The sequence below is a fragment of the Myripristis murdjan genome, chromosome 22 (genome assembly GCF_902150065.1).
Source record: "Myripristis murdjan chromosome 22, fMyrMur1.1, whole genome shotgun sequence".
Taxonomy (NCBI): Eukaryota; Metazoa; Chordata; class Actinopteri; order Holocentriformes; family Holocentridae; genus Myripristis; species Myripristis murdjan.
Genome location: NC_044001.1, coordinates 30,849,610 through 30,921,698, shown reverse-complemented (window position 1 = coordinate 30,921,698; position 72,089 = coordinate 30,849,610). Strand labels below are relative to the sequence as shown.

General features: G+C 42.1%; 1 protein-coding gene across 1 annotated transcript; it reads left to right on the top strand.

Annotated features, from left to right (window-relative positions):
• Positions 1-30,901: 30,901 nt before the first annotated feature.
• ism2a (isthmin 2a) lies at positions 30,902-65,674 on the top strand. Its single transcript, XM_030081796.1, has 6 exons — positions 30,902-31,534; positions 40,079-40,327; positions 49,270-49,570; positions 57,403-57,537; positions 60,630-60,698; positions 62,404-65,674. Exons 1-6 carry the CDS (start codon positions 31,406-31,408, stop codon positions 62,919-62,921), a joined length of 1,401 nt encoding a protein of 466 aa, XP_029937656.1. The 5' UTR covers positions 30,902-31,405; the 3' UTR covers positions 62,922-65,674.
• The last annotated feature ends 6,415 nt before the right edge of the window (positions 65,675-72,089 follow it).

Here is a 72,089-nt window from a genome sequence, read left to right as displayed (position 1 = left end):
CTGGAGTTCATCTGTGCACATGTCTGCAGGACATAATACACTACTCACAAAAAGTTAGGGATATTTGGCTTTTGGGTGAAATTTATGGAAAATATAAAAAGTTCACGCTACAGTGATATTATATCATGAAAGTAGGGCATTTAAGTAGAAGCATACACTGGTGATTTCCTCATCTCAAACAATTTCTTGAAACAAAAGCCAACAACAGTGGTGGATATACCACAACAAAAAATGTCAGTGTCAATAACTTGTCATGTGCCCTTGAGCATCAATTACAGCTTGACAACGACCTCTCATGCTGTTCACAAGTCGACTTATTGTCTGCTGAGGCATGGCATCCCACTCTTCTTGAAGGGCGGCCCTCAGGACATTGAGGTTCTGGGGTACAGAGCTCCGAGCCTCTACACGGCGACTCAGCTGATCCCATGGGTTTTCTATGGGATGCAGGTCTGAGAAAGTGCAGGCCACTCCATCTGAGGTACCCCAGTCTCCAGCAGCCATTCCTAATGATACGACCTCGATGAGCTGGAGCATCAAACACCTGATGTGAATTTTGCCGTTAAACTCCTTGTTAGAGAACAGCAACTTGTGCAAAAAGTACTGAAACACTGAACAGTTGGACATGTGCATTCAAAAGTTTACAGAAGGTCACATTAAGTTCACCTGTAAAGGTTATAATGCATTTTAGGTTCATCCTGAAATTTCAAAAGCCGAATATCCCTTACTTTTTGTGAGTAGTGTATATATTTGGATTGATCTTTGTATATTGTAAAACTGTTTGATTTTTATTGACATTGAATTCATTCTTGTATAAGTTACTTTTTGATATGGGCAGTAAAAACAATGCAATAAAAACATAAAATGAATTAATTTATACAGTTAATTTACAATACATTCGGTGCATTTAATTTCTTCATTGCTCAATTGCTACAGATGGTTACTGTGGATGTATGTCCCTGAAGCTGCCACAAGGGGGCACTATAAACTAAACTCTGTTACTAACTGTAACAGAGTTAGAAAATGCTGGAAATTACCACATTGGACTCTTTCTGTGGTTACACTCACAATGTGAAGAAAGCATTTATACAACTTGACCTGCTCTTATCTGTAAAAAGTGTTTACCTCTGGCTGTGTTCACAATACAGAGATATATTATATACTACAACATATTTATTACAAAACCCTTTGTAAACCACTCCAGTCTCAGTGATTCATGCTTTTGTACCACTATAGACTTTTTCATATTATTCACTGTGTCCCTAATCTGATTCAAGTGTTTGGCAAACCAATGTGGGCCAGTATAAATTATGGCTGCCCTTTGTAATAAGATAATTATTACAGCGACAGTGCTTTATTGAAGTAATCTACCCATTAATCTACCCAACACCGCATGTTCATAAACTGAAAGTTGGGCTGAGGATGGCACAACAGTAAACATCAAGGAGTCCAGAAATTGAACAGGATTCATCATCTATTGGTTATAAATATGTTCAAGCAAATTTGAAACCATAAAAAAGGTTTTTCAATGATTGTGCCCACAGCCAGGACATGTGATGATAGTGTATTAGTGTGTGTAAATGTAGGCAAACATATATAACATAGATCAACATCCTCCTCTTCTATACACAAACTCACAGGCGTGTTAGCTCAAGCAGTGCCATCAATACACAATGTCAGGTCTGATCTTGAATTATCACTGTTTGACATTCCCACTTTTCATGGAAGCAAAAATTGTCATGTGGGACATTTTTCTTTCCTCTCTCTCCTTCCGCTCTCCATTTTAACCACTCATTAAATAAGAGTGATGGGTTCCACAGATGCGTGCACATTCACACACACGTACGCACACACACACACAGACACACACAGACACACACACACACACACACACACACACACATGCACACACGCACACACACATGCCAGGTACAACAGCTAACCCAGAACACAAACCTGGCAAATATGGGAACAATTACCTTGAGGCCACAGAGATCAGGTCTTTGGCGAGGTCCTCTAAACTTACACATGTAGGTATACTCATGGGGTACAACACATTCACATACACACACAGTTACCCATCATTCTACCATACATGGGCAAATATTTACACTATCCTTGTACTCATTCCCATCCTGCTATGTACTCACCTTTCCAAGTCATCCACATCTTCATCTCTGGACTTGCACTGATCAAATGGCTGCATTATGGAACCAGTTGAAACTGATTGGGATTTCAAACACTTAGACACAAATGGTGTCTGGGGAGCCACTGAAATGGGTATTTACCAGTGCTACTGTGCTAAATAGAAAGATGGCACTAGAGTGCATGCCTTCACGATTGCTATGCAAGTCTCAAAATATGCCATTTACACATCACATAGTTGACCAAATTAAACTTTAGTCAGTTTTTATTTTTCATACTTTTAACTGAAGCAAACATTTTGTGTGGTAATGTGTGGACAACGTATTGTGACACTATCATATCTTGAGTCTGATTCGCACCCCTATTTCTAGACCAGCAATATCAGATGGTGTATGCACAAGGACTTGGGCACCACTTCAAGACCAACCTTTCCACACAATTTCCTGATGTTGCATGATTTTGTTTGGAAATTACACAACTTTTTATGAGAAGCCATGCCCATTGCTACAGCACCTTTTGGTTAGCATTAGCTCTTCCTTGCCCCATGACCAAGATTTCATCAAACTTTCATTGTGGCTTGGTGGTGGATTTTTGTGATAGGCCACATCCACTGTCCATTTTGGCTAATCGTTATGAAAAGTCTGTTCTTCCATGGCTCATGACCAACCTTCCCACAAGATCTTGTGGGAAGGCCCATCTTCCCACAAGGCCGCAGTCACACGAGGATAAATGAGATCAATATTTCGTGACTTCAAATCATTTCAATGAGATCGCCACAATCAGAATGTGCAGGACAATTCAGCACCTACTACTTTGCACAGGCACGCAAACAAAACACAAATTTTGCCATGTGAATCTGTTCAGTTATTGATTATTGATGAATTTCTTAACTTTAAATGTCATATTGATGGTCTAATGGAAAAATTGTCCAAATATGTTGGTTTGTTCAAGTTGAGACATTTTCTCCCTCTCCCTGCACTTCTTACCCTTTACAAAACCATATTTGAGCCTCAATATTGTAATGCCATATTGTGCAACACATTTCCAAGTCATTTAAAAAAACTACAGCTTATAATGGTCTGAGTTTAATTCTCCTACTGGATGACTTTTCCGTCGTTATAATTTTGAGGCTTGCAGAATACAATTACCTCGAGAATGCTTGTATGATGCACCAGGTTGCCCGTAAACTAAATCATAAATTATGTGACCTCGTCCCAATCTGCCTTCCTCTGTACACCCATGAAACTAGAGAAAAACACCTAATCATGGGAAAAAAACAAAGGCTAAAATGCACCAGCTTCAGTGTCGTGTGCAGCAGAGTACATGAGCGGTGCGGAGCTGGAGCGAGCGAGGAGCGGTGCGTCGTTATTTATGCGGGTTTCTTTATTGCCGTTCCATCGCTCCGATGCAGAGCGAGTGGTGAATTACCCCTGCTCCCTGCTTATATATATATATATATATATATATATATATATATATATATATATATATATATATATATATGCAAGTTTTGTAAGCGCTTTTTATCACCCACTTCAAACTGCCAAGTTGCTAGAAATCTATAAACTTAGCTGCCTAATCCTGAACGCTAGGCCTAGTGTTTCTCTGCCAGAGTGTGGCAGTTTCCCCTGCCACTAGTAACACACCACAGCAGCACACCACACCATCACTCACTCCACATGCAACAGGGTAGCCAGGTAGCATGCTTCTGGATAGTTTGGTGGGTGCACACACTGAGCTACACATGGCAACAATGCTGTTTCCTGTGCTACTTGTTCATGTTAAGGTTACCACAAACACACACAAACACTTAAGTGAGGTGAGAACTCTTTATTTAAATAATGATAATGATATTTTGAGTTGTTTGTTTTCTAATGTGTCCTTGTCCTTACCGCAGTGCTTCCTGGTCCTGGGCAGTGTCAAAGGACCCAAGCACAGTTTCAGGCAGCCTTTTATACTGCCTGATTGATGAGTAGGCAGGTGCTTTGTCCACTTATACTGCACCATCCCAGTGAATAAAAATATAATGTAACCTGGTAATGGTGTAATATTAATAATTTAATGTGACTGACTGATTTAAGGTACTTCAATCATGTATAGAGGTTTAAATGTTTTGTTTGTTTGGAAAATAATTGTTCCTATGTTCAATTAAAGGTGGTATGGTCCAGTGGGAGGGGCCTTGCCTTTAAATAGAGGGGATCTACCCCCTCCTAGTCAGTCAGCGAAGGGCTGCCGTATGGTGCAGACCTAGTGGTGCTAAGACTGTCTTTTGTAAATAGTGTTTTTTTTTTTTTTTGGCTGTAATTTTGCCTTATTTTCTGCTGGTAAGAAAGGACAATAAAACATCTCATTTTCTTCCTTTAAATGGACTTTGCTATCTTTTTTGGAGCATTGTTTTGTTGAATTGCACCTTTTCAGCTAGCCTTTGGCCAAACTACCCACACTCGAAGGCAGAGTGTGACATTTGGTGGCAGTGGTGGGATGGCCACCCGAAAGGCCCCCAGGGGGGGCCAAAGGAAAATTCAAACCAGGAGCAAGACAGCCAAACTCAAAACAGATCCTGAGTCAGCTGAACCAGATGCAGAGGGTGAGGAATGGGAGACTGATGAGGAGGAGGAGCTTGCCCCTGCAGTGCCGCCGCAGCAGGAGATGGTCGATCTGCTACGCCAGTTTATGGGTGCTCAGAGGGACAGGGAAGAAGCACTCCTAGGGGTCAGCAGAGGTGGACAGCAGGCAAGTGCCAGTCAGGGGACTCGGGGGTCTAGTAGATATGGGCAGGATAGTTCCAGCTATGGGGAAATCATTTGTTATTACTGCCAGCAGCCAGGCCACAAGGCCTCAGACTGCCCTCTCAAAAAACCTAAACTGTCTGGTTACTGTTATGTTCCCCACAGAGAAGTGTCTAGAGATCCAGGTAACATGTGCTCAGAAGATGCCTCATTCCATCCAGTTACTGTTAATGGGGTACAAGTGTTGGCTTTGCTTGACAGTGGGAGTTCCATGTCACTGATTAAGAAATGCTATCTGCCAGACACTGGTATTGACTATGGGAACAAAACTGACATTGAATGTGTTCATGGGGACCAGAAACCCTACCCCACATCTGAAGTCACCCTAGGGGTAGATGGGCAGGCATTTTTGCTGCAGGTGGGGGTTATTGACCATTTGTCTGTTGATTGTGTCCTCGGGAGGGATTTGCCAATCTTGCGAGACCTAATTGCAGAAAAACAACAGAAAACTGAAATGTGTGCTATGGTTACAAGGTCTCAGGTTAAAGCTGGCCTGGAGCCCCTCCCAGATCTTGATGGTGATCTGTGTGAGGGTGGTTTCAAAGGCCCAAGAAAACCAAGGTGACAACGTCGCATTGAGAAAATGCAAGGCCCCCTTGATAAGGTAGAAAGTTATCCCGAGCCTGTGAGTGTTAATTGGGACATTCCCAATGACATAAGCCAGTTGCAAATGTCTGATCCTACTCTGTCTGTTTTGTACAAGCAGGTTGAGAATGGGGGGGGGGCAAACAAGATTGTGGTCCAGGATTTATGGTGGAAAATGACATTCTGTATGCAATGGGGGATGCAGGTAAACGCTTAGTGGTACCAACCAGTTGTAGGCCTCTTGTTTTACATCTGGCACATACAGTACCATGGGCAGGCCATCTAGGGCAGCAGAAAACATACATGAGGTTGGGGTCACGGTTTTACTGGCCAACCATGTTTAATGATGTCAAACATTTCTGCACCACATGCCCAGAGTGTCAGGTCACCACACACATCAAAGCCAAACAGGTTCCATTACACCCACTACCCATTATCAGTACCCCTTTCCGGCGCATAGCCATGGATGTGGTAGGTCCTCTGGAGAAGAGTAGTTCTGGTTACCAGTACATACTTGTGGTCTGTGACTATGCCACCCGGTTCCCAGAAGCTTTTCCTCTCCGTAGCATAAAAACACCAAAGATAATCAGTGCCCTTGTCCAGCTTTTCTCCCGTGTAGGAGTGCCAGATGAGATCATCACAGATCAAGCTACCAACTTTACCTCTGGCACGATGAAGCAGCTGCAGAAGGAACTGGGAATCAAAGGCATTCAGACGACTCCATACCATCCACAGACTGATGGCTTGGTGGAGCGATTCAACCAAACGCTGAAGCAGATGCTGCGTAAGTTTGTCTCTGATACTGGCCGTGACTGGGACAAGTGGTTACCTTTTGTCTTGTTTGCCTACAGGGAGGTGCCCCAGGCATCAACCGGTTTCTCCCCGTTTGAGCTACTTTATGGATGGCCAGTGCAGGGGCCACTGGATCTCCTGAGGAAGGAGTGGGAGGAAACCAAGAAACCAGCACCAGAAGGTATCCTATCCTATGTACTCCAAATGCGTGAACGCCTTGAGAAGTACCATGAGGAGGCCCAAGCCAACCTGAAGAGGGCGCAGCAGGACCAGAAGTTCTGGTACGACAAAAGGGCTCAGCAGAGGGAGCTGACACCAGGTCAGAAGGTCCTGATCTTACTCCCAACCAGCTGCAACAAACTGTTAGCCAAATGGCAGGGGCCTTATGAGGTGCTAAGGAAGATGGGACCAGTGACATACGAGGTGGCTCACCCAGACAAGGGGAAAGCAACCCAGGTCTACCACATCAACCTGCTCAAAGAGTGGAAGGAGCGTGAGCCTGCCAAGGTGCTGCTGGTGCGTCAGGTCAAAGAGGAAGATGGTGAGTCTGACTCTAACCTGCAACAACTTCTCCAGCCAAAAACCCCTCACCTGGAGCACCTGCCCTCACAACACCAGCAGGAGTTGCAGATGCTTTTCCGGGAGATGACTGGTCTTTTCCGAGATGGTCCAGGACGAACGGTACTGATCCAGCACACCATCCGTCTCCAAAAGGCAGACACTCCTCCCATACGTCAGAGGCCGTACCGCGTTCCAGAACGGTTGGTGGGGTGCCTAAAGGATGAGGCGCAGAAGATGCTTGATCTCGGGGTGATCGAGCCATCTGACAGTGAGTGGTCCAGTCCCATGGTGATGGTGCCTAAGAAGGATGGTTCTAAACGGCCCTGTATCGACTTCAGGAAGGTTAATGCCGTGTCCTGCTTTGATGCTTACCCCATGCCTCGCATAGATGACCTGGTCGAGCATGTGGGAAATGCCAAGTACATAACCACGTTGGACCTCTGCAAAGGTTATTGGCAGATTCCTTTGGAGGAGACCTCAAAACAGTACACTGCCTTCCGTACACCGTCAGGACTGTACCAGTTCACAGTAATGCCGTTTGGACTGCATGGAGCGCCTGCAACATTCCAAAGGTTGATGGATGCGGTTCTCAGAGGGTTCGAATCCTTCAGTGCTGCATACCTTGATGACGTCGTCATCTTCAGCCATTCCTGGGAGGACCATCTCCAACATCTGAGACAGATCCTGACCTGCATTGAGAGGGCCGGCTTGACCCTCAATGCTCAGAAGTGCGAGTGGGCCAAGGGTGAAGTCCAGTATCTGGGGTTTCAGCTTGGAGGGGGCCACATCCGCCCTCTTGTGGACAAGGTTGAAGCCATCCGCAATGCCCAACGCCCACGCACCAAGAAGCAGGTGAGGTCATTCGTAGGCCTTGTAGCATGGTACTCTAACTTTATTCCCCACTACTCCACTATTGCCACCCCTCTGACTAATTTGACCCGAAAAGGGGAACCCAACCCTGTAAGGTGGTCCCCAGAATGTGAGCAGTCCTTTACTGCTCTCAAGAATGCCATGTGTTCCTCACCTGTCCTCTGCAGTCCTGATTTTCAGAAGCACTTCGTGGTCCAGGCAGATGCTTCTGATGTTGGCATTGGAGCTGTGCTGGCACAAGGGGATGAGGGAGAGGAGAGACCAGTGTTGTATCTCAGCCGTAAGTTGGAACCTCGGGAGACCAAGTATTCAACAATCGAGAAGGAGGGTTTAGCCATTAAATGGACTTTGGAGAGTCTGCGCTATTATCTCCTTGGAAGGGAGTTTGACTTGGAAACAGACCACAGAGCTCTATCATGGATCAACACAATGAAGGACCGCAATGCTAGGGTCACACGTTGGTATCTTGACTTGCAACCCTTCAGTTTCAGGATCCGCCACAAATCCGGCAAGAACAATCTGTTGGCAGACTACCTGTCTCGGCTGACCACCACGGCTGCGCCAGGAGAGGGGGGAGGTAAAGTGGCAGTTTCCCCTGCCACTAGTAACACACCACAGCAGCACACCACACCATCACTCACTCCACATGCAACAGGGTAGCCAGGTAGCATGCTTCTGGATAGTTTGGTGGGTGCACACACTGAGCTACACATGGCAACAATGCTGTTTCCTGTGCTATTTGTTCATGTTAAGATTACCACAAACACACACAAACACTTAAGTGAGGTGAGAACTCTTTATTTAAATAATGATAATGATATTTTGAGTTGTTTGTTTTCTAATGTGTCCTTGTCCTTACCGCAGTGCTTCCTGGTCCTGGGCAGTGTCAAAGGACCCAAGCACAGTTTCAGGCAGCCTTTTATACTGCCTGATTGATGAGTAGGCAGGTGCTTTGTCCACTTATACTGCACCATCCCAGTGAATAAAAATATAATGTAACCTGGTAATGGTGTAATATTAATAATTTAATGTGACTGACTGATTTAAGGTACTTCAATCATGTATAGAGGTTTAAATGTTTTTGTTTGGAAAATAATTGTTCCTATGTTCAATTAAAGGTGGTATGGTCCAGTGGGAGGGGCCTTGCCTTTAAATAGAGGGGATCTACCCCCTCCTAGTCAGTCAGCGAAGGGCTGCCGTATGGTGCAGACCTAGTGGTGCTAAGACTGTCTTTTGTAAATAGTGTTTTTTTTTTTTTGGGCTGTATTTTTGCCTTATTTTCTGCTGGTAAGAAAGGACAATAAAACATCTCATTTTCTTCCTTTAAATGGACTTTGCTATCTTTTTTGGAGCATTGTTTTGTTGAATTGCACCTTTTCAGCTAGCCTTTGGCCAAACTACCCACACTCGAAGGCAGAGTGTGACACAGAGCTATCTGTCAAGAAGAAAGCCTAGCAGGCTACCAGCCACCACACCATCTATAGATATTGATCCACAACAGAGCAAGAGTGGACGTTATTCTTTTCAATAACTTGAACATCTAATGTTAGACAATTGAAACTTACCTGACTGTTCTGTTTGGCCAGTATGTGGTAATGCCATCCAAAAGCTTTATAATCCACTGTCAAGTCAGCAATTGTGTTCCGAGTCTGTAACGCTAGGCTACTATATAAATTTACTATGTCAATTTTGTTTTCCCTCCTCATACTCTTCCAGTATAACAGCTGCTCATCCGCCGTGAAACACGCTGTGTTTTTCCTTGTGGTTCATGTTTGTGATTGGTCAGCTGCCTCAGACTCCGCCCCTTATACGTGCACGTTCACGGCTCTTGATGAGGCAAACCTGGATCGACTGAGCGAGTTGATAACCAGCGTCGTGATACCGGTTATCCCCGATCACCATGATCTCCATTAGTGTAGCCGGTTAGGTCTGAGAGATCCTGGGAAAACTGAGCTTGCTTCGTGATACAGGCATCAGCTGTACTGCTACTGGTAGTACTAGCTAAGCTAGCTAATAAGTTGGGTGATTCAGGACTTCTCTCATAAGCGCTGGAGCTCGATGACTGAGTCAAGGTTTGTTTTATTAGTAGTGGACTGGACTGGACACAGCAATCCCGGATTATTAGTTAGACTTTTGTTTGTTAGCACCGAGGCGGGGACCTCGCAGAGCACAGATCACAGACACATCACAGATTTGGCTGCGGAACAGGTAAGTTATGTGTTGTCATGCTAACGTTATCTGATGGTCTTGTTGGAATACCGGTAACTGTTAGCCTTATTGTAACCATGGTAACGTTAGCTAACGTTAACGTAAACGTCACTTGTTTTATGTTGTTGTGCAGCTTGTGTGGGCGGGCTAAGTTAGCTATGGGTTAGCCTATTGTTGACTGCCTGTTCACCTATTGTACTGTAACCCAGAATCATCATTAATGAGCGGAGCGATTGCGGAGCGGAGTGGAGGGGTATTTAGAGGAATTGGGGTGAGTGATTCGGTGCAAGGTGCGGGCCGCAGGGGTGGTTGGAGCGGGGCGGTGCGAGCGAATTGCCGTTACTGCGTGAGTTTGGTGCGACTATTTCTTCCACTCCGAACCGCTCACGTACTCTGGTGTGCAGAGGACTGAAGATTTGGCTTGATAATTATAAATTATGTGACCTCGTCCCAATCTGCCTTCCTCTGTACACCCATGAAACTAGAGAAAAACACCTAATCATGGGGGAAAAAAAACAAAGGCTAAAATGCACCAGCTTCAGTGTCGTGTGCAGAGGACTGAAGATTTGACTTGATGCTAAATTAAAAATGTCACATTCTGTCTCCACCTTTAAGAAATAATTAAAACTGGCACTCTCTGGCTACTCTCTGGCTGCTCCGGACCTTTTCTGTTTTGTGAGGATTTATTTTTAACTAATCGGGAAGTGCCGCTGACTCCTTAAACCGGGTTGAAGGTCTTAATCTGAAGCCGCTCCTGTCACGGTACGGAGTTTGCTCTTTCCCTTTTTGTGTGTGAGATACTACACAGGCTACGTTAGCATAGCGAGGTTTGCTTTTAGCCACTATTGCTAGCGGGTCCCGGATACATCATGACTGTGTGTGGACACTGCCTGCCGGCTTACTCACTGTTACAAGAAGACATCGGACGGCTGAAACAGGAACTCAGAAGCAAGGATGAATTAATCCTGGGCTTCCTCCGTGGCCACTGTTCAGGCCAAACATCTCTCCGTGGTGGGTTCCTCCTGCTGTGCCGGCTTGTTTCGAGAGTGCTCAGCTGCTGTTGCGCCCGGCGAAGCCACTCTTCCCTCGTCTGGCTCTGTCACCACTAGAGGTGAGCCGATTATTTTAACAAATGCCCTAGCCCTGAATGATGACATCTGGCCCATCCTTGGGGCTAAACCTAAGTCCCAAGCCTGCTCCACCCCCTGTAACGCGGAGCCATGGGTCCTGGTCAGGAGCAGCAAGGGTCGGGCTAGGCGTTCCCTCCAACCACACGCATCTGATACTCTCCAACTGTATAATAAATTTCAAGCCCTGGACAGTGGGGATGGACTACGCTCTCCAGTGAGGCTACAGCTGGGCAACCATCCATCTGCCCCTGAGCCGGTTGGTGGCCCCTCCGTTGCAATGCACTGCACCTCGCCTGCTGCCGCCAGGGTCCAGCCCCTCCTCAGGAAATATGTACCTCCTCTGCCACAGTGGCCCAGGGGACGCCCTGCAGTTCACCATCCACCGAGGAGACAGCTTCGAACTAAGAGCCCCCCTCCATCCTCCTCTCCCCCTGTCCCTCCTGCTGTGCTCATTGTGGGCTCATCTATGGTGCATCATGTGGTCCTCCCTAAAGCCCAAACCCTGGTTGGTTCCAATGACATCAAAGTACAACAGTCAGAAAAACTGAAAAAGGACTTTATGAGCCTCATCGACCCTCTCCTGGACTCAAGGGCTCAATGTCTTATCTCCTTATCCTATGTCCTCTCCTTGCTGGGGAGACATAAAGTTCAGCCAGTTACTCAATCTGCATATCTGGCTAAAAGGCTTCTGCAGATCACTGGGACTTCCTTTCATTGACATTTTCACTACATTTCTAGACAGACCTGCGCTTTTCAGGTATGATGGTCTTCACCAAAACTGGTCTGGCTCTTGTCTGCTATCTACCAACATGGCACTAACGCTGAAATCATGCAAATTCTTGTGTAACTGACATGGGGTCAGTCCGTTCCATTATACCAATAACTCTGCTCTTAAGTGTGATACTCCTGAGATTGTAAACGCCACATACTGCATAAATCCTGAAACTTTTCTGAACAGAAATGGAACGGTTTGGGCACCTGACAGTAGCCAGTCTAATGTCCCGGTCTCACTTATTCCCGTCATTAGAAACTTTAGGCCCAAGAAATGCCTCCCTGCTCACACAACTAGAGCTAACAGTAGTAACTTGATCCATATTACCTACAATCAAAAACAGTCTATGCAATCCATCACTCCAGCTAAGTTTTCTCTATTCAATGTTAGGTCTCTGTCAAACAAAACCTTTGATTTGATCACATCACATAATTTGGATTTTCTGATTCTGACAGAAACATGGCTGAAGACTGGGCACTGCTGCCATTTAATTGAACCCTGCCTGCCTGAATACAGTTATTTTAACTCCCCAATGTCTGTTGGTTGTGGTGGTGGCCTTGCAGTCGCCTACAGCAACCTTTTTAATTGTAAACTTTAGACTTTAGACTTTATTGTCCCTGAGGGGAAATTCGTCTTCACAGCACACCACAACAGTTTGACCAACACGAAGAACAAACAACATTGCATATACAGAAGCAGACATCATTGCATGCACATGACATGACATTTAGACATACATAACATAAGACATAAACACCATTAAGAGTTCACCTCATTATTTACGGGGTCTATTGTTAAGAGCCACTATGGCTGTTGGGATTAGGCTCCTGGCTAGTCTGGCCCTCCTACAGCGTCTTATACCTTTGTCCAGAGGGTAGTGGGGTGAAGTAGTAGTTTAGAGGGTGTGTCATGTCCTGTTCTATTGAAGATGCTATGCATTTAATGGCCTTTGTATTCAGGTCTGTAAGGTTGGGTGTGGGGAGACCAATGATTTTACTGGCCTTGCTGGTTATGGATATGAGTTTGGACCTGTTTTTGACTGTGATGTTATTGAAGAAGCAGGTGGAACAGTACAGTAGGATGGGCTGAATGATACCTTTGTACAGTAACAGGAGAAGGTGAGGTGCAACATGGAGTCCTTTCAGTTTATGGATAGCAGACAGTCTTTGGTGGCTTCTCTTGTGTATGTCGATTGTGTGTTGGTCAAAGTTGAGCTTATTGTCGAGTGTGATGCCAAGGTATTTAAATCTGTCAATGATCTGGACTGAATGATGGTTGATAGATATGGGGTGCTGAGGTGAAGGGGGACTGATTATGAGTTATTTGGTTTTGGCGACATTGAGGAGGAGGTGGTTATCCTCAAACCACCGGGTGAAGTGTGTGATGGTGTTGTGGTAGTCCTGAGTGGAGTTATTGTCTGAGAGGAGAGCAAGAATGTCTGTGTCGTCTGAATATTTGAGGTAGGTGATGCTGGGTGATGGGCTGGTGCAGTCATTAGTGTAAAGTGTGTAGAGGAAGGGGCTTAGTACGCAGCCCTGTGGTGCTCCGCTGTTGGTGGTGAGCAGGGGCGGACTGGGACAAAAAATCGGCCCGGGCATTTTGGACCAGACCGGCCCACCACATTCGATAATGCACACCTTTCTGGTCTTTTTGCTCTCTTAAATGTGTATACCAACTGTGCAACTCTTTAAAGTCATAATGCCATGCAATTAGTTAGCTGTCATCAGCAGTGTTGGGCATGTTACTTTGAAAAAGTAATTAATTATAGTTACTAGTTACTTCTACTAAAAAATAACTGAGTTACATCATTGTCAAAGTAATTAATTACCAGGAAAATCAACTATTACGTTACTTTTTTAAAAATTGTTCAAATATGTCAAATTACTTGGCTGCCCCAGCCATACTGGCCTATAGTACTATAGTGGAACAATAAAATACAATAGATGAATTGGAACTTTTTTATTCTATTGAACAGGCCACAACTGTCCAACGCCTTTTGGGCATCTACTTCAGATTAATAAGTGCAGGTGCCTATCAGCATGAATGGAGAATGAGCCCAGACTGCACATAGGAAGGTCAGGGCGACAAACAAAGTATACCACACAAATCCTTGTTTAAATCTGAATCTGATTCGATTGGTATATATATCTACCCATAAAGTTAGAACAAGGCATTAAAAAAAAGGCAAAAAGAAAAAAACAAAACAAAACAAAACAAAACAAGGCAAAATAATAATAACAATAACAATAATAATAATAACAATTTAGCACCTGGGTTACAAAACAAATTCACAAAGAGTACAGAAATGAATATTACAGAAACCCTAAATGCCACTGTGTGTGTCATCTAGCCAGTGACAGGCAGAATAATAAGAATCACTTATTAACCATTGTCATGGTTAACAACAAAGTGAGGTAACAAAGTAAAAACGCACTCTTGTCCGGGTGGGGAATTGAACCCCTGGTCTCCTGCATGGCAGACGGAGACACTATCTGATCTGCCATCAGGGATCGTGTCCCTTTTGAATTCATGCTGATAAATTATGAAAAACTCTGAAAGCGAAAAAGTCCGATCAGTTTGAAAATTGACAGCCGCTTTTTTTTCTCACAGTTTCTCTGCGCCACCTTTGCGTTTACTCTCCATCTCAGTAGATGCTATGAGATAACGTTCGACCCGCGTTGCACTGCACACCGGCGCACCGAGCCACAGGCTCGTGATATGATTGGGCCAGCCCCGTGTCAGAGAAGAAAAATAACCAATGGGCCGCAGAGCAGTGTGTCTCAAGGGCCGGTGTTACGGATTAACTGGTTTCCGTGTTAACTGGTGACCTTTGTTTGTAAACGTCGGGCGTTTCTCGTGGCAACAGCAGATGTTCTAATCACGGCGAGGGGAAGTGGCTGACCTCGCAAACGCCTGAATGACTATTTTCAAATCTCGTTTATAATTTTCTAGACTTGGCTAACTACCTGCTCAACTTAGCTTGTTGGTGGTTCGTGCGGTTTAGTGGGATCAGAAATCTACTCCATATTTTGCTTTATTTTCTTCCAAATAATAATAATAAAAAAAATATCCACCCGGGGTTTGATACCGGGTTTGACACGTAAAGGAAAAAACTGTAAGTCATTTAACTGGACCACCAGGTGAGCGTGCCTACTACCAAATGTTGTTCAACTACATAGCAAATGTCAGGCAGATAAAACTACACAGCCTCTTGTGGGACCTGTATACAGTAGCGGTTTTAGGCACGGGCGAAGCGGGCAGCCGCCTGGGGCGGCATTTTTTCATGTCACGTGGGGGGCGGCACGAGCGCAAAAAAAAAAAAATAATAATAATCAGCGCTGCAAAGCAGTTTTCTATTACTGTATTCATCCGAATATAAGACATTTTCTCCATTGAAAATGCCCTAAAAAAACGCCCTAGTCTAATATTGGGGGTCTAAGCAAATACACCTGTATTGTACTTGCATATGTAAACCAGTAGGTAGGCTCGCCTGAGGCGAATGGCCGCATTGCGCAGGTCAATAATAACCATGTGTCATTGTCCGTTGTGCTGCTGCAGCTGCGTATGAACAAAAGTTGATGGGGGGGCAGTAATTTCGCCCAGGGTGGCAACATGGGCAGAACCGCCACTGCCTGTATAGCTATTTCTGCCAGATTAACTTGTGACCGCTGTTACTGTGACGCACTCAAATCTGTCTCCACCTTTTGAAAAACCTTTAACAAAAGCTGAAAGTCTACACTTCAATCACGTCTTGATTACTCCATTTCAGATCCACTGTGGTGGTGTGCAAGGGCAACATTATGAATATTGTTTATCTGTCCAAATACTTGTGGACCTAACAGTAAACAAGTAAATAACGGTTTGCACATAAATTCATCGTTTACTCTGAAAACATTGCAGATATTTATTTTGTAAAAAAAAAAGAATAATAACACACACACACACACACAAAAGTACATACAAATCGATTCCCCAGTGGATGCAAGAACTGCAAACAGTTGTTTCGTGTGGTTTTATGGGATTACTTAGCCTTCATGATAAAATTTGATGCTGTCCTTTTTATAATGTAGCGTTGGATGCAGTTGTTGCATCCACTGGGGAATCGATTTGTATTGTAAACTTCAGGGCCAGCTGTATGCATGTTGCCATGTGTCAAATTCATTGTAGTCACTATAGTCTATTTCCCCCCAAATATCCTCCAAGCAGACAAAATCTCCGATGCTTGACAAGCGCTGAGCTTGAGAGGCACTGCAAAGTGTGTGTGTGTGTGTGTGGCTGTTATCATCTCAGAAACAGCGGTCACAAGTTAATCTGGCAAAGGTATTTGAGGTCTGGAGGAGGCCATGTGGTTGTTATTGCCTGACATTTTCTATATTGTCAGATCTACCCCACAACAGATACACTAGCTTAGTGGTCCAATTAAATGACTTGGAGTATTTCTTTTAGGTTTCACACCCAGTATCGAACCCTGAGTGGATTTTTTTTTTTTTTATTTTGAAGAAAATAAAGCAAAATATGGAGTAGATTTCTGATCCCACCGTTTCACTAAACCGCACAAACCACCAACAAGCTAAGTTGAGCAGGTAGTTAGCCAAGTCTAGAAAATTATAATCGAGATTTAAAAATAGTAATTCAGGTGTTCGCGAGGTCAGCCGCGTCCCCTCGCCGTGATTAGAACATCTGCTGTTGCCACGAGAAACGCCCGACGTTTACAAACAAAGGTCACCAGTTAACACGGAAACCAGTTAATCCGTAACACCGGCCCGGTGGTTAGTAAACAAACTCTTGCGATGACTTTATTTGCCGAAATCATTATGCAGGCGGGACCAAACTACGCAAAAGGGGTTGTTTAGCAATGTTATTGGGCCAGCCCAGTGTCAATCGGGCCACTGATCTACTGGTTGTATGGGCAGGTCAGCTATTTAAATAATAATTAAAAAAAAAAAAAAAAAAAAAAGTGTCGGGGGACTGTCGGCCCACTTAGCACATCAGCCCACCAGGCAAATGCCCACCAGCAGTCCACCCATGGTGGTGAGTATGGGTATGATGGTGGCAGTAGTCCAGAGAGTGGGGATTGTGGTGGTGTGATAGGCCTCACAGAATAATCTGTGTATAATAGGTGACAGTTCCTGGGCACAGGACTTCAACACCCTGTCGGGGATGTTGTCTGGCCTCAGGGCCTTTCCAGGCTTGCAACGGCTGAGCTGCCGCCGCACGTCCTCCTCCATGAAGGGGGCCGGGTCTTCGGGGCTAAGTGGCTGCAGTGCTTCCAGCCCTCTCTCGCAGTTGGCTGAGAAGTCTGCAGTATCAAACCGGGCGTAAAAAGAGTTAAGTTCTTTGGAGAACTGCTCTGGGTCATGTGTTACCAGTGGTTTGGGTCTGGGTGTGTATTGACTTTTTGAAATGCCTGATTGGTGTTCATGCTGGCAAATTCTGCTTCAAGCCTATTTTTGTATCTGAGTTTGGCTTTAAACACCTCATTCTTTACAGTTCTGTTTGCCATTTTCAGCCCCGCCCAGTCATTTAACTTAAAAGCAGTATGCTTTTCTTTCAGGCTGTGTCTTAATTGTGGTGCGATCCATTGTTTGGAGTTGGGGTATATTTTGATTATTTTAACAGGAGTTGTGGTCTGAATGCAAAAGTTAATATAGTATGTGATTATGGAGACTCTGTTGTTGAAGTCTCCGTCAAAAACGCTCCAGTCTGTACAGGCTAAGGAACCCTGAAGCCATGTGATTGCGGCCCCTGACCACTGTGGCGCGCTGTGACGCCATGGTTTTTCTCGCTTCAGTTCCTGAGATGATGTTGTGATCCACCTGACCAAGCGGGGCATATGAACGTGCACGGAAGGCATTGGGGATGTTTCCATAGCACTTGTCGAGGATATTCGTCCTCCTGGGGGGAAAATCCACACACTGCTGCGCTGGTGTTGTTAGCACTGCGGGGGGGATGGGTGTAGACACAGCTGGCCACAACAGTTGGAAATTCCCGGGGAATATAAAAGGACCGCAGAGATACGGTCAGTATCTCTACGTCTGGTGTGCATACCTTACAGTGGATTTTGATGTTGTTACACCAGTTGTTATTGATGTACAGGCACACCCCGCCGCCCCGTGTCTTCCCCGAGTCACTGGTCCTGTCCCCGCGTATGATTGTGAAGTTGTCCAAACTGACCTCTGCATCGTCGATGGACCCGTCAAGCCATGTCTCGGACAGAGCGATGATGCAGATATCCTTGAAGGCTCTCTCCAGTCGTCACCTGGCATGTAGCAGGTCCATTTTCCTCCGGAGTGAGCGGATGTTTGACAGGATGATTGAGGGGAGAGGTGGTTTGAATGGACGGCTGCGTATCCTGCAGCGGACGCCGCCACGTCTTCCTCTTTGCCTTGGCATGTCAGGCTTGATGCTGGCCAGCAATGAGGCCCGGTGCAGCAGGAGTTCGTTGCGGCTGTAGGTGAATGATCCGCCGCCGGTGTTGGGCTGCAGCACTAGGCTGTCACAGAGGAGCCACACAACCGCTAAATAACGGCGATTGCTCTGTAGTGTTTGATCAGTAGACTTAGGTTCTTAGAGACAAACACTTATATCTACACTTTCAGCTACACTCAGAACACAATATGACATAAAAGTACAAAGACACGGTCAAACTGAGGGGAGCCTGTGCTGTCGCAGCCGAGCATGTGCCATCTTGTTATATCATATCACTATTGATCATTTTCAGAGTTTCGAGATACTTATGTTCAAAATCAGCTGTCAAAACCCTATCTGTTGTATCTCAATCTACCGTCCCCCTAAACCAAACAACAGCTTTTTAGCAGAGTTCTCTGAATTCTTATGCTCCATTATTCTCAACCATGACAGAATTATTCTTGTAGGGGATTTCAATATCCATGTTGATGATACATCCAACCATTTTGCTACTGAATTCCTAAACTGTTCTTTCAATCTGGTGCAGCATGTTTCTGGTTCAACACATAACCGAGACCACACCCTTGACCTCGTTTTTACTCTTGGCCTGACTATTAACTCCCTCTCATTGATTGATCTTGTCTCCGAGCATAAATGTATTCTATTTGACTCCTACATCCAGGCAACTGCTCCAGGTCAGAAATGAACAGTATGTTCCCGCATTTTTAATAACCAGTCTGCTTCAAATTTCTCATCTATTTTCTCTGATTTATATGATGGCCATATTCAACCGTCATGCTGCTGTAACACGAGAATTTCCCTGGTTGGGATCAATAAAGTATGTATATCTATCTATCTATCTATCTATCTATCTATCATTAATGATTTGGTCAGTAATTTCAATAATCTGTTCACTGTATCACTATTATAAACATGTCCCTCACCTCTGGTTATGCCCCTGATCAGTTTAAGACAGCCAGTGTCCAGCCACTTCTAAAAAAAAAAAAACCTGACCTTGATCCAGCGGCTCTAAACAATTTCAGACCCATCTCAAAATTACCGTTCATTTCAAAAATATTGGAAAAACTTGTTGCTGAGCAGCTCCTCCAAGTTGTGGAAAGAAATACTATCTTTGATAAATTTCAATCTGGTTTTTGTCTAAACCATAGTACTGAAACTGCTGTGTTGCGAGTCATGAATCACATCTTCATGCAGGCCGATAAGGGGGAACTGTCCATCTTGGTCTTACTTGACTTGAGCACTGCCTTTGACACCATTGATCACTCCATCCTCATCAATCGACTAAATACATGTGTTGGTATTTCAGGGAAAGCCCTAGAATGGTTTAGGTCATATTTGTCAAATAGAAGTTTTTCTGTCTCTATGGGTAACTATGTGTCCTCATCCACTCCGCTGCTATATGGGGTCCCCTAGGGGTCAATACTTGGTCCAATTCTCTTCTCTTTGTATATGCTGCCCTTGGGCCAGATAATCGCTTTGGTTGTTTATCCTATCACTGCTATGCTGATGACACTCAACTATATTTTTCTGTAAGACCAGATGATTTTAGAAACCTAGACACTCTCCAAAGCTGTTTAGCTGCGATAAAGAACTGGATGTCTATCAACTTTCTTCAACTAAATTCTGACGAAACTGAGCTTCTCATTTTTGGCCTCGAAAATACTGCTAAAGGCATCATTCAGCATATTGGCCCACTTGCCCCTTACGTCAAAACTAACACCAGGAATCTTGCCGTTATATTTGACCCTAAATTGAAATTTGAACACCATGTAAATAAATTGGTTCAAACATGCTTCTTTCAACTTAGGAACATTGCAAAAAATCAGACCATTACTGTCAGCCTCTGACCTAGAGCATATCATCCATGCCTTCATTTTTTCCCGCCTCGATTACTGTAACTCCCTTTTCACTTGCCTTAGCCAAGCTGACCTGTGATGTCTTCAGCTTGTACAAAACGCAGCAGCTAGGCTATTAACGAGGACTGGCCGCAGATCTCACATCACTCCTGTTTTAGCCTCACTGCATTGGCTGCCAATGAAGTTCAGGATTGAGTTCAAGATTCTCTTAATCACTTATAACGCCTTACATGGTTTAGCTTCTTCATATATATCTGAGCTACTAAGCCCGTACACTACCATGCGGTCACTTAGGTCCTCCACCCAAAACCTGTTGGCTGTATCATGTGCCAAACTAAAAACCAAAGGCAACTGTGCTTTTCCTGCCTTGGCACCCAGACTCTGGAACAATCTCCCCACTTCCATCAGATCAGCTGAATCTGTTGTCTGTTTCAAAAAACACTTAAAAACATCCTTTTTTAGAATGGCTTTCTCAGAACATTTCATAACTTCTAATGTGTGCTCTGGGTGATGACTGTATGCTTGCTATGTTTGTATGTGTGAGATGTCTGTATGTGTTCTTGAATATGTCTTTCATGGTTTTTGTGTCCTATTTTCTTTGTGTCCCAATGTCACTCTAAAGCACTTTGTAACTTGTGTTAAAAAAAGGTGCTATATAAATAAAGTTTTAACTTACTTACTTAAAAAACAACTCCTATCTACGTATGATTAATTACTGTTTATATTAAGAGTCTTGTCTATGGATGAATTGATTGGTATTCCGATTCTATTTTCATTTCATTAATATCGTCCTGACTCATTCTCGTACCTAGGTCTTCTATGAGTGCCTGAACTTTTCATTGAAACTTATTGGAATTTATACATGTATATAAAATAAATAAATAAATAAATAAAATCAGAAGTTTGTGTTACAGCCTTAATTGTTACCCATATTCTCTTCGAATGTAAGCATTTATTGAGCATTTACTTGAGAATATAAATGTATAAGAGATACCTCACACTACTTAATTTTAATCGGGTCACTGGACAACTCTGTTTTAGTTGTGTTCTACTTACTTTGTTATTTTAATATTTATTTCCATTACCTATGGACTACTGATGTACTTAAAATGCTGATATTGTCTGTTGTATGTCTGTCTGTATTATTATTATGACCATGGATATTTGGCAAGTATCCTGTCTGTCATCACTGTGTTTGTGAGAAATTGGGCCCCCTCTAAAAAGCATTAAATAGCTTCCTTTGGGCGACCCTTTCACACATCAAGCCATTGTGTACTGAAAAATGTCAATATATTTCTTGGTGATGACGATGTGTTAATAAATAAATAAATGAATACATAAAAAATAAATAAAAATTTGTATAATGTCAAATCATAACAGAAGTTATCTTAAGGTGCTTTAGAAACCCAACTTTTTGCGATCGGTGATACCCACTGCCATGTCCCCTTTCACAAAAGGAAACAGTCCCATTCAGCAACACACCCACTGAGAAACCAACTCTGATCACTGGCAGCTCTATTTTAATGAATGTGAAATTAGTGGACTCTGGTGATCAAAAACATTGCAGGGGCCAGAGTGGGCAATGTTGAACCCTATTTGAAACTGCTGGCTAAGGATAAGGGTAGCTGTGGTAAAATCGGTATTCACGTTGGTGGGAATGACTGTATTACGCCAATCAAAAGTTACTAAGATTAATGTGGAACTGGTGTGTACTTTTGCAAAATCAGTGTCGGACTCTGTAGTTTTCTCTGTGCCCCTGCCTAATCTGACCAGTGATGACACGTCTAGCTGCATATCATCATTCAAGCACTGGCTGTTGAGGTGGTGTCCAGCAACAGGTGGGCTATGTAGATTGGCGTTCCTTCTTGGGAAGAGCTGGTCTTATTAGGAGAGATGGCATCCATCCCACATTGGACATTCACATTCTTGCACATTCATCTAAAGCTGTATTAATGAAAGAATGAATTTCAGATTATCATATTGATTTACTTTGTCTTACATGTTAGCCTAAATGAATCCACTCCTCCAGGTCATATTAATGCATAACCCTAATACAGCTTTAGATGATAAAGATCTAATATTTAAGAGTCCACATTTTAGGCTCCTATTTTGTTTTGCTGCTTTAGTAATAGCATTGACACAGAATTGATGGGCTGATGGGTGGGTGACTGCTCAAGTAGAAGCACAGAGGAGCATGTGGGCTTGCAACTCTGCCTCCTGGTCTCGACTCTGAGTTGTCATGGATTTGAGTGACTAATGGAGCTTAGCGTAAGTTCAATCAAGAAGACCATCTTTTGCCTGCTTTCATCAATAATTCTATTCCTCTGTTATTATGCCATTCACTCTTCTCTTGCATGTGCACTCATAATTTCCCGGCTGTCACTGTGGGGCTGTCAACTGAGCTCGATCAGCTGTTCTCGTCAGCTGTTCTCATCTTCCAATAGCCTAGCGTCTCACCTTCCTCGTTAGCCTATCAGCTTACTGCGGCTTTTTTAAATACGCCTCTCTCTGTGCCTCTAGATTCATGCTGCTGTCGTGCGCCCCTCCACCTCCCCATCGCCTCCTGGTCTTCCCAGATTCATCAGTTCAGCTCATCTTCAGCCCCATCAGTCACCACCCCACCACCACCACCAGTGTCTGGACTCCATGGGGGGATTTATTTAGATGCCGCTCAGGGCTGTCGCCCTTCGATTAAATCTCCCTGTAGAGTCTAAGCGCCAAAGTCTTGTCATTTAATAATTGCTCATCCGTTATAATAAACCACTTTCATTCTTGATTCGTCTATGTGTCTCTTGATTGAAATAAATTTGGCCAGATTTCTAGAAATAAGAGCTGCTCCTTCCAAAGTAGGATGGATGCTGTCTTTCCTCATGTGACCAGGTCTGAAGAAAAACAAATCTTGACTCAGGCACTCACTTGTGCGGTACTGTGTTCCAAATTTAGGAGTTGATCCCGCCAACTGTGCAGTGTATATCTTACATGCTCACTCCACTGCCGCTAACTTTACTATTTGCAATATTGCCCCTGTTGCTGCTTATGCATCTCGCACACCCCTCCACCACATGCTGGATTCAGTTCATACATTTCAAACATTTGGAGGAATGGACATTTGGATTTCCGAATTTCTTGAACATTGCTCAGAAAAATCTTGGCATACGGAGTGAGGTATAAAAACGTGTGTGTGTGTGTGTGGGTGTGTGTGTGTGAACTCTGTTAACAGGAGAATGTCAGAAATCCTCTGCTTGTCCAACTCGGGCTCTATATAGAGGACACAACAGATCTTGCCAGGCATGTGTGTGTGTGCATGTATGCTGGATTGTCTGTATGTGTTGTCAGACACTGATGCATTTGAAGTTTGCTGGAAAATGTGTGCATATTTATGTGTCTCTGTATGGCATCAAAACTCATGTCATAAGTCATTAACCGGATCTCAGCAAAGGAACCTCCAACTCAGTGTGAGATTTGTACTTTTTTGAAACAGACACACACAGGATTTCAGTGCAGGGTAGGAAGTAAGGAGGAACTTTCATTCGAAAAAGAAACAGTCCCGACATCTGGAAGCTCTTCACCCCTTGACCCCATCCCCCTCTCAATTCCTTCTCCCTGCCTCCTCCACCCATCTCTAGCTCCAGATCCTCAAGACTTATGTCTGGAAAGAGTTAAGTACCTGTGTTTGTGTGTGTGTGTGTGTGTGTGTGTGTTCCTAATCATGTAGGTTCCCTGAATCTGAACAGATTTCCCTGATTGATATTCAAACAAGACACCAATCTGTCAATCTCAATCGGTTGATCAAATGTCATGACAAAAGATGGTCAAAGCCTGTACTCACTCATTAGCTCACAAATGTAACAGTTTGTGTGTGCACAGTCACAAACACAAATTATATATTTCCTCTCTAGGTCTGAATTTCTTCTACTGAAATTATCTGTGCATGTTTTTTTTTTTTTTTTTTTTAAACGCATTTGCAGATTTATACAAATTTATTCACTACATTCAGAAATGATCCTTTTAAACCCTTTACTCTAATCTGACATGATATACAACTGATTAAGTTCATTTTGTCTTCTATTGCGATATAGAGGGGTTTTCTTCTATTCAGACAAATGAAGAGAATGAGCTGTTCATACCTGCTTGACAGTTTCGACTTCCTCAGAAGCGTCATCCGACGTATTGCTGATGTGTCACTGATCAGCTGATCGGCCTGACAGACCATCACAGATCACTGCAGGAGAAACAACCACATCATGGACTGGGACAATGGGAAAATCATCACATCGGAAACCAGCATCTTCAAACGTTGGATAAAAAAGGCTATAGAGATCAGGAAGCGGGTCAGCGGCACTATCAACCGGGACGAAGGGGCATACACCCTCTCGCACACCTGGGATTCCATGCTCCAAAGACCACCTAAGGAGAGGGGGGCGTGGCCAGCCCGACAACTCTGCCCAGGCTGTTGTGGCTGTGCATGGTTCTTCCACACGCTACACACAGGCTCCTGTTTGTTAAATGAATAAATTGTTAAATTGCCAATATGTCTTGTTTCTTCAGACGTCAGTCATCCAATCCACCAAACACCAAACAGTCAATGGCAGAATAAGCTGTTTGGCATTGGTAGAGAAGGTTTGGCAAATTTTTAATGGGCGCAACCCACATACTCAGCTCTGCTGCTCATCCCACAAATGCATGTTCTTTACAAATGTGGCACCATTTAAAAGGGAAATAAACAGGCTTTACCAACGGTATAACATTTATTGCCAAGAAGCACTGTTACAACAAAGGAATAATCTACCAAACACAAATTTCCTTACTTTTTGTGCGATGTTTAGACGCACAGAGGTGGAGTCAGAATCAATAGCAAATATGAGATCATTTGCCACACTAGTTAGTGCAGTTTCACTGGAGTGACAGGCCCTGAAAGCTGACTGGAAGGGTTCATATAGATGATTTTCCTCTAAATGGGTGGACAGTTGTTGACACACAACTCTCTCAAGCACTTTAGAAACAAATGGAAGATTGGAGATTGGATGATAGCTATTTAAAGAGCCTGGATCAAGGTGTGGTTTCTTCAGGTAGTGGTCTAACCACAGCTGTCTTCAAGCTGCTGGGAACACTGCCAGTTGTGAGCGATAAATTAACAATCTCTAGCACTGTAGATCCCATAAAGGCCAGAGTTCTTTATAAAGTTTTGTTGGTAATGGGCCAAGAAGGCAAGTAGTTGGTTTGGAGGCTGACACAAGCTTAGACAAAGTATAAAGAGAGACAGTCTCAAAAACTGTAATAATAGGGACTGTCTGTGAGTAATTCCATAAAAATGAATTTGGTAAGACAGCATCTGCAAAAGAAACTGGAGATAAAGAAAAGATTTTATGCCTGATCACATCAACCTTATTACAGCAAAAGTCCAGAAACTCATTTGCCGTGAATGGTAAGCAGGTAGCAGATGGCTGTTTTTTTGTAAGTTTTGCTACAGTGTCAAACAGAAGTCTTGGATTATGTTTATTAGTAGTGATTAGGCAGGAGAAATACCCTGCTTAAGCAGCAGATAAGGCACGCTTATATATCAGTGAACTATCATGCCAAGATTGGTAAAAAACTACCAATTCTGATTTTCACCATTTGCGTTCCAGTCTCCTGCAGGCCTGCTTCAGAGCACATGTCTCTTCATTAAACCAAGGTGTGGATCTCTTCAAGTCGCCTCGCTCTTTTCAACAGAGCCTGTCTCTACAGTGAGAGGAGCCAAAACTCCAGGCAGCTGCTGGCAAAATGCAACAACAGTAGAGGGACCAATATGGTGAGTGTGCCACCATTACCAGAACAGGCCAGTGATGCTTCAAATTTAATGAGAAAATGATCTGACACAGCAGATATGGCTGGCAAGACAGTCATGTCAGAAACAGCTATGCTTTTAGATAAGACCAGATCAAGGATATTACCATTGTAATGAGTTGACTCTTGAACAGACTGAGCCAATTCAAAAGTATCAATGAGATCCAAAAAAAAAAAAAAGGGGGATCTAAGGGGATGCTAAGGGGATCATTAGCCTTATTCGGATGGATATTAAAATCACCAAGAATTAGGATCTTGTCAGAATGAGTAACGAAATGAGAGATAAACTCTCGAAATTCTTCTAGAAACTGAGAATAAGGGCCAGGAGGTCGATAGAGTACCACCATGTAGAATGAACAGAGACTGTTCATGGCTGAAGGAGGTGGGCTTAAAATAAGACCTTCAAAGGATTTGAATTTAGTTTCAAGGTTGGATGTTAAACTGAAAATAGATTTATGAATTAAGGCAACACGACCACCTTGTTTATGAGCCCAAGCTACATGGGTGTAGGTATAGTCAGGTGGGGAAGCTTAATTTAGGGGCAAAAAAATAACAAAAAAACATTTGGTTTCAGCCATGTTTCACATAGACCAGTCATGTCAAAACCATGGTCAAGAATCAGATCATTTATCACATCAGCCAAGGTTTCATAAGCTTAACCATTACGACAATTCTTCCCCTAACCTTAACATTAACCTAATGTTCCTTAGTTCGCTAGTTCATTAATTTGCTATTTTTGCCATTAGTTTGTTAACCAGCAGGTTAACTAGCTCACTCTGGAAATGGTCCTTTGGGTCATATTACAAATGCTCCTGTCGGTTGTATTAGAGGGTTGGAACTAATGACCTATGTGGTTGTATGGGTTGGAGGACAGATCCACCTCATTCATTTTAGAGAATAACAGTCCTGTACAGCTAATTCACCAGTGTTGGAACACTTACAACCAAAACCCCTCCATAGCTGTTCTCTGATCTGGTCCAAGATTCTGTGATAGAAAACCCTGCCTTAAGTTACTGCCTGACTTGCTGTGTTAGCAGCCATATTCAGAAGTGGTGGTTTTGCAAAGTGTTGGTGAAATGCATGTAATCTTAAAGGTACATTAAGCAATACTACATGCCTTTTTTGCAGTTTATGAGCCCTTGAAATTTGAGAATCATGACTACGGGTCTTATTTCCACCTTACAATTTTCAGCCAGTCTGTTGTTATTTACTGGTTTGAGCTTTTTAAATTTTTGTATCGTAATGAGAATAAGCTCCTCCCCTGTCCTCCTCTTTATCCCATTGCCACTTCAACTTCATTCAGAGCATCTCCAAAACCCCACATTCTGCAGATGAACGCATCCAACTTTCAGATCAGACACTATTTATATAATGTAATAAATACATTAAAAAGAAAAAGAAAATTATCATTTTTTTGTGTGTGTGACCAACTTTGAGGTCATTGCATGGGGTTAGTGAATAGTGTGTTTTTCTGATTTGGTCATTTTAGAGATGTGAACATGTTCTCTTGTGAATTTTCAGTGAATCATCATAGGCTTTATAGCCAGCTCTGCCTTCAATTTGTTTTACTTGGGTAAGTGTCAGGGAACGCTGTTGCTCAAGGTATTGTGCAACTGACAAAATTAATTCAGGCAGCATATACTGCACATATATCCCCTGTAACTGTAAACTTGATACTTCCATTGCCGGTCCATCCCCTCTGCTCCTAAGGTCCCTGGTTTGCTCTTGGGGGAACATGAAACACTCATCTGCTTCTTCTCAAGGTCTCATTTATTCTTACACAATGATGTTGACTGCATACCTGCCTCTTCTTCCTTCTCTGTCCCCCGTTGTTGAACTTCTGCTCCTTTTCCCAAAACATACCTCTACTTTTATGTTTATCCACTTTAACATCTTTGCTGTTCTTTCATTTGCGTGAATGCTATTTCATCATACTTTAGTTGCATGTTGTTCTGAAATGTTTATCTGCTGTGGGTAGAGCAAACAAATCACTTGTTGGTTATAACTGAGTGACATTTTTTTCTCAAGAAATGATGTATATATTTAATTTGCATTTAAAATGTAAGGTGCTCGGATTTTTTCATATAGTCTATAGTTACATTACAATGCAGGAAAAAAAATATGGCTGGATGTGTCTTGTCTAATACCATGAAATGCCAATTGCTTAATATACTTGATGCGACTAAAGCATTGGAAACTGTAGTGATTACTCAGAGCCCTAGTCCACCTTGCTTTTTTCAGCATTTATGAAAATGTCAGAAGTTGAATCTACTTTTTTCACCAACTATCATGAAACAAGAAACATAGAAGAAACATAAATGAATAAAAGGCCTTAAAATAAATAAAGAAAAAAAAAACAAAAACAAAAAAACAAAAACAAACAAACAAACAAAAAAAAACAAACAAGGTCAACAAAACAGACTTCCTTTGTCACTGAAGCCCACGGCGACAAAGAAACACTGCAGAAAATTTACCAATGACTTCAAAGAGACAGCAAAGATGTCTCAAAATAGATCATGGTCCATGTCTTTGCAATAACAGAATAGGATCCATAATACTGTGGAAATAGCAAGGTAAAAGGTTAAATTAAAATAATTTAGATCAAATATTGTTCTGAAAATAAATAAATAAACAACAAAAGCAGTGACACTGGTTGTATTGATAGAGACAAGAGGACTGTCAGTCCAATCTAATGAACAACAAGCACATCTGAAATGTGCATTGCCATGTTACTGATCAGGATTCCTGTGCAATTACTTAACAAACTACATAGAAATAGACTGATGTGTGATAGCATGTCAGTGGCAACTTTAAACCGTAACGGAGAGAAGATAGTCCACATAAATGAGAGACTGCATTCAGATGCCTCCATTCAAAAGAAGCCTAGCTGCATTTTAAATACCTGCCACATATGCCACAGCAACAGCAGCAGTTTCAGAAGAGAACTGGGGACATTATAGAGTAAACTGATAATAAATTACAACATTTTACTTTTACAAGTTGGCTCTCTGAAAAAAAAAAAAATAAATAAAAAAATAAATCAGATTATGTACATTAAGCTGCAACTGACAAAGCATCACTGTATCAAGAATGAATGAATCTCAGTGATGCCAAGTGGTATCAGTATCAACCATCTGAGGGTGCTCTATTGTACCCCAACTTCCTATGGTTGTGCAGCATATTTTCTGAGTCAAATTGTATTTTGGGTGTTGTCTTTGAAGAACTGAAGGTGCTGCCTGAAATATTGGGTAATCTGTGGACCCTCTCTTTGCCAAATTATTTCTTCCTCCGGGTGCTATGCCTTCATAAATCAGCCCAGCCCACAAACAGAAGAAAGGATGTTTGCACTTTTCCTTTGCATTGAAAAAAAGAAAGAAAGACGTGTCACTGTTCTCTCATGACAGAATTACTTCATGCACCTATGCCTCTCCTGATTTGATTTCTTCCTGTTATGCAGATTTTCAATACACTGATAAACACATTTTAGTTCCATTTGTTGTTAATGTCACATTGTCATGGTTGTTCAATAAATCTTACGACTTTGCTCATTTATTATTCTGATATTATGCCAAAGTATCAGCCAAAGTAATTCTCAGAATACCTTTTGACTTTCAGCAACCCAGAGCAATGTTACCTGGAATTCCACGGACCCCTAAAAGAGTTGTGCATTGAATCTGATTGATAGAAGGGTGCAACTTCAACAGAAGCCGGTTGAACAAAGATTAATTAACTGATGGCAATGTTATGTTGTGAATTTGCATTGCATTTTATGAGAATAGCACCATCACTTGGTGGAATTGTAGAATTACATATGCATGCAGTGCTCTTAGTGGGTGTGGCTAAAGGTCTGGCAGCCCTGTACATGTTAAAATTTGAAAATATTATTCCATAAAATGGTCCTTTACCCAAAGTAGCCTATATGAATAAATTGTGTGAGTAAACGTATCATTATTGTGTGAGTAAATGTATCACCCATAAGAGAGGGATTCTTTTCATTTTAATTTTAATGGCTAAATTGAAAATAACCCCCCCCCACCCCCACCCCATCCCTGATTTGACTCAAATGATCTCCACTTCTAATATTGTTAGTCAAACTGGTAGATATTTTCTTTACTAGCCTATATGTACAGCCTAGGACTGTATTTAATCTAGAGGGCTTAATATGCTAAAGAGTAAGAAATACTACCGAGGCAAATCCAGCCATGTTTTCATACTGATGTAGTCTTCATGCTGAATTCTGGTCACTGTCCAGTTTGGGCACTCATCTTAAAACTGAAGTTGAAAAAAAAAAAAAAAAAAAAAAAAAAGAAAGAAAGAAACACAAAAATATCACACTTACTTTTAGAATGCGTTGTGGCTAAATGAAAAATAATTAAGCTAGGGACAACATGAGTTGTGCACAAAAGTTCATGGCTTATAAAGTGTACATGCTCAACCAAGAACTCAACATCATTACATCTTACATAATCCTCTCAGCTCACCTTTGACAGTTCTGTCAACAGGCACTCTGGAGTGTGCGCACTGTGTTCAACACATTACTGAAATATTTTACCAAAAGTAGCTACATATGATTGGCATGCTTGTTGAATACATATCAGAAAATGCTCCGTTTATATTGTTTCCGTAATCATAATAATAAAAACAAATTTAAACTAAACTGGGTCAGAATTTGTGCAATTTTTCTCTCCTTAAAAATAAAACCACCATCAAATACACCGCAGTTTGTTCTATTTGTTCTGAACCCTGAAGCGGGTATCTCTCCAAGCTGCTGTGCGTCCCGTCTGTTCTTTGTCAGTTTTGCCTGAATAACCTCCATAATAAACCTCCCTCCGTTGCGTCATACGGGGGGCTATGTGGGTCGGTGGGTGGTGGAGGTGGTGATAGGGGATAGGGGGTCGCTCCCTTCAAGCCAGTACTACGAACTGGAATGCAATCAGACGACCTGGTAATGACAGACAGCGATGTCATTTCAGCCAAGAGCAGAGATCGGACTTTATTGATTCATTACTTTGGAGTTGCTTATTGGCTACCGCAGCTTTGCTTTGCCAGTGCCAAAGCCTCGGAGGCTGCAGAAAAGCACCGGAGATTGTTTCTCCTCAGCTCACATCAACGGCAAAGTTAACCTCTGGACACGTGAGGAATGAAGAAGATCCCTCTGGGTCTGATTTTTAAACGTGTGCAAATATCACTAGATTGTACTGAGAGTAAACGGCAGAGGTTCTTATACGAGAGAAGAGTTGGAGGAACGGAGTATGTATAAGCGCACGGAGAGCACGCACGAGTAGCCGCTTTGTATGAGCTTCCCCTCTTTGCTCGACCTAAACGCTGAAATGCTTTGAACCCTCAGCCCTCAGAAACGAGGCTTGTCGGGCGTAGGGATTTCCGAGCCGCGCCTCAGCATCCCACTACTTAGGACATCTAACCCATAACAGAAGTTTTGTAAAGATGCAGAGGGAAGCGTCTCATCTCTGGCTGGTCGTCCTGACTCTGATGTCTGTATCTGTCAGCGGATTTCCCACAAGTCTGAACAGTGTTACGGAAAAACATAAGAACACGTCATCTTCGGTTATCGAGGTAAAGTAGCCTACTTTAAATGCTGGGGATACACATTGAGACCTGCTGCCTAAATTGTAGCCGGTATGATGCAGTACTTAGAATATGATCAGATAGTCCGCTGGTTTTCAAAGTGGGGTCTACCAGGGGTCCTTAAGGGGTTCCCTGGGGGTCGTCAGCAAAATGAGGATAAGATTAATTTCAAAGGTGCACTATGTAGTTTTGGCAGATAGTGGTTTACACAAGCAAAGCCTGCTACCTCACGTGACACGTCTTTGAATTAGTCCATCTCATTTGATAATAAATCAAAAGAAAAATCATCAAATAGAAGCCTCAGAGATTTAAAAGTGAATATGGATGTAAACAAAATGGCAGGCCCTGCTATTAAACAACTATGAACTGGCAGTATTTCAGTGTCCTGGGGACCACTTTCCCCCTGAGAGTAGTTTAGAAAGTTTAGAAAGAAAGTGTTTACAAACTATTCTCAGAGGGCAGGGAGAGCTATAGGAGTTATATATATATATATATATATATATATATATATATATATATATATACAAACAACTTAATAATTATTTATATACTATTTGATTTTTTTTTTTTTTTTTATTGCTCAGAACTTCATATGGTGCCTTTAAACCATTAGAAATTGCAACAGTAAGAAAAATTATTATTACTTTACCATTGATTTAATGTCACCACACTGGACATACCTTTTGAAAATTTTATGTCCTGTCCTCAATTATTTTAATCTGTGCATGACTTTTGGATGTGCATTCCTTTTGATTATCTAACAAACAAACTTTGAATTTGTCATTCTTCAAGTATGGAAATATCTTTTCATATCAGGGTCCCTTGAGCAAAATCACTTCAAATGGGGGCTTAATGGAATTCATCATGGGGGTATAGAGCATGTAAAAGTTTGAAATCCCCTTAGATAAACTCCAATTATGGCTTTGATGCCCCACAAATGGGCAGGTTGTTTTTTTCAGTGACAGGTATATGCAATTCACAAGTTGTGGTCTTGGAATTTTAAAGTTCTGTGTTTTTTTAATCAAACTTGACAAATGTTTATACTTATATATGGTGTTATTTTAGAAAGAAATAAAAACTCATTTGGGTCAAATATTTTAAAAGATGGAAAATATGTTATGCTTGATGCTCAGTGTCTTAAAACTGCACTCCACAGATTTAGCTCATAGAGATGATATGGCTTTGATGCAGCTGTTCACAACAATCAGAAGTAACCGATAGGTGTGGACTTGATTTTTACCCTCATAGAGTTGGATTAACATTGAGGATTTTGATGTGTTGAAGCTGTGATACTAAAATAGCCAACCATCCTCCCTCTGGCTGAGTAAATGATTTAATTTTGCCATTTTCGGTCAGTTCCATCAACCTTAATACATTTGTTCCAGGAAAGACAGAAACTTAATGTCTGGCATCATTGGGGTGTTTTACAGTCATCAGTAGATTATCAGCTAAAGAAACTTTCTAGGTGGGTTGGTGGTTTTAGGGACGACAAGCACCAAAGTCCAAATCTCTCTCTCTCTCTCTCTCTCTCTCTCTCTCTGTTTCTCCAGCTTCAATATTCAGCATTGTGTAGGCCATAATTTTATCTTCTCAGATAATGTTAAATATTGTTTCAAAGTTCTTCCTGCTCAGAGGTAAAGGAAGCCTGAGTCTGCAGCTTGTAGATTTGCTTCTGATAACCAGTGATATGTGACAGGAAGCACGTAATTCTCCTTCTGTATTTTTTCATCTACCAGATGTGTTCCTTGCATACATACATGCCTAAAGCTGTCCTTATGTGTTTCTGTCATATATTTACTGAGGATCACATCTCACAGGATACCTGTAAGTGCTCATATGTAGCTGTAACCTACATACTGCTTCAAAATGATGGCACAATCTCCTCTTGAATTTGCTCAGATAGAGCTTCACAGTCCAGCCTGCCTGCCACCAAGCTGACTAATGCTATCCAAGGCTGATTGTCAGATCATTTTGTGTTGTCTCATGTCTCTGTGAAAGAAGGTTAGTTTACTACAACTAGCTCCTTTTGGTTAGGTGGCTTGCAAGCTAGTGAGCACAGTATCAGCACAGCTGGATTTCAGTTTTGTTTTTGTTTTGCTCTTTTTTTTTTCTCTTTTACCCTGATTCATTTAGCCTGAGCAGCCAATCAGAATGCTGTCTTTCATTGACAGCTTCTGCAGCCAATTCAACATGCTGAATCGGCCCAGCCCAGTCTCTTCAATCTCTGTACAAATAGCACAGCTTTAATATTTTGAAATTACATGGAATACATACACAAATTTTATGTGCAGGTGATATGCCAATCAAAGGTGCAATGATGTCATGCAGTATTAAGAGCCAGAAAATCTGAGTTAGGAGGAAGGTGGGATGGGTCAAACAAGCAGACTATCCCGTGGCCATCCCGATTTTGATTTCCCCCTCTGCCAAAAATGTTTTGTAAACGGGGGCGCCCCGGTGACTTACCAGCAAAGAGCGCATACCATGTACCAGAGCTCAGTCCCGATCGCAGCAACTGGGGTTCGAATCCGACCTCAGGTCCTTTGCTGCATGTCATCCCCTCTCTCTCCCCTGCCTTTCCTGTCTATCTCTACTGTGACTGTCAAATAAAACAGAAATACCAAAAAACATTAGTAACATTAACCAGAACTTTTTAACGCAACCATAACCCTCTGCCTAACACTAACCCTTTACCTAACCTTTTCCAAACCCTAACCCTAATCTTTTTCCTAAACTTAAAGGCAGAATGAGTAGGATTTGTCATTGTGGTTCATAAACAGAACATTCAAAGTTGGCCCCTCCTTCTTGGTTAAGCTAACTGCCAGCTGGCACCTACCTGTCCAACAGAAAACAGGCCAACACTGCATTGCTCTTCATCCTCATCCTCTCCCTCAGTGCTCGCCAGTGGGTGAAAGGCAACCCCAAATTCATTTTTTTGCTATGGAATGAGCTTTGTCTGCTTGCCTCTCAATTTTTCCATTTTCAGCAATCCATGGTTTTCATAGCTTCCTACTGGATGTTGTGCTATTGATCTCTTACTGTGTGCTGTGATTGGTTGGGAGCTACACACCCACTGCCCAAAGGTCTGTTCCAAGCTCAGCAAAACAAGAAAATCCAGGCAGAGGGCAGGGTCTCTGCAGATACACACACCAACACACACTGCTAGTGGCTCAGAAGTGATGACTCAGAGGGATTATACATTGAGTACGTTTACATGCACACCATATTCCGGTTCGGCTCAATATTCCGGCTAAGCTAACTGGAATATTCCGTTTACATGTTACTTGGCATGACCTCGTGTTTCGGCGTATTCCACTCTCTGACGTAATGCGACACTCAGCCACGGGGGGCAGCAGCACGCGTATAGGCGTCTGGTCTGCCGGAAAAACAAACAAACAAGTCTTCTTCTTTTTCTTCTTCTGTCTGAATGTTTTCCCCCATTGATATCTTCCATGATATTTAAGTCTTTCATTAGCTGAAGGTGGACTGCAGTCTCCTGGCTCTTGCTGCTGTTCACCCTGCCGTTTTCCCCGCTTGCAGGTAACCATAGCAACAAAGACGCCACAGAATTCCTTGTGAGTCGAGCATGCGCAGTCGTGACTCAATATTCCGGTTCGGGGAGTTTTCCGACTAAGGTGGTTACATGCCCCAATATTCCGGTTGGAACAGGAATATTCCAGGGGGCTTATTCGGAATTCTCTCCAACCGGAATATGACCTTAATTGGGTTCGGTGCGTGTTTACATGACACGTGCGCAACCGGAATATTGCGAATATTCCGGTTAATACAGGAATAAGGTGTGCATGTAAACGTGCTCATTGTTTATGCTACTCGTTCTGCCTTCAACCAAGTAGTTTTGGTGGCTAACATTAGCTATTGAGCTAATGAGTTCATGGGCTCTAGTTTCGCAGACCAGGCGAGGTGGGGGCGCAGCACAGATGCGCTTCGCCAACTGGGTGTGGCCAGGTGGATTTTGCAAGTTTGGCACGCCGTTCTCGGTGTCGCAAGTACTCCGCCGTCCCTCCTACCGGCGGAAGGGAGGAGAGAAGGCGTGGAGTGGGTTTGACACAGCCGATTCACATTTAACCAATCAAATGAGCCCCTGTCCTCGCCTTTAAAATGTGTAATGAAATTTACATAATTGACATGGAGGTCTACTGCTGCAGGCGGAGTGGAGCCGGTGTAGTGGACGTTTGGCTGACCGGTGCGCAGTTTGCACACGTCACCAAAACCTCACAGGCAGGTGTCCAGAATGTCAGGCACATTAGGCCTAACAATGCAATAAATACTGACAAAAACCACTATTCATCACATAAATGTATCTCCATATCGACTGTCCCGTCACAACTGATGTCAGATCAAAGGAGACTGGCACTGTTTGTGCTGATTGTGAGGTTGTGGTGACGTGTGCACACTGCGCGCCTGTCAGCCAAACGTCCACTGCGCTGGCTGCGCTCCGCCTTGCGCTGAAAGTAGACCTGGTTTCAGATGGCGAGCTTTGAGCACACCTCGGCGAAGCCTTTTGGCACGAAACTGTCACTGTGCCAAGCTGAATCTGTTGACACCTCCCCCCTCTGAGCCGCCACTCCCATCTCAGCGCACCTCGGTCTGCGAAACTAGCAAACTGTGCGCCCCCCAGGTTGCACTGGTCGAAACTAGCTCTGCATGGGCTTCGCCTCACTGCGCCACCCTGCGCTGCGCCGGGAAACTAGAGCCCCATATGTGTGTGAACATCACATAACATCTGTGCATCCATGAATGTTGTACTTCTGTGTCCACAAAGGTTAATGGACAGACTGTTGTATCAACTGCTTGCAAATTGGACTTTTGCATATGCATTGCACATGGTTCTTCAGTGAATTTAGAATTCATCTTGTCAGTTTCCTTATCTGCTTTCTTTTCCTGCACATGTGTTTATGTAAAAAGCTGTTTAGAAATCTGAGTAAAGGTTTACATCGCACAGTAATTGGGTTCTCCAGTAGCTGCCTTAACTTAATTTCTCTCAGTCCCTTAGCCATATTCTGGAAACTGGTGGTTGTGTTTACATGGCATTTGAGAAGTTTCTGTATGCAATCATGTGCATCTGACTCTGACATTGTTTTCATGACTCACTTTTAAATGCTGTTTGGGACATTCATTCATTCATTCATCTTCTAAACCGCTTATCCTCACTAGGGTCGCGGGGGGGTGCTGGAGCCTATCCCAGCGCTCATAGGGCGAAGGCAGTGAAACGCCCTGGACAGGTCGCCAGTCCATCGCAGGGCTGTTTGGGACATTTCGGGATGCATTCCATTTGCTGTTGGTGTGTCATATGGATGTGGCCATCAGCAAGCTGGTGGGCAACATATGGCCCCCTAGAGCTGTGTCTACAAATCTTTGGTTGTAGTCCAAAGTAAACAACTCTTTAGTAGAAGTCCTCCACCTTGTTCTCACCTCTGTGCCCACATCCTTTACGCCTCTTTGCTCAGTCAATCTTTGCAGGAGGGGCGTGCATCATTATGGCTGCAGATGGTGATGATTCAGTTTTCAGCTGGTGCAAACCATGCCTGCACCACACCCACCTGGTTACATTTCTGGCTTGAGGAAGTATGAGCCAGGTGTGCAGATAGCAAGAAATCACAACAGCATCACTGGAAAACAGAAAGAAAAGGAGGTTAAATGTTGAAAAAATGCAACAAACATTATGTTTTGTCTCAAGGCAAAAAGTTACATATTGAAGCCTTCAAACAATAGATTCATTGGTGTATTACCATTGGCTATCATCTGCAAATGGCTAAATTTCACATCTGAATCACTCTATTAGTTCTTATATGCTGTTGATATTAAACAATCATGAATTTCAATCTTAAACATGAAGTCACCCCAACTATGGCATCTCTCCATTGATCTTCATTTGTCTGGTCTCTGCTTTCCAGCTCTGCCCTCCCAGCTCCATTTGCTCTCTTCCCCTCTGTCTGGGCTCTGTATTTTTATTAAAGCATGCGGTCACGTCAGTGTTGCCACAGCAAGCTTCAGAGCCTAACATGGTTCGGGGTTGCAATATGAACTTGGCATTTTACACACAAACAGCTGCTTTACTTATCCAAACTCCGCCTCTGGAATGTGAATGCAGTTATTGAATGTTGTTCAGAGAGGGAGAATTCATTAAAAACTTATGTGATGGAAGAGGCGCTGGTTATGGTTTAACTATATAGCCTTGCGATGGACAGTCATCCCTTCCCCTCACTCTGAAGGGACATGCTGAAGTTGATGCTGCATTGTGTGGAGGGCGTCAAATTCTTGAGCCAGTTCAAGTTTAAGTTGTGAGCTTTATTGTGGAACAGGCTCTGTGGGCTGGAGGATTCTCAAATGTCCTGCACCCCAGTTGAGGTGGAGTCGAAACAATATACTATAATCTGTGTATCAGAATTCATGCCTTATGTGGTGATGGTGTGTAAGCAACCAGAATTCATATTTGAAAACTGAGGGATTTTGATCATATGTTGTGAAATCTTTAGTCCCCCCACATGATTTGCAAAATGGTTTGGCAATGTAAAATGTGGGGAACTCCCAGTAGCTCACCTGGTAAAGTGCATGCCACCTTGCAAAGACTGAGTCCCTGCTGCAGTGTCCCAGGTTCAAATCCAAGCCCAGCTGCCCTGCTGCATGTAATTCCCTCCTTTCCCCTCTACACTTCAAATATAACTAACAAATAAAGCAGAAATGTCAGAAAAATAAAATAGAGTGTGGCTAAAATATAGTAAATTGACCAAACATTCAAAATCATTGGTATATTCCTTTAAAGACAAAACACAGGCAAGCATTCAGCTTGAGCTACAATTGTGTGCTAAATTTAATAGTGCACACTTTTGCAATTATGCTTATGTGCAATCATACAGATACTACAGTATACACAAACACACACACACACACACACACACACACACACACACACACACTCTCTCTCTCTCTTTCTCTCTCTCTCTCTCTCTCTCTCTCTCTCTCTTTCACACACACACACACACACACACACACACACACACACACACACACAAGGCTGCATAATGTGCATGAATAACAGTAAGATTTATTTTTGTATGGCAGCTCCAGCTTTCCTCTTGAGAGGCTGTTGCTGTTTTCTCATGGATTTCTTTCTGAGACCCTGAATGCCTAAATTAGCTTTCCAGTGTCTGTGTGAATGATTAAATAAATGTTTCCATACAAAGTGTTACTGTCAGTTTTCCCTGGGAGCTCTTGGCTCTGGTCAGGACGCTATACTGTGAGTGAGGTCAGGGAGAGGGAAACCATCCTGCTGTCAAAAATATGCACTCTCTCCCTTTCTGTCTCCCTCTCCCTCTCACACACTTGCATACACATACTTATATGTGCTGGCACACATGTTAATATCCAGCTTGATGAGCAGTTGTTGGCTTCCACATCACATAAGCCATGGCAAAGTGTTTAAGGGCCTGGCTGAGAACAAAGTGAACGGCAGAGTTATTAATACACCGGCAGGGGGATGAGAAAATGACTTCTGCATTTAGTGTGGTCAAATGTGTCCTTTTCACTGAGTCATGACTGTCCCATCCAGCTTTCCCCACTTTCCCATTAATGCAATATTGAAGTCATATTGTAGCATTCTTTGCATGACCAGGGTCATCAGAAAGGTGATAATCTCTTCTCTTCTCTTCTCTTCTCTTCTCTTCTCTTCTCTTCTCTTCTCTTCTCTTCTGTGAGAGCCCGGAATAACATTCATTTTAACAAGTGGCTGTTGAATCCAGGCTTACTCATTTAGCTATAATTGTTATGTTTTTCTTCTCTTAGCACAGATACACATCACATACAGTGTGATTCACTTCATGATTCATTGAGAGGACAAAAGTAAAAAAAAACAATCAGTGACTATTGCATTTCTGGAAGCTGGTTCATGCTGTAATTCAGCCGACTGTTGGAAAATAATCTGGAGAGAAAAAAGGGCATCTGCCTTGTGGGTGTGTAACATGCAGTTATAGATGCGAGCCAACGCAAAACACATGGGATTAGCAGAGAGAAGGCTTTGATCAGATCCACATCCATCATCCCTCCTCCTGCCTTTTTCCCTCTCCTCCTTTCTCCTGACTATTTTTTGCATGTTTTAGCCCATTTACTACAATTTGCATGTACTTTACATTACCATCTAGTATTTTCCAAAGCAAATTATTCTGTCTGGTGTTTGCTTGATTGTGTTTTCCCTTCCTTTTTGTGATAGCTGCCCATTTCCTTCATTTAAGCATGGTACAGAAATCAACTTGCTGAGACCTGAAACATGCTTGATGAAGGTAATTGATCACCGTATCATTGTCTGCTGATTTAGTTCAATGCACACTGTTTTTAAAAGGCTACAAGTCTTCTGGTGTGTTCACATGCTGGAAGGAAACCCAGACATCAGGGACAAAGATAAGCAAACATTGGCACAGCAAAAATAAAGTTGTTGACTTGGATTCCTCCTGCTTTAAAAAAACATATGACAGTTTAGCCACCATTCCACCATATTCTTTGCTATTTTCTGCTCTGCAGGTGATAGCTGAGCGTGGTCATGAAGATGTCCATCAGATTCTAGAGGAGTTTCAGCAGCAGAACCATCTCCAGACCCTGCCTTCCACCTCATCTTTAACTAGGTCCAGACACCGCTGGTCCCAGCACCACCACCAGGGTGTCCTCCCCCTACCTGAACCAGAGGAGGATCCTGAACCTTTCATCTTGGACCTGAGGAATTTTCCAGACCTGGCAAATGCAGACATGGGCTCACAGAACCCCAACATCCAGGTAGCGATTCAGAGATGCTGCTTATTTGCATTAGTAGGCTGTTTACTTTTTCAACCAAGATATATTTAAATTTGTGTCTGTTGTAAGATTAAAAAAAAACAACAAAGAAATGGGCATGTGCTCAATGCCATTAAATGCTGGAAATTGACAGAAACTCCAGCCTCTAGTCCTTGTAATCTTTGTAATCTAGCCCTTCCTATGATTGTGATGCTGGAATATAATTAAATATAATATTCCTGATAACATGTTACTCCAGCTGGCATCCTTTCCATGGTATTCCATCAGGACACCAAGGGCCCTATCTTGTGCCACCCGCTATCCGCTGCCACTACCCGCTACCCACAAGTTGCGGATTTAGGAACTTCTGCTATCCCTAAACGGTATCTTGCGCCACCCGCTACCCACTATCCGTTATGCCGACTCCGTCATTTGCGCCTGGAGGTGTGTCCGTGGGCGTGTTTCATGCGCTATCCCTAAAGTTGCTATCTTGCGCACACACTTTAGGGAAAGCGGATAGCGGGTGGTCAGGACCACCCGCTATCCGCTATCCCTAAAGTTTGGGCTGTTAGGAGAGCGCGCCCAGGCGGCTTCAATGCGCGCCCCGACGGAGCCTCACCACACACACGGTCGGACTGATACCAGGACGCCGCCGGAATGGACTGAGTATATTACTCATATAGACTGTTTAGAGGAAAGACTGTTTTAATTGGACACTTACGCCAGCACGTTTTATTGTTTTATCATAAGCCAGCAGCTGTGCTATATTTTTATTTTTAATATTTTATTTGCCCAATCTACCTTGTCAATAAATTAGTTTACACATAGTTCCACCTCTGCCTCTTGTGTGTGTGTGGTGTGGCCCGGGGATTTTACTCAATCAGTACAACCTTGTGACACGTCCACTTGGACACATGTGGCTCCACCTCCCGAATTAACTCGCCTATAATATAATATATAATATGTATATAAAGCCAACTTGCTTTAGCCTTATTTGAACCCCTGAGAAAATCTACCTCCCTCTCTCCATCGCGGGTTTAGGATTTAGGATTTAGGATAGCGCATCCTGCCCTTAAAGGCAATGGCACCTGGCACACTGATTGGTTTAACTGGCGTAATGCCCAAAACACACCTATGCATAATATAGCGGGTAGCGCAGGTGTTTTGCGGATAGCGGGAGGTGCACAAGATAGCAACTTTTACGGGGGAACACCTCTTGCGCAACCCTAAATCCGCAAATAGCGGGTTTAGGGAGTCTGGCACAAGATAGGGCCCCAAGTGTGTGAAATCAAATTGATATCAGTCTGAAAAGGCAACAAGAAATGCAACATGAAATATATATTTGTTGGCAGAGATAAAAGTGTTTGCGGAAATTTTCATGTGATTGTGACTCAACTTTTGATATAAAACTTTGAAAAAGTTTCAGTGATAAATTACAGGAAATAAAATCATTCAAAATTTAGCAAATTGTATTTTGTTCCAAGGAGCAAGCTGACCAATGTCTCTGGTTTGAAAATGCAAATTAAGGGTATTAGCAAAAATCGCGTACCAGTAGGTCTATGCCTCTGAATGGAATTAGACAGGCTTGCAACCAGTTAGAGCAATGTGTGATGTAGTGTTGAGTGACCACTGAGCGTCAGTGATGAACCTCTGTCACTCACTGATCCGATTCTCCAAAGTATCTCCAAAGGATTTTCAACCAATTTGCAAGTGCAGGCATGTCCAAAATCCACAGTACACACATCAAATAGTTTACATCTGAACAGAAGCAGTGCAAAGCTGCATAAGTCCAATGTAAGATGCATGTAACTTTACATAGCTTGAAAAAGACCTTGACATTTGAAGCATTTATTCAAAGCACCTTGTCAAGAGAAGCTTCCAATCAGTGACTATGCAAGGGTTCAGTGTCTTGTTCATGGACACTTTGACAGAATACCTGACTGCTTATGGACATATTTGTGGGAAATTGTAACCTTCAGCTGTAGGACAGTGGGATTGCGACCAACCTGACTTAAAAGTGCCAACATCTCTTAGGAATGACACAGATTTAGATGACACTTGTCTTAGCATCAAGGATTCCTATCATGACTTGCATGCAGTTGTTCCAAACTGAAAATACTCAAGAGGTGAGGGTTTCACAGAGTCCCATTCCATCCTTCTCCTGTATTCCATCTCCTCTTTCCTCTCTATCTCTCTCCCTCCATACCTCTGATCTCTCTATACAGCTGGTTTGAGTCAGAGCGGCGTCTTATATTACCCCATGCAAAACCTTTGACAGTGGGGAGCTTCAAGTTGTCCGTGAGTCTCAGACATCTACACAGGGTTTAGAGAAATAGCAGAACTATAACAAAAAAGACAAAAGGAAAAAAAAGCATGACAGCCAGATATAAAAGGTCCAAATTAACTCTATTAGTTTAACAAGATCCCTTTTCAATGTGACTGTAGGTTGCCAAGTGGCTTTTAAAACCAAACTACAAAGAAAGTTAGTGTTATTACTTGTAGACTGGATTTGGACAGAAATGAGCTTTGACTGTGGGAGAAATTACACAGAAAGGCCACTTATCCAGATATCAAAAAGCACTTGTGCTTGGTACAGCCCAGACAAAGTAATTAGCCTTTTCACCTGTAGTGAATATCTTGTGCAGCCTTATAAAGCTTTCCTCCTTGTCATGTCAGCTGAAATTCTCTGGTTCTGATTGTGATGGGTCAGAGCTTGCCAGATGGGTGCCTTGTACCATGTTAAATTCAGTTGAGAAAGAACATAACATACGTAAACTTAATATGAAATACAGTAGATGTAAAAAAATTTTGCCCTGGTGCAGTTGGTGCTGAGATACATGACTTGAGACACATGACTCCAAGTTACAGCAAAAGATAATCTCACATGAAACTTTAATGATGATCCTCATTGGTAGTTGGACCAGCAAAAGTGTAGCAGGATACAACAAAGAACAGGATACAACAAACATAATATAAGTACAAAGTACTCAGTAGCATCCATGCCCCTACCAACATTATTCAACTGTCAAGATATGCTTGTTCCACATGTTGGATTTTCACCAAAAGTTAATCAAACCCACTGCCACAATCCTTTTTTGGCCAATTGGTGTAAAAAGTGTATTAGCTCCATGACCAAACTTTCCACAAAATTTCATATTTTGTGAATCTGTTCACAAGTTACAGGACTTTTTCATACCACTATGCCCCCCTTTGGCCAATATATGCAAAAAGTGAATCAGCTCTTCCTTGCTCCATGACCATTCTCCAAATTTCGTGCAGATCCATTCATATTGTTTTGAGATATAATGCGAACAAACAGAAATACAAATGGAATGGGGTGAAGACACAAGCCCTGTCCAACTCCACTGGTGGAGGTAATTAACAATACTGCAAGTAGGGGTTATATCAACATACACAACAAAGACTGTTAACACTAAAAAATGAAATGCATGCAAAGTATGAGAGGAAGTATGGATTACAGCATTTTTAAGGTGCACCAAACAGCAGTACTGTAAAACAAATGAATTGGATATGTGAATGTGAAGAAAGCAAACAAATGTACTTCCAGCATTTGTTCAGAATGTACAAATATGTCATTTCCTCAAGTATAGGTTTACAGAAAGTTGTCATATACATGCATTTAAGGGTATTCCTTTTATCAGTATATTATTTTTTACAGATACAGACAAAAAGTCCAGAATGAGCTGTTTTGGACATTTTCATTACTAGTTGTCCACTTTATCAAAAACTGATTGTATGCCTGGTGCATGGTCATGGCGTCCTGTTTTCAGTTTTGTTTTTCTTTAGTAAAGGTGCAAAGTCTGTCAGTGGGATGAGATAATCCAACTTGTTTCTAATGCAGTTCACTTGTGTCAGTAGTATAAGTAGAAATATGTTGAAACAAGGCAGAAAAAAATCAGATCAGTCCAGTGGGATCAAGAAAATGACACAAAGGGCTCTAGTTTCGCAGACCAGGCGAGCCGGGGGCGTAGCGCAGATGCGCTTCGCCAACTGGGTGTGGCCAGGTGGATTTTCCAAGTTTGGCACGCCGTTCTCGGTGGCGCAAGTACTCCGCCGTCCCTCCTACCGGCGGAGGGGAGGAGAGAAGGCGTGGAGTGGGTTTGACACAGCCGATTCACATGTAACCAATCAAATGAGCCCCTGTCCTTGCCTTTAAAATGCGCTGCGTGAAGGCGTAATGAAAGTTTACACAGCTGATATGGAGGTCTATTGCCACAGGCGGAGCGGAGCTCAGGAGACAGGCGCGGAGCGGAGACTGGCGAGCAGTGCGGACACGTCACCAAAACCTCACAGGCAGGCTTCCGGAATGTCAGACACATGAACGATGCAATAAATACCGAAAAAAACACTATTCAATGCTACGATCACAATCAGCACATACATATATCTCCATATCAACTGTCCCGTCACAGCTGATGTCAGATCAAAGGAGATTGGCACCGTTTGTGCTGATTGTGAGGTTTTGGTGATGTGCGCCGGGCAGCCAAACTTCCACTGCGCCGGCTCCGCTCCGCCTTGCGCTGAAAGTAGACGTGGTTTCAGATGGCGAGCTTTTGGCGCACCTCGGTGAAGCCTTTTGGCACGAAACTGTCACTGCGCCAAGCCAAATCTGTCGGCACCTCCCCCCGCTGCGCCGCCACTCCCATCTCGGCGAACCTCCGCCTGCGAAACTTGGAAACTGTCCGCCTCAGCCGTTTCGCTGGTCGAAACTAGCTCTGCGCGGGGTTCGCCTCACTGCGCCACCCCACGCTGCGCCGGGAAACTAGAGCCCAAAGACTGAAAGACCAGCAAAAGTAAGTTAACTGCACTTCAGAATTGTTGCAGGACCCTGAAGCGAGCTTAAGATGAAATTTGCATTATTATGTGCTCTGGTGATATTGTTTTGTTGTTTTTATTTTTTTTTTTTCTCTTGGTTTAGTTTGGTACCAAATAGTTTGCTGTGGTTGGTGTCTTAGGATGTTAGGAATGATGAAGATGAATTAAAAGATTATGTTAAAAACTATGATCACAAGAAAGAAGAGGCATGAAGGAGGACGGAGAGAGGAAGGGAGATGCCTTCTCCCACACTCTCTGTTCTCTTTTATTTAACATCATGTTGTAATCTCTGTCTTCAGGTGGTTCGTCTTTGTAAACAGTTGCAGTTGGGAACATAAGCAACCTGGGTTTTGTCTAGACTTGTGGGAAGAACTAGTTATCAGTTCATCTTTCCATTCTTCTATCTTGTTCATCCACCTCCCTCCATGCTTTTTCCTCCAGTGTACAATGACACTGATTCATGAAGGGAGCGTACCTGTACACTCTAATCTGATCTTAAAATAAACATGTCCATTACACAGAATTACACAATAAACCATAATTTTATTGAAATAATGTTTTGTGTGTATCAATAAAACCTCCAAGTTTGCTCGACAGAATAATATGGATTCTAAATGGTTCTCGAAAAGAGTGTGTACACTGCAAAAACGCAAAATCTTACCAAGATTATTTGTCTTATTTCAAGTCAAAAATGTCTTATTTCTAGTCAAAATATCTCATTACACTTAAAATAAGACATGATCAGCTCAGAAGTAACTTGTTTTTAGACAATTGTCTCTTGTTTCAAGTGAAAATTTGCTTGAAACAAGTGCAAATTTTCTTGTTTCATTGGCAAAATTTGCCAGTGGAAAAAGTGAAAATTCACTTGAAATAAGTGAAAATTAGCTAGAAACAAGAAACAAATTTTGCCAATGAAACAAGCAAATTTTCACTTGTTTCAAGCAAATTTTCACTTGAAACAAGAGACAGTTGTCTAGAAACAAGTTACTTCTGAGGTGATCATGTCTTATTCTAAGTGTAATGAGATATTTTGACTAGTAATAAGACATTTTTGACTTGAAATAAGACAAATAATCTTGGTAAGATTTTGAGTTTTTGCAGTGTAGCTCCATGAGGAACCATCAAGAACCACTTTATTTAGTGGATTTCTCATCCTCTTTATTTGAAGAAAAAAAAATCAACTCCACCACCAACTATTTGACAAAGGTGCTTTCAGAGAACTTCACACAACTTCACACTACTCTACATCACATCACAACTGTCTTTTTCCGGCTTCTCTCTTTTTTATGCTGATTCTTATATAATTAATATATGTAACATTAAGACACAGCCAGTTCTCTATTGGAGCTCAGTGATGATACCAGAACTGGTTGATAGAGGGTTTGTGATAGCATTGTAAAGCCTCTGTTGGTGAGCTCCATTGCTGAATGGCCATCATCTTGTTCACTTTTCTCTTTGCTGTTCTTATTTTCTTCTCTTCCCTCCTCTTCTTTCCTCCATGGGAGACTAGTGTGGCAGGACTACAAACAAGCAGTAGCCCTCACTACCACTAGCAAGGGAAGCTTCCTTGGAATCCAGTGGATCATGATGTAGTCAAGATACCATTGTCTCATTGGACATGTAGGCTGTTTGCTATATGGGGATCAGGGTGTTGTTGCTTACTGCTACCACCACGGACATTAATGTCATCACTTCGTTCAACTTAAACAATTACACAGACTTTTTAGTACTTTGGCTTTTTGTTAACTTAGGCCTAGCACACTCTAAAATAAACTGACCAGGATTTTGAGAACTAGAAGTATGCATAACACAGACTTGCGTATTCCAGAATCTGACAGAAATTGGTCAGATTCTGTAATGTAGTGACTATACTCTGCTCAGACTGCATTGAAATCATTTATTGTCAGTGTCTAGAGACCCAAATAGACCTAAACTTTTTGGTCACTCTGAACTGCAGATTCAAAGGAGCATTCATTGGGGTTTCAGGGCTAAAGCTGCTAACCCAGCTAATGTCCTGTCAACTGTGGGGCAGTGCCCGGTTAACCTTCTCAGCTACAAATTACAAATTAAGGATCTGTTTTCTACTTTTGACACACCTGCAATTTGTTAAACAGAGGGAAGCATGCACCCCATCTGCCATTAGCACATAGCTCAACAATGTAGCAGATTGTAGTATTGCCAGTTATGAACTAACATGAAAACTCTAGACTTCCCATGACACAAACCGTTAAAGCAATATACCTTCACTGACAAGCAGTATATAATTCTTATGCTCTTGAGACAAAAAATTGCAAATCACAAGATCCCTTTTAGTAATACCAATACTGTCTGGGGTTCTGGATGTCTCCAGTAAAAACTCCAACCAGGGACAAAGCATCAAATCAGAGGACTGTCCCCAGATAACAGGGATGTTTCATCACTCTGCTCTAGAAGAAATCTGAAATTGGCTTCCTAGTGGAGACCCCATACATAAAGATGATCTTTTCACAACAAGTTCACGAGATCAGCACAGATTTTTGCCTCAAACCACAAACCACAACACCAACAAATAACATCACCAACACGTAAGGAATATAGAGTCAAAATGTGATTTTAATCCATACTATAAAAACAATAGGCTAAAAAGAAATTTAAAAAAGTCGTTAAATTCATGTATACAAGTATAGGTTTACAGAAAGTATCTTGTCATATACATGCATTTAAGGGTATTCCTTTTATCAGTATATTATTTTTACAGATATAGACAAAAAGTCCAGAATGAGCTGTTTTGGACATTTTCATTACTAGTTGTCCACTTTATCAAAAACTTATTGTATGCATGATCTAAAAAGAAATTTTAAAAAGTCATTAAATTCATCATTGGTCTTATTTTAACAAACCTGGAGGAATAGTACATTTTAGCACTGTTTTTTTTTTTTTTTTTTTTTTTTGTTTTAATTAATGAATTAATTTATTTTTTTAAAGTACACCAATGGTAAATGCCTGATATTGGCACTGCAATTATCAGATTTTCTCACTTCGTAAAATTCCTAACAAATTGCACAAATTGGCCTAATACAGGTGCTATCATTATAATGCATTTCGTGAGGGATGACATGTTTAACTTTTTTGGCTTGTTTGTTTTTGGTTTATTTTAAGAGTATAACATGGCGAGTAAGTGTTATATTCAGCCTGTAAAACAAATGAAACAATACTGGTTTTCACTGAGATTCATCCTCTAAGAATAGTTTGCCTTGGATGCCTGAAAATGTTAGATCGTGATGTGATTTGTTCTCATGATGTTTCTGTACTTTTGTATCCAAGTAGTTTCTATTTTAGGGTAATGCTATCAGTCAACCAGGCAGTGAATCTCCGGACCTACCTTTTAAATAATAAAGATGTATCAGGCTACTGATAATATTGCAAAATTCTTACTCCTGTAATATTATGCACTATAATAATCATTAGCTGTTGGAGTAACAGCTCTACAGAAGCAGCTCTGTTTAGCAAGGATACTCTGTGGCTGTGGCTTTTTGACACTCATGTGTGAATGCATTTTGTTGGGCAATTCACAGCAGTTAACAGCTTCAAATGATTACAGGGGCAGTTGTGCTAGATGATGTAACTTCTGGCTACTTTCTGAGGTAGCTGTTCAGGATAGTTGTAGTATGTGAAATTACCTTCTTGCAAAGGAGTTTACTTTTTGAATTAGGCTTATACTCTTCACTTGGCAACAAATCAAAATGCCTTGAAAGTTAATTTCAGATTGCAAAGATGTTAATGCAATAAACAATTCATCTGTCTGTATTTTTCACGATAAAGTCATCATAACACTTATACATAACATAACACTTAGATCCATTGTGTATTTTTTCTTACTATGTTCATCCAAGAGATCCTAAGGATCTCTAATTTTTTAACAAAATGAAAATAGTGACGCGAAAACAAAAGCAACATGGCATTTTCCCCTGTGGTTCACTGTTATGGCTGTAAATATTTCCAGCAATTCACCAAAGGAAATAATGATTACAGGTTGTCTTATCTAGATATATGAATACATTAGTTACATTATGAATGTGAATAAACGTCCACTTCTCAGTGTAAATATTTTGTGCCTGTGCTCCTGTCAGGTGACCATCGAGGTAGTGGACGACCCCCAGACTGAGACGGAGATGGAGATGGACCTGGCCAAGGAGGGCCAGCGAAATGACTGGTCAGTGTCCTCCTCAGAGTGGGCCAGCAACCACAAGAAGCTGTTCTGGCCGCTGTTTTGGGAGTATCCCGAGCAGGTAGAGAACGGGCTTGGCCAAGCCAGTCTGGAGGAGCAAGCTGAGGACTACAACTACGATCCAGAAGAGCCTGCACTGAGTGGAGTGGGTGGAGACTGGGGTGGTCACTGGAACAAAGAATGGGATGCCAAGGATAACTATGGTAAGGATTCTCTCCAAACCCAAAGCAACACAGCTTTTATCCCCATTGTATTAGTAGGGGTTCAAGACCATGAACCCTCTTGGCTTCTTATTCCTCTACCCTAAAACAATCTGGCCCTCAGAGGCCATTAATTCCAGAGCAACCAAATTTGGTGGACAGGTTTCAAAACACTCCTGTTACTTAAGGAATAAAAATTCAGCCAGGTGGCAGTGCTATAAAAAGCAACTTTACGTTGTGGACAATAGCTCCTGAACTGTGATTCTATTTTCCTGAGATCCCTTTACGTATTTTCCCATAGCAGCTCCCATTGGTCTTGAAATGAGGTGTGGTCAGGCATATTGTTGGCGCATTGGTATCTTGGGGCAGTTGAAAGTGACTGAGCAACAAAAATCAGGTCTGATATCAGTGATGGAGTTTTCATTGTGATTTTAAGGGCACATTATTGAGATAGTAATGTGCGCTTACATAGGTGAATGCCAACGCACGTCTACTCTGCTTGTTACATACATAAGGATGCCTTTATGGACGTAGGGATGCCTTGTTATGCACACAGGGACTTTAACCCCACTAATGATTATATTACACTGGTATCTGACATTCTTTCCGGTCTTGCCATTGCCATCCTCTTTAGTGAAAAGTAATTTTTTCACACAGTTTCACATTTTGTTCATATTTTCACATGTCATGACATATTACTGTTTTTGCTTCATGCGGTAAATCTCCAGAAAGTACATCTGTTCTGAAATCACATGTGAGATTTTTGCAAAGGGGCATCTGCTGCGACATTTGGGCTGTCTAACCAGCTAATGCACACGTTAAATATGTAACTGGTTGCTAATAAATTTCCCAGTAGAATCATTCTAGCTTGATGATGAGCTATTAAAAATAAGTGGTCAGCTACTACCATGTCTCTTTCTTTGGCCAATCTGTTGTCTTTGTTCAAGAACAACACAAAAGTGTCAAGAGGATGATAATCACTACAGCTCTGGTCATGTGGGATGGGTCAACATGGTTAGCTACCCACCTAGTAACTGTTAGCAGTTTGTTTTAAGAACACCACTGATCATGTACAGATTCTAAAAAAACATGCTCTTCTTTTTATCTCATATTCAAACAAATGCTCAAAGGTCATTAATTATTTTGAAGACAAAACATATTTCCTTCTCCCACAGATGATTGATATTTTTGATCTGGAAATCTTGAAAATGTTGACAAATCAGAGATAAATGACAATCTGAATTCTGAGGCTTTTAGGCCTTTTTGATAGCAGCCATTTTGACATGAAACAGCAGGCAAACACAGGTGTTTCTAATGACACTGATTAAAGTTCTGTACTGCTTACGTCTCACAGAGGCAGGGTCCATGTCTTGTTCCTGCTGACTCACTAGACAGGCTCTGCTGCACTTACATGAAACTGAACCTTAATTAATGGCATTAAGAACACCTGTGATTACCTGCTATTTCATGACATGCTATTAGACAACTGGGAATACAGTTGGTTGTGAAAGATTTCCATAAATCCAAGGGCAGAAAAAAATGATCAACCCATAAGAAAACAATGCATCTGAGTTGCCTTGTATTCAGGTAGAGGGAGAAAGATGGAAAGAAAGAAAGAAAGAAAGAAAGAAAGAAAGACTAGCTAGACACTAGCCAATACATATAAAGTCCTGTTGTTATAGGCTATCAGTTTTGATTTTGACAATGCGTTATCTTATTAGTTTGTTCCTGAGGTCATTCTAATTATAGCACCATAACGAAATTAAGTCTTAGTTTGCATAAACTCCCAAAGCAAACTTCCGCCCATCCGTGTGACACATTAGGGTTACTCTTTCAAAACATGCATGGCTGGGGGAGGTAAGTGTAGACGCCTTGAAGGTCTGCTTGAGAACCTCTTATAAAAGAACACTTTGAAAACATTTCAGAGAGCGGATGCAATCCCCACCTCCCCACCCATCACCACCCCCAACTCCCCAAGACAATGGTGAGATAAAGTTTCTCAGTGAATGCTTTGTGCACTGTAGAGCTTTCAGCTTGTGTAAAAAGGTCTGAGTGTTTGGACTCTTATCAGTGTGTGTGTGTGTGTGTGTGTGTGTGTGTGTGTGTGTGTGTGTGTGTGCGTGTGTGTGTGTGTGTGAGAGTGTGTGTGTGGAGAGGGTGGGAGTCAAATAGGCCACGGCATGTTGGCAAGCTTTCTGAGGATGTTTTTGTTCTTTTGACTTGCCTGTCTGAGTTGGGAGCATGGGCACCCTGTTCTTGACACACATACACACGCACGCACGCACACACACACACACACACACACACACACACGCATATGCACACGTGTACACACACACACACACACACACACACACACACACACACTCAGACTCTCTCTTTGATGACATGATTTATGACAGGATCAACTCTTTCAAGGCCCACTACATAAACATGCTAAACATGACACACACACACACACGCACACACACACTCTCTCTCACACACACACAAACATGCACACACACACATGCACACATTTCACAAGGTGCACACACTCAAACAAACAAAAAACAAAAATAAAACAAAGAAAACACTGAAGCACTTATGACAAACTGAGGGCAACCATGGACATTTATTTAACTATCACATATATGGAATAAACATATGTAAAATAACATGACTATAATAATATAATATAACTGATATACATACGCGCGTGTGTGTGTGTTGCTGCATTACTACTTATCCCATATAAAAATACCATTATAGTATTAACATTAATTCTGTATAACATTGCCAGCATCATTTTATCTCATGTTCCATTTGATTGTTGTTTTCCATCCAGCAGATGCTCATGATGCATCTGTGCCAACATCAGACATGACAACATTATGCAAGCCACATGAAACTGAATCTGTTCGAATATGCTCTTGGGCATGTTGATAGTAATTGATCAAAAAAATAGATTCTCCTAAAGGTATAAAAAATGAGATCCATTGATCCATCAACCAGCTTGGTAATCAGTGATATTGTGGAGTAACAAGTCACTTTCTGCTTTGTTTTGTATGTGGTCAGTGGTTGCTTGCCCAACCACTGACCACAGTGGTTCAGTATCAGTCCCAAAAGACAGAAGCCTGTCCGAGATGAGGAGGAACCTGGCTGGTTGACAAAATTCCAGGTGTTCATTGAATTAACTTAAGAGAGGTGCCATTTAAAGGAAATGCAAAATACCTAGGAAGACCATTCTGGGTTTTGAATTATAAATTTAACCTTGTTCCCCTAACGGAAGGGAAGGAGCTACAACTTCAACTCAGACCAGCACTTACGGATTTGCTATGAAGCCAGTCACATCCATAAGGCTTTGTTCTTCTTACACAACATTACACAAAAACTAACACATGTTCACAGAATCAGGTGTACAAGGTCTTGAGTGTCATAGCAGACACCATATTGAACAGAAAAAAACATTACAAGGTAACAGTCCATAGAGTTGCGAATACGGACATACAATAGCAAACACAAGTGGCGTCCAATTGTGAATGGTAGTGGCCTTACTAATGACCCAGAAGTACCCAACAAATAATCAAAAGTACCCCAGACACCTCCCAACAGTTATCCCAGAGTGTCCCAAAATGCCCAAAAGTGCTCAATTACCCAAAGGTAACCCAGAATGCCTAAAAGTGCACAAACTGTTACCTAGAAGTACCCCTAAGAGGCCACTCACACTGGCAAGTTTGATCCGCGCCCAAGCACGATTGCCCCTAAAATCCGGATTCTTTGACCAGTGTGATCGCTCCGTATCGTGCTTGAATACAGTACACTTCCCCCGCTCTGGCACGGTTGGAGGGGGTGTGCTTCAGCGCGGTACGGGCGCATACACGAGCACATGCACGGTCACGCACGCGGACGTAAATCATGCAACTTTCCTCCTGCCTCTGCAAAATTGTTTAATGTGCGCAGCTTGATTACCGGCGAATGGCCACGTTGCGCAATCAGTAATCAACCATGTTGTGTGTGTCATTGTCCGTTGTGCTGCTGCAACCGCGTATAAACAAAAGTTGGTTTATAATGAAAGTACAGCAGTCTGTGTGCGGAGATCCGGCAGACCTGGTGCTGGCCGGCACCGCGTCGGCACCGGCCGGCACTGGCCGCGGCCACTCAAACTTGCCAATGTGAGTGGGCCCTAAGGGCCCTATCTTGCGCCAGACTCCCTAAACCCGCTATTTGCGGATTTAGGATGTGGGAAGAGGCGTTCCCCCGTAAAAGTTGCTATCTTGTGCACCTCCCGCTATCCGCAAAACACCTCCGCTACCCGCTATATTATGCATAGGCATGTTTTGGGCATTACGCCAGTTAAACCAATCAATGTGCCAGGTGCCATTGCCTTTAAGGGCAGGCTGCGCTATCCTAAATCCTAAATCCTAAACCCGCGATGGAGAGAGGGAGGTAGATTTTCTCAGGGCTTCTACTGAGGCTAAAGCAAGTTGGCTTTATATACATATTATATATTATATTATAGGCGAGTTAATTCGGGAGGTGGAGCCACATGTGTCCAAGTGGACGTGTCACAAGGTTGTACTGATTGAGTAAAATCCCCGGGTCACACCACACACACACAAGAGGCAGAGGTGTGTCTATGTGTAAACTAATTTATTGACAAGGTAGATTGGGCAAATAAAATATTAAAAATAAAAATATAGCACAGCTGCTGGCTTATGATAAAACAATAAAACGTGCTGGCGTAAGTGTCCAATTAAAACAGTCTTTCCTCTAAACAGTCTATATGAGTAATATACTCAGTCCATTCCGGCGGCGTCCCGGTATCAGTCCGACCGTGTGCGTGGCGAGGCTCCGTCGGGGCGTGCATTGAAGCCGCCTGGGCGCGCTCTCGTAACAGCCCAAACTTTAGGGATAGCGGATAGCGGGTGGTCAGGACCACCCGCTATCCGCTATCCCTTAAGTGTGTGCGCAAGATAGCAACTTTAGGGATAGCGCATGAAACATGCCCACGACGCACCTCCAGGAGCAAATGATGCAGTCGGCATAACGGAGAGCGGGTAGCGGGTGGCACAAGATACTGTATAGGGATAGCGGAAGTTCCTAAATCCGCAATTTGCGGGTAGCGGGTAGTGGCAGCGGATAGCGGGTGGCACAAGATAGGGCCCTAAGTGTCCAAAACTACTTTGTGAGACTGTTTGGACACAAACAGTTCAAAGTACAAAAACAGTTACTCAAATGTAACCAAAAGTGCCCCAACAGTTTCCCAAACTACTTTTGAGTATTTTGGGGTGCTTTTAGAATTGTTCAGGCACTTTTGGGCATTTTGGGTAACTTTGCAGTAACTGTTTGACCACTTTTGGGCACTTCAGGGTAAATTGGGTAGCTGAGTTCTTTGGGGTACTTTTGGGTAATTGGCAGGGCCCTTACATAGGACATTCCCATGTACAAGGGGGTGTGAATTGCTTCTTGCAATGGTGAATCCCGGTCAGCATACCATAACACACTGTTGTATGTAGGAAATTCAAAGGTTTGAATGTCTTCTTGCTCTGTTCTCCTTCTGTGTCTCTACCTAGTCGTCCCTTGTTCTTACTATAGGCCTCAGCCTTTGATGTCAGCCATTACAGTAGCTTAATATGGCTAAACCTGTGGCAGTGCAGCCAAGAAAAAGTCACAGCTTGAAGCAATATAGAAGCAAACAAGATGAGCCCGTCTCTTTTTTCCATATCCCAAAGTCCCATTATGTTACCCCAGCACTGCATTTAAGGGCCCACTCACATTAGGCCCAGTTGCTCTGTATCGTGCTGAAGCACAAATGCCGCCCCTCCCCAGTCTCCTGCTGGCCTGCACTCACATTACCCAAAGCCCAACCACGCTTAAGCGCAATTGCCTCCGGTACGCACGTCATCACATTGAAATACGGCACACATGGCCCGACATCATCAAAAATCGACTTTTGTTTATATACGGTTACAGCAGCGCGATGGACAGCGACACAGACAACATGGTTGATAATTGATCGCAAGAGGCGGCGATTTGCAGTTAATCGCGCTGCACGCATAAAACAACTTTGCGGAGGCAGGAGGAAACGGGGAGGGACGGTCGCATGATTTACAGCATATACATGTTCGCATGCTGCGCGCATGACTATGCATGTGCTCATGCATGAACGCCCGTACCATGCTGAAGTACACCTCCTCCAACCGTGCCAGAGCGGAGGAAGTGTACTGTACTGACGCACGGAACAGAGCGCTCACACTAGTCAAATAATCTGGATTGTGGAGTTAAACGTGCTTGGGCACAGCACGAATGGGCTAATGTGAGTAGCCCCTTACTCTTACTTTGTGTGTGTTTGTGTGTGTGTGTGTGTGTGTTTCTATGTTTCCGTGTTTATCTTGTGAATGGTTTTAAATTAGTGTTAGCTTTTGTGTGTTCTTGTGCACAGTTTTAAATTTGTGTTTTGTTTTTATTGAAGTGTTAAGCACTTTGAGCTGCATGAAAGGTGCTCATTCATTCATTCATTCATTCATTCATTCATTCATTAATACCTTATCACAAAGCACTTGATACCTTTGCATGCTAACAGCTCTAAATGACAATGAGAGGTAAATGTCCGGGAACTTTGATTGCAAATATGCAGAAATCACCTCAGGTGATGTTAGTAACCCAAAGGGATGAGAGAGGCAAAAGAAAACCTGCTGACTCCAGCTTTTTCTGGATGAAGAGTTTGCTCAGTTCTTTTAAACTTATTATGTTCTAAGTTTTCTTCATGTTTTGTGTGTAAAGATGATTTTCTTCTAATGACCATATACACCAGGATTTAAACAGGATAAATCTACAGTATCTCAGTTTGGGGATGCTGCCACACTTAATTATTTAGGATGATTATACAGCTGGATTTCTGCGTAAAAGTCTAAACTAGCGTAGCTGTAAGTGTTGTTCTATGTCTTCTCTCTCTTCCCATTTCCTGAATTACCCACAATTATGTGAATGGTGGTGAGATATATGTCAGGCAGGGGATCTGGAGGAGGGAATGAATTGGCACTTGAGATTAGAGAGAGTGCCTGTTGGGCATTTTGCTGTCCTGCAACACTGTTTGTGTTGGCACAGACTAATGTACTCTGTCTGAGCTTGCCGCTGACATATGTATCACAAACTGAAGACAAATGCATACACACACAGAGACATAGTTTCATGTGCTCAGACTCTCTCTTTACACTCACACACAAATGCCAGCTGGCCGTTCTTCCTGCCTGATCATTAGTGCGATTATGACTTTCCTGAAAAGTATGCAATATTCATTTAGTTGCAGTGCATCATTAACTTCTATGTGGAAACAGGTTGGAGTGGAATAGTTCCAAATCTCTGGGGCAGGGGTTTAAGTTACTGGTATGCTTTTCTCCAGACTAAATATCAGGTTATAACAGGTAAGAATGCAAAGTTTCCCTTACTATGTCTAATTAACTGATACACAGTAAGCCTAACTGCCAGGAGTTAAAAGTTTTCTTCACTTCTTCATCCATTGTTGTTTTGAACCTCATGTTGCAAAATGTCATGCCGACTACAACAGGACAACTTTCACTCGAGCCTTTTGAAATTCACCCACTGTTCCTCCTCTCCTGGAGGTGTTGTTTAAATACAGAGGAGCATGTCTCAGAGGTCCCACGCTGTTGTTTCCCTGGTCCTTTTCAGCCGCTCCTTAATTGCATAACACACATACACCAGCTGGGTGAGGAATTCACAAGGCCAACTTCAAAGCCTGGCCTTTAATATATTGCTTTTTGCTTTTCCTTTTCTCCCCTCTGTGCTTTCTCTCCCTGCCTTCCTTCATCCATCTCTCATCCCGCCTTTCTCAGAATATGAGGAGGAGTGGAGCGATTGGTCACCATGCAGCATTACCTGTGGCCACGGCACCCAGAAGCGCATTCGTTCCTGTGGCTATGCATGCACAGCGACAGAGTCACGCACATGCGACCTTGAGAGTTGTGCTGGTAAGCAGTGTGAATCTTGGTGATATCATCAACTGTCATTTTCTTGATTCTAGTGTGCTGATCTGCCTTATTCTGCCTCGTTTCAACATATTTATACTAGAGCTATAGTCTGCTAGTTGATTGGTCGACCAGAATCTGATTGGTTGATTATTTGCCATGTTAATTTTATCAGGAGTAAGTGCTAATGGGGGTGTTTTCAGAACACCCTGTTTCACAGGTAACAGTCTGTCTTGAGAACACCCCCCTTGTTTTCACAATTTTGGATTAGCCCAACCCACTGGCAGAGACAGACAGGTAGGCCGGTATGTTCTGAACTGAAGAAAAAATTAGGCCTGATTTTCCGAATATTTGCTTAATTAAGAACATTTAATGAACATTTAGTCCTCTACCATGTCAAAGATGTTGTCAGTGTGGCAGCATTTTACCAAAATAGATAGCAAAAAAGTCAAATGCAAACTTTGCAAACAACAGTTTGCGTATCACAGCTCAACGACCACCATGGCATATCACCTAAAACGGTAAGCTAACATGTCTGTGTTAGGTTGCTCCGTCAGTTTTGAGTATAAACATATCAGAATTGGCATATTTCAAAGTTTTAGTCTATTAATCGTTTTATAACTGCAGGTGCACACACCCATGACGACGGCAGCTTCTCCCAGATACACCCAGACCATGCTGGATGTTAAGCCTCCTATATCATTCAAACACAAAAATGATTTTTTTTTTTTTGTATTCCCCCCGGCTCCCAATTAGTCGACTTTTGGTCGAAATTTTAGGACTTTAGTCGACCAAGATTTTCTTTGGTTGACTACAGCCCTAATTTATACTTGTACATAAAAAGTCCTGAAAGAAGTCTAATTGCATTGCAAAGAAGTGGTATTATCTCACCCTACTGGCAGATTTTTTACCTTGTTTTAAGAAAAATAAGATTGTAACACTGACCGGGAGTTTAAATAACTTATACATAGTGATTTTGGATGTTTCACAAAATGTCCACAAAATGTATATATTTAACATTTCTGCAAATCTTTTCCAAAGCAAGCAGTCGCATTTTAGATGATATCATTTTCTCTGCCTTTTATCCAACCATTGGTTTCCCTTCATTCCACTACGATATGAAAATGACCTCTCAGAAACCTCAAACTTTCTCCACACCAGTATTCCATCACCATAATAAAGTTGAACTTTTGTGTTTTTGATGACCTTTTGAAATTTGGTGGTGTGAAATGGCCTCTTCTCTGGAAAATAGTCCTTGGAGAAACATTCACTTTGCACAGCCAGTTATTAACTCTGTGGTTTATGAATGGTGATGAAGAACACAACATTTTAAGGTGGTGTTCCATCTGAAATCCAAATTTGAAAATTGAGGGATTTGGATTATATGTTGTGAAATCTTTAGTAACACTGAACGATTTAATGAAATGCAGGGGAAGCATTGAAAATGTAGGTTGTTGACTGCAAAAAATAACACCCCTCTTTAGTTATTTCCACTTGTTTCTTATCTTTAACTTAATGTACCATGATTCGTTTTGAATATCAAACTCAACTGTTTAAGTTTTCTTGAACTTAAAATCATTCATTGTCTTGACTGTATGAGAATTTTCAGTGTTCATTCAACTCAATCTTGGAAGTTGTTGCATAAAATTAAAAAAAAAGAGAAAAAAGGAAAAAAGGAAACTAATAATTCCAAGTTTATTGATGTTAAAACATTAAAATGAGAAATTACCATTTATTTGAATCAAAGCATTAGGGCTGTGCGGAAGCACAACTGTTTATATTTGGGTTTATATTTGTTCCATGACAAAATTATTTCGATTCAAATTTGGGAAAAAGTGGGCGTGACTCAGTGGATGTTTTTTTTTGTTTTGTTTTGTTTTTTTAACCACAAAGAAATATAAAAACTTGAAATTCTTCCTTATTAAAACTATATAGGTTTACGAAACCCTCTCTAATGACTAGCCATTCTGTAAATCAAAAGTAATATAGTGAATAATATAATATTATAATATTATAAATATAGTGAAAAAAATTGGCAGACTTCTGTCTCTCTGGTGACCAATGTGCTCTTGGGCAACAGACATTTACTTAGCCCAATTCATTGTTGTTTAGCTCATGTTCCCTATTTAGTCATTTGGTCTGGATGTGTATTGTTTATCATGTGCTCTTTGTATTGAATTATTAAGTTTAAGGATGGGTTTACATTATTTGTGAACCATTACTGTTATTGTCTATTCTTTTGCTGTACCTCCACCTGCTATGCGATTTGTTATATATTATCTGTGGTTAAGCTACTTTGAACTAAAAACTTGTATGTAGAAGACAGTCAAAGATGTGATATCCTTCACAAGCAAACCCAGCTTTTGAGACTATTATATGAATTACCTGGAACAAAAATTCCTTCATCAGAAAGCAATTCATTGTTACCTGCTGAATGTGGATTTTGATTCAGGTGCGTCCCACTGAGCATAATTTTTTTTCTTTAGGGTGATATGAAATCTTTGTTTCTTTTAAACCAGAGAGTGAAGTTGAGTTAACAAATAATTATTAGTTACTTCACTTATACAACTTGATATATTGCATTGAAAGAATGGAATCCTAGCAGCTGTATAAACATTTTTAATATGAATTTTTAAGTTAGAACAGTGTGTATGGTCCTTAAAGATAGAGATTTTTTTTACACTCTGTGTTTTCCTTCAACCGAAAACCCAGTTCCTAAGCACTTGCTAACATGGCAAAAACTATCCTCACTCACACTCTTTCAGTTCAAATGTTAGATAAGTTGCCAGACTACTGGAATAGGTGTGATTCAATTTAAAAATAAGACAAGTCTGTCTCTGATTACTGTGTGATAGAAGCAGTACAACCACACACAAGTGCAGAGCCAGTGTTGATGAGTGTGTTTGGACTTTCACTGCCATCTGCCCTGCCGCTCAGTCCACTTGTACACACTAGACCTGCTTCTGCTGGCATATGTATGTGCATAATCCAGCTGACTAATGTGTGTGTTGGTATGTGTGTATGTGTGTACATGTCTGCATTTCAAATTTTTGAAGATAAGATAATGAAAGCATCTTTCTCCCTCTGCCTTGTAGACACCGTGGAGGCAGTGACTGAGCTGACACCCACCCAGACAACCAACAGCACTGACTCTCTAGACACTAGTATGTAGGGAGTGTGTGTGTATGTGTGTGTGTGTGTGTGTGTGTGTGTGTGTGTGTGTGTGTGTGTTTGTGTCGAGAGGTGGGCCCAGAGGGATGGGGGTGAGGTGGGGTGGGGGTACATTATCATGCCTGTTCCATGTAGCCACACATCTACAGTCAACATGCCATACTCTATGTTTCTTAGATAGGCAGTGTTTCTAATAGTGTGCTTCATTGTGCGGGTTAAATGAATCAATTACAAAGAGCGTGAGTGTCTGGTTTGGATATTTAGAAAGCTCCCCCCTCCCTGCATGCTTAAAGGAGTGTTCCGCTGAGGCTGTCAAAGGCACTATGAAACACCAACCATTCTTCCCAGAAATGTTTGAATTGCTTTTTAGTTTTTGTTTTATTGCTCTCCTGCCGCTAAGCGCTGGCTGGTGAACATGATAGTTCTTTTCACTCTGCAAACATAACAAAGAATACACCAGGAAAGGAGAACACGATATAGTGTCTGACATTTTTCTGCTCTCTCTCAACCCCCTGTCCACTATGGAAAACAGAGAGAATAGGTTTTAATTTGACCACAGCCTTATTTTTTGTTGTTGTTGCATTGATCAGTCCTTGGTTAGGCAGTCTAACCCCCTTTCTGTGTTACCATTTCATATTTCAGAGATGGATTGTAGAGTTCAAAGAAAAAGATTTGGACTCGCTTTTTACCCAACTGGCACTCTTCTTTTGGTAATCAAAGCCATCCTGAGTCTTAATCCACCTGAGAATTGATACCTCTATTGCATCCAAAATATTTCCTGGAGAAAGAGAGATCATGATGTGAACAATGAGAGCACGAACATTTGGTTTGTTTGGGTTTTCATTAAAATCACACACTGATGATGGTGTCTTTTTTGTTTGGAATTGAAACTTTTTCATATTTTCATATTTTTCATTCTTTGTATTAAAAGCCTAGCCCAACAGAAGAAGCAGTCACTGAAAATTTTGCTGTTATTACGTTTTTTTTGTCACTTTTGAATGAGCACTTCAAGAAAAACAGTACATGATTTTTTAATGATAGCCTTTAATATAAAACCATGGCTATCCACTTTTGCAATAAAGAGATGCAGGTAGGGCAAATATCATAATATAATATCATCATAGATTACTAATGTACAGCCATTTTACAAGCTAGGGACCACCAATGAGTACCTTGGTGCCTAGTATTAAGTCCTAGGTCCACAAAGCATTTTTACAGCCAAAGCTAAATGGTGTTACCGCAATCGTCACAATGAAAATAACTATTCTTTAGACCACAACTAGCCACAACCATTTAATTTACTGGTTAGACCAATGATTTGTTAGTGTAGACGTGAAAGTAACAATCTGATTCTTTTTCATCTTTCCTGAATCATATCTGTCACCTGGAATAGTTTGTAAATCGCCTCAATTAGTTTTGCTCCACTCCAACTTGGAATGCTACGTGGTGCACTGCTGGAAGGGGTGTGTGTTGCTGAGTGACAGAATCCACCTGCACAAATGTGGTCTTTTACTGATGGAAATTGTTTAAATGAGCATCCACCCAGAGTGCAAGATGAACGTTTTTGTTATCTTGTGTAAGATAAACTATAGGTCAACCAGTCCGAGAAAAGTCTTTACTGAATGTAAGTTCACCCAGGTGTAGTGCAAGAGATTTGTGCTTGATGAATTCTAACCTCCTGCAATTGATTCCCTTCAGATGTGGACAGCTGTGAGAAGTGGTTAAGCTGCAAGAACGACTTCCTCCAGAAGTATCTGCACCAAGTGCTCACAGAGCTCCCCAGCTGCCCCTGCTCCTACCCTTCTGAGGCTGTTTACAGCGCTGTCAACATCCTGGATGCAAAGCTCGACAAGACCTACCGCTGGAGAGACGCAAGTGGACCTAAAGAACGCCTGGACATCTACAAGCCGTCAGCCAGATTCTGCATCCGCTCCATGCTGTCATATGACAGCACTACGTTAGCAGCACAGCACTGTTGCTATGATGACCAAATGAGATTGATAACACGGGGAAAAGGAGCGGGGGCACCAAATTTGATCAGTACAGAGTTCTCGCCGGAACTGCATTACAAGGTGGATGTACTGCCTTGGATCCTGTGCAAAGGAGACTGGAGTCTGTTTCACTCTGTAAGGCCACCCAATAATGGCTTGGGCTGTGGCGATAATCCCCCAGAACAAGCGTTTCAGATGGAACTTAAAGAGGCAAAGGAGTATTAACATCCAGAGGTCATGAGGTCATAACAAGAGGAGAAGATGGAAGCGAAATGTGACTGCCAGTTTAAATCTCCATCAGGCGCAGAAATAAAATAATGCTGTGTGTAAGCGCTTTCAAGTTCTTCACAGTTTTTCTCTTTTTGGTCATTTCCTCCCAAATACTGTGCTATCCTGGAGGGGCGAAAAGTGAAATGTAACATTATTCCAGTCTTCCTGTAGCCATCTGCCATGGGCGGGTTCAGCTTCTCTCCCAGTTGAGCTCCTTTGGCAAATTTGCAAGCTTGATGGGACACATGGATAACTTCTGTTAATAAAACAGGCTGTAACTTTGAAAGCATATGGGGTTATGAATGAAATGAAAGACATGGACAACCACAAAGGGGAAAGCTGTCTTATACTCCAATGTATATCGTCGGTGCACAACAACAACTGAAATAACACTGGTGTTGGAACTTTTGGGAGGCAATGAAAAAACAAACAAACATTTGGTTTGGTTGAATGATCAGTATGTTCTGTAAGTACCCTTTTCAACCAATCCCTGTACCTGTATGAATCTGTGTTGCTGCTATGCTATTAGGATGTACTGAGCTGAGGTGAATGGTTGTGGCGTGTATGTGTACGTATGTATGCATGTATGTGTTTTGAAAGATGAGCTCAATGAAAAGAATATATTTATTGGACTCATATGGGCCTGAAATACAGCAACTCCAGTCTCATGAAAGTCTCATGAAAGGAATTCCTGTCAAGCTGCTAAAACAGGGAACGAAGTCAAATGATCTATTGCCCACTAGGTTGTCTTTAACCCTATTTGGATGGGATTACTTTCATAAGGTTAGGTGGGGTAATGTAATCTTTACCAGAGCATGCATCTCATCGTATTTCCATCTGAATCTTCGTATTTGTTGGGGTACGTTAGAGGAGAGATTCTGCCTTGGCCAATTTGGAGATTAAGTACATAATCTCTTACACATTAACATTACAGAGGTCCTGTTTAAAAGAGATGGTAAACACAGATATGGACTCTTTTATTTATTATTATGTTTTAGTACTACCGTCATCATCCAAGATTTTTAGAGTTCCTAAAAGTCAATAACTGCAATGAACTGCAGATTTAGGGGCTGCATTTTTATTTTATTCTATTCCAGCAGTTCCCCTTGTAGTGTAACAATATTATCTGGACCCTGGTAAGACCAACCACCTGAGCAGCAAAGTTAAAATGTCCTGTTTGCTGGTTCCCACAGCTCTTTCTGTTCCAACAAACAGGATATTTTAACTTTGCTGCTCAGTGCAACAATATGTTAGCTGCAACAATATGTTAGCTAATGTTTTCCTAGCCAATATTGCTGTAAAACTCAATTGCTAATAATTTTGCTTAGCTAAAACTAAAACTTACCATATTAGTTTGAAGCCCTTTGCTGGCTTACCTTTTCTGATACAACATAAGCTTGGTAAAAAAAAAAAAAAAAAAAAAAAAAAAAATCTTAGGTAAAATTGGCTTATATTCACATTCAGGTACAGCACAAAATTAGCAGCTGTGCTAACGAGATAACGATTACTGTTTTGGTGCCATGCCATTGATCCGGTGGCCCATTATTCCAAAACGCCAGCTGTCTGAAACATGTCCCTTTGGAACAAAAGCCCATTAGTCCAACTGCCTGTTATCCAGAAAACACTTGCCCAGTTCTCTGAAGGTCCACTGTTTCAAAAGTACACTGTTGAGTTCAGTGAATACCATTATGGCAGGTTTTTCATCCCTGCAGAAAAATGCATCCTCCCCTGTTTACCCTACCTGTAACCTGAGGAACCCCTGTCTAAACTTAACCAAATTTGGACATTTTTCAGACTGTTGGCATTTTGGAATAATGGGCATTTGTTTTTCAGGATAACGGGCCATCGGACTAATGGGCTTTCAGTACAATTGGAAATTTTTGGGACTATTTGGGTTTTGGAATTATGGACCTTCAGATCAATGGGCAATCCCCACTGTTCCTCACTACTCTTTGATGAGCCTAGCCAGGCTGACTAGTCAATCAAATATGGGGTGGGAGGAATAAAAACTGAGGTTCTGATTGGATTGCACCACTCCTATGAGTGAAAGTAGCCTTTCATTTCCAGCAAAACCAGTCATTTTACTTAGAGGCCTCACTCCATAGAAAGGACTTTAGATTCTTTAGATTCTCAAGTTTCATATTCTCTACACCCAGTGACAACAAAACATTGTATTGACAAATTGAATTGTAAAGTATCAACAATCCTTATGGTTACTCTGCACTGTCCTGAAAACTAATCCAATCCAAAAAAGCTTTATACATTTTTTGGTCATCTTTCTCTCTCTCTCTCTCTCTCTCTCTTTGTCTGTCTCCCTCTGACTGATGTCAAACCTGCCATGTCTTCAGTCTGCATTTTATAGGCTGTACTTTCTCATGTAACATTAAGGGAAATCTCAAACCTCTTGAAACTCATATATACTTAGTCATCTCCAGTGTCAGTTAGTCTTTGCATACTTTGGAGTCTTGGTGACTGAGTTTATATATACCAGCACCTTCTCTGTAATAAGGTTCCTTTTGTTGATTGAAACTCATGCTCATCCTCTTGGCTATTAGCACTTTTTGTACTCAAGCATTGTTCCACTTAGCTGATCTGTGTTGCATTCCATCAAATGCAGCCCTTGAGTGTTCCTTGACACTTAGAGAGAGGCTCTGAAAGAATGGGGGCGTGAAAAGACGGGTGAAAAGTGAGATGATAGTGACTGATTGAGTTGATAGTGGAAAATTAGCTTGTTTGGAAGTGTGTGTGTGTGTGTGTGTGTGTGTGTGTGTGTGTGTGAGAGAGAGAGAGAGAGAGAGAGAGAGAGAGAAATAGAGAGAGAACCATTCAAAAATAAATGGAATTTTCCCCTCTTATTGTTGCTGTTGTTTTATCTTTGCTTTCATATGAGAGGTTCTGTTGACAGCAAAATAGTATACATTTAAAAACTGAAACTGATTCCAGACAGAGGAGAAGTCATCTCATGGAGGTTGATAGCAATACCACCCCCTACCCCCCAGCCAGGATACCCATCTTCACTTCAACTCTGTGTGTGTGTGTGTGTGTGTGTGTGTGTTGGGGGTAGATGACACCAGAGGGGAAACAAGGGACTCTCTGTAAACATGCAAACCTTTTGAAGTTTACTCCTCCTCATTTTTTTCCTTCTCCTCCCTCCTTCCCTCCTGCTGTTCTGAGGCCTGCTGCTCAGGTATGTTGGGTTAAGACACTGACAGCATGTTGTTTTAAGAACCTAATCCTGTTGTAGGTCATCAGGGCTTTGATTGATACAGAGGGCCTGTTTTAAGACTGAATGAACACAGCACGCTTTGATGCAGAGGATAGCATTCACAAGAAATTTGCTCATCTGTCCGCAAAGCCGTGGAAACATGCTGCAAGTTAGATTAGGCTTTTTGTTTTTTTGTTTTTTTTTCTCTCTCTATCTCTCTCTCACACTCACACATTCTCTTTGTGTCTATCCATCTTTCTCGGTGTCTCTCAATTCCTTCTTGGTTGTCAGCAAGTTGTTTTTGATGAACACATGCAGTGCAACAAAGTTGTAGTAATCTGACAGTCTGAGAACATCAGGGTGCCAATCGTAATAAACTTGAGAAACACTGGAGAACTGAAACACAGATCGCCGTGCATATGGGATGTGGTGTCAATAAGATTAGAGTTACATGTTTTAAATGCAAAGATTCTCTTTACTTGTATTGCCTAAGAGAACCCAAAGAATAGTTTTATAAGACATTAATCAAAGGAAAAAACTAAAATACAGCTGTCACAATACCAGTGCTTTTTATATTTTATGAAGCGGCCTCTGTTCCCTTGTCCTTTATATTATTCCTGCTTGTTTCTGCACATCATCATCTTAGTTGGAGAAATCATGAAATCAGAAGAAGCTACTGGGTATGTGCTGCCGTTCTTTGTTGTACAGTATTAAAAGAAACATCCACAGAAGCAGATAACCTATCACTGGAAAGATCCCTATCTTAAGTCATTAATCTTAAAATACATGGTTAACAAAACAATATCGCTTTTCTTAGAGATTAGATATTAGATAATCCCACTTGTTTCCCATGCATTTTCACTTTTTTTTTTTTTTTTTTTTTTTTCTTTTGGTAAAAAGAACAAATATGTTAGAACAAGGCAGGACAAGGCAGATCAGACACTTTTCAGACACTGTTCTTTATTTTATTGTACTGTGCGGCATTACATTGCATTCTTCTTCCCAACAATCACCTGACACCCACAGGAAGAAATGCAAGGCTCTGCCTGGAAACCATCCTTCAAGAACCTGTTGCCTCACAAAATCTTAAATACACTAAGGGAAAATGTAAACTAGGCAACTGAAGATATTAAATTAATCTGAAATTAAGCCACAGTTTAGGATTTAGTGGCTTGCTGTTGGGCAGAGTTTGGTATCATAGATATAATACCAGCCATCCTCCAGTGGCCAACTGACAGCGGGAAACTACCCTCCAAAACAACAGCCTTTCAGTTAATAGTCAGCCTCTTTACCTCAGTGCCAACCTGGCTCCCTAAGGCCATGACCAGCTGACTGGCAACAGTCTGCATCTTATTAGGTTGTACTGGCAATGGGAGGAAGGCCAGGGTAATGGATCCCTGTGTTAGTGTAGGTCATCTTCCAGCTGGACCAGCTGAATAAACCCTGGGATATCGGCGCATTAGCAGGTCCAAGCCTCAGCAGCTAGTCTGGTCTGCCTCAGGTTTCATTCAGCATCCCTGCCCAGCTGGCCAGTCAAAGGGTGGGACAAGGAATGTACAGTAAATATAAAAATATAAGGGGCACTTAACTCTTTTGATGAAGTCCACTGATGAGTCCACTGATGAAATCAAGTTGTGATTTCCCAGATTAAATCTATACAATTCACAAAGGAGGGGATGTGAAGAAAAAACACATATGTAAGCATCATATGTGCTCTTTAGTTTCCAGGCCTGACATTTGTAAAGTGATGCTAAACCTTCTTTGAGTGGATTAAAGAAGAATGTTATCTTGAGGGAAGTTCAGTTCAGTGACAGGAGGCTTTTGGAACATTCAGCCAGTATCCTCATTAACAATGAGGGGAAGATAGCACCACTACTGTGCTACATAACAGCTGGCAAATTTTTCAAAATGGGTGAACTTTTCCTTTAAGCTTAGACATAACTGAGTCAAAGGGGTCGCAACTCATTATCAGGAAGACATTCCCTAGTATTTAGTGACTGGGCAACCCTCATACAAACAAACTGCATTCAAAATTTTGAGGGAAACGCATTTTGTCACGGATTATGTTTGTATAGTATACAAAGTGACAAAGTCCATGTCAGAGAGAAGGCAGGAAGGCAGACAGGTCAATCAAAATAACTTTTGCTTAGAAGACCCATGTTAAGCAAGAGTAGTGTTCATTTTTAGCTAACATTATGTTAGCTAACATTTGTTTTAACAAACATTTCCTAACCTTAACCACAGCCCTTTCCTATCCTTAAGCATGATGCCAAACCTTTTCCTAATCTTAACCTTGACCCTTTCCCAGCCATGGCACCATGTAGTTTTGATGGCTAAAGGTAATAAAACTGGTCTAAATTCTGCCCATCAAGATATACAAGATATGTGGATTAGAAATGTGTTTGTATTATGTCAGAAACAAATGTAATCTGTGAAGAAATAGGTCTTCCTCATGTAATTGTGAGTGTGATTTTGAACATCAATCTACAGTAGAATTGGTATAGGCATTTCCACTTGGCCCTGCTACTGTTAGTATACAATATACTGTATGTATGTCACAGTAGGTGGGTTTTCATCCACCTGTTTTTATTTGCATTTTCAATTTGCACATTAAAAACCCAAATGGAAACACTGAAAATTTGAAAAAACTTCCAAATGTCGAAAAAAGTTTTTACGCTTGGGGGAGGTGGAAAAGTTGGTGTATCGATTAAAGGAAAATGTGAATAAGTGCTATGTCTGTTTTAAACTGTTTTGTTCTAGCCAACCACTCAACTGGTTCTTCAGAGTGCAAACCACTTTGTCTTGGATAGCTGGTCTACTTCTTGTTCATAAAAATCAGAATCAAAACTACTATGTAATTGTTTGCATCTGTTGCTAATGCTATAATTGAAATCCCCAAGACTAGCCAACACTGTCAACACAGACTTTTGTGGCAGAATGTAATACACTGTCCAGGTTGCTGCAAGACATCAGGCCTGCTTATTGAGTCAGTTAACTAGGTGGCTAATTGACTTCCTTTGTGTTTGGGGGTTCTGGGGCAAGTTTAGATATTTTGAGTTTTTATGGTGAAAATAAGTAGGGTTTCTAGTTCCTGTTTTGACCTTTAAATATGCTCAACTGTGACATTAGAAAGACTACAAGGTGGATCCATTACGTGTTTTATAGAACTAATCTATTATTAAATGTATATTTACTATCAAACTAGGGCCTTAGAGAATTCCAGTAAAGAATTACATAATACTCAACCTCTGTAATTCTAAAATAGCTGATGTTAGCAATTTTTGGTTTGTTTGTTTGTTTGTTTTGTTTGTTAGTTTTGTTTGTTAGTTTTTTTTTTTTTTAGCTGTGACCAGCAGCTCTATAGCTCCCTCTGTCATTTGGTTGGTCCACAAAAATTTCCCCACGTTTTGGTAGCCACAGTTTTTTGCCTTAGGAGGCTTAAGTGTGTCTGTGTGTGTGTGTGTGTGTGTGTGTGTGAAGGTGTGTGTGAAGGTGTGTGTTTGTGATCATGCCAATTGGCTAAAAGGGGGTGTGACAATGGGAGTTGCCAATCGCAAAAAGGTGCAAAAAGATCTAAACAGATTTACATAACATGGTCAGACTTTGTAGAAAGACACATACACAAAAAGACAGACACACACAGATACTTTCACTGGTGACAGCCTCTCTCTCTCTCTCTCTCGAATGAAACATGTTTATTTACATATAGAGTGGGAACGTGAGATATGATCAAAGTGGGCAGGTGAGACGCATGTGGAGATGCATTCTAATGCCAAATGTGAACAGACAGACTGAAAGCTGTCCACTTGTGTTACCAAAGCTGCATTTTATTACCAGGTGGGAACAAAGCCAGAGAATTTAGCTGGGTTGAGTACCTTCAAGACATTAAAATAGCAGTTAATAATAACAGTTTTGCAGTGTGCAAATTTATTACTAAGGTTAGGACTCGGGAAAGAGGAGTTGCCTCCAGGCCACACTCAGACAGGAATTTGTCTTTTCACTTGCCCGGTAGCGAGTGCAAATAACACAATATTAACATAAATAGAAGCAAAGAATGTAATGAAACAAACAAATAACAGTTTCTCTTATACAGGAATTGGCTGAGGGGCAGAAAAAAAGTATGTGTTCTGGAGTTCACTTGTTTACCGAGGGAAATGTTCTCCATTTCAATGTTGGCACTAGATTTCGACTGTACTTCAGAGCACTTTCTCAATTACAAAGATTTTTAATGTTTACCTTTCAAACATTTAAAACCAGGACTATGTTTTTTTTCTTAATTAAGAGGACTTTATTTTTTAATTTAAATTTTGTTTTATAAAGAGGCCTTTATTTTTGGAAACTATCCGTGAATATGTATATAAAAATACAAAATGTTCTATGTACAGTAATATGCTGTGCAGTCTTGTCATAAAGCAGTTCTCTTTTGTTTTATTGATGTACAGTGGTCCCTTGTTAATCGCGGGAGTTGCGTTCTAAAAATAACCCGCAATAGGCAGGCAAGCAGAAAGGAAAGCCATTTCAAATCAACATTCCCAAGGGGCTCAAAGAGGGAATGCTGAATCGCACCAAGGATGACATCCAGGTCCCAAGGTGGAACTGAAGGACCAGTGCTGTGCACTGTAAGCCTCTGGGCACCTCTAAGAAAACAGGAAATCAAAGAGCAGCCATCCTCACTCAGTGCATATTGTCAATATGAACTGCCTTGATTGCTGTCACCATCCCACGCAGAGTAACAGCAGATTTCTGCACCTCAAGCTGGGACTGCAAGAACAACAGGATTTGCTGTGTTGCGGCTAAGTAGGGATCCACCTGATGTGCTCCACACCAGGTGGTAACACCTGCCAACGGTATGAATAAGCAGCTCTTGTGGATGGTGCCCGGGCTTCCTGCATTGTCTTATCACTGGCCCTGGCAACCCAAAGGCCAAGAGCCGGTCCCTCTCAGGGGCCAAACCACCCATCTGAGCCCCACTGAAAAGGGATGGAACAGGGTCCCGCTCGCTTGCGACAGCAGGTCTCCCCGGGGCGGGAGCTCCCATGGTGACCCGTCCAACAGAGGCGGAATCACTAAAAACCATGGCTTGTGGGGCCAAAGAGGAGCCACCAATATCAGTCTCACCCCTTACACCTGAACTCTTCGGAGAAGATCCTGGAGAAGAGTAAAGGGAAGGCGCAGAGCAGAACCTGGGGCCATGGATGCGCTAGAGCATCCACCCCCGAGGAGGACAGTCGTTCCTCCGGGAGAAGAAAGAGCGGACAATGTGCCGACTCTTTGCAAGTCGACCTCAGCCTTGCTGAGGCGCCGCCATATCTCCTCGACCACCTGAGGATGGAGTCTCCACTCCCCTGGGGAGAGATCCCCTCTCGACATGATGTCTGCTGCCGAGTTCAGCGATCCTGGCACATGCTCGGCTCTGAGCGAGAGGAAGAGTGGGTGAGCCCACTGCCACAGGATGGTTGCCAGCTTGCATAGGGAGGGGAAGCCCAGGGCCCCCTGCTTGTTGATGTAAGCTGCTGTCACTGTGCTGCCTTTCCTGTCACCTGGAAAGGCTGGAGCTTGCTCCTTTAGTGGTTCAGGCGCAGACCCAAGCCCTGAATGTGCTCCAAGAGCAGGGTGGCATGGCGGTGGCATTGCTCCTCCAAGACTGTGCAGATTAGCCAGTCATCAGGATCAACTTGGGAGCCTGAGCCCTTGTCTGTTGGGTGCAAGGACTGCATCCATGCAACGAGTGAATGTCCAGGGTACCAGAGAAATGCCAAAAGGCAGCACCTGAAACTCATACACTCTGCCTGTGAAGCCGAACCTCAGGAATCGCCAGTGTCTCTGCCATGGGTATCTGAAAGTATGCATCTTTGAGGTCTATAGTGGCAAACCAGTCTCCCGCAGTGATGGCCTGACTCACTCTGGGACTGTCAGAA

Excerpts from the sequence above, each read along its gene's own strand:
- ism2a (XM_030081796.1), top strand. The coding sequence starts at position 31,406 with ATGCAGAGGGAAGCGTCTCATCTCTGGCTGGTCGTCCTGACTCTGATG. Across the intron at positions 49,571-57,402 it reads GGATGCCAAGGATAACTATG|AATATGAGGAGGAGTGGAGC; the intron begins GTAAGGATTCTC and ends CGCCTTTCTCAG. Across the intron at positions 57,538-60,629 it reads CGACCTTGAGAGTTGTGCTG|ACACCGTGGAGGCAGTGACT; the intron begins GTAAGCAGTGTG and ends TCTGCCTTGTAG.